At 34.7% G+C, this 72,089-nt stretch overlaps 7 protein-coding genes across 8 annotated transcripts; 2 read left to right on the forward strand and 5 right to left on the reverse strand.

The window, feature by feature from the left end:
* Nucleotides 1–2,222: 2,222 nt before the first annotated feature.
* Nucleotides 2,223–5,465, forward strand: LOC126692367 (GDSL esterase/lipase CPRD49-like). Of its 2 annotated transcripts, XM_050387958.1 has the most exons (6): nt 2,223–2,387; nt 3,485–3,562; nt 4,040–4,180; nt 4,270–4,346; nt 4,443–4,592; nt 5,012–5,465. In XM_050387958.1, exons 1-6 carry the CDS (start codon nt 2,256–2,258, stop codon nt 5,223–5,225), a joined length of 792 nt encoding a protein of 263 aa, XP_050243915.1. In that variant the 5' UTR covers nt 2,223–2,255; the 3' UTR covers nt 5,226–5,465. The 2 variants fall into 2 exon arrangements, with proteins under 2 accessions (XP_050243915.1, XP_050243916.1); XM_050387959.1 differs by lacking the exon at nt 3,485–3,562 and having other exon boundaries at nt 2,251–2,387.
* A 1,917-nt stretch (nt 5,466–7,382) lies between these two features.
* On the reverse strand, nt 7,383–13,818 carry LOC126692371 (LIMR family protein At5g01460). Its single transcript, XM_050387962.1, has 14 exons — nt 13,030–13,818; nt 12,859–12,944; nt 11,400–11,515; nt 11,122–11,232; nt 10,479–10,577; nt 10,243–10,365; nt 9,939–10,001; nt 9,797–9,861; nt 9,334–9,443; nt 9,125–9,239; nt 8,956–9,021; nt 8,233–8,343; nt 8,088–8,154; nt 7,383–7,982 (listed from the first exon to the last, which is right to left on the reverse strand). The coding sequence occupies exons 1-14, from the start codon at nt 13,377–13,379 to the stop codon at nt 7,935–7,937; spliced, it is 1,530 nt and encodes a 509-aa protein (XP_050243919.1). The 5' UTR covers nt 13,380–13,818; the 3' UTR covers nt 7,383–7,934.
* Nucleotides 13,819–25,461: 11,643 nt separating this feature from the next.
* Nucleotides 25,462–31,187, forward strand: LOC126692372 (E3 ubiquitin-protein ligase APD2). Its single transcript, XM_050387963.1, has 10 exons — nt 25,462–25,987; nt 26,348–26,454; nt 26,742–26,867; nt 26,985–27,078; nt 27,736–27,810; nt 27,896–27,978; nt 29,471–29,617; nt 29,958–30,030; nt 30,108–30,459; nt 30,848–31,187. The coding sequence occupies exons 1-10, from the start codon at nt 25,666–25,668 to the stop codon at nt 30,921–30,923; spliced, it is 1,455 nt and encodes a 484-aa protein (XP_050243920.1). The 5' UTR covers nt 25,462–25,665; the 3' UTR covers nt 30,924–31,187.
* Nucleotides 31,188–33,242: 2,055 nt separating this feature from the next.
* LOC126692373 (rhodanese-like domain-containing protein 10) lies at nt 33,243–35,026 on the reverse strand. The gene is made up of 2 exons (XM_050387964.1): nt 34,500–35,026; nt 33,243–33,674 (listed from the first exon to the last, which is right to left on the reverse strand). Exons 1-2 carry the CDS (start codon nt 34,958–34,960, stop codon nt 33,473–33,475), a joined length of 663 nt encoding a protein of 220 aa, XP_050243921.1. The 5' UTR covers nt 34,961–35,026; the 3' UTR covers nt 33,243–33,472.
* Nucleotides 35,027–37,414: 2,388 nt separating this feature from the next.
* LOC126691041 (putative F-box/kelch-repeat protein At4g22430) lies at nt 37,415–38,890 on the reverse strand. The gene has a single exon (XM_050386120.1). The coding sequence runs from the start codon at nt 38,888–38,890 to the stop codon at nt 37,415–37,417; it is 1,476 nt and encodes a 491-aa protein (XP_050242077.1).
* Nucleotides 38,891–57,519: 18,629 nt separating this feature from the next.
* On the reverse strand, nt 57,520–58,989 carry LOC126691042 (putative F-box/kelch-repeat protein At4g22430). The gene has a single exon (XM_050386121.1). It carries the CDS (start codon nt 58,987–58,989, stop codon nt 57,520–57,522), a length of 1,470 nt encoding a protein of 489 aa, XP_050242078.1.
* Nucleotides 58,990–67,354: 8,365 nt separating this feature from the next.
* On the reverse strand, nt 67,355–68,767 carry LOC126691043 (F-box protein At5g49610-like). Its single transcript, XM_050386122.1, has one exon. It carries the CDS (start codon nt 68,765–68,767, stop codon nt 67,355–67,357), a length of 1,413 nt encoding a protein of 470 aa, XP_050242079.1.
* Between the last annotated feature and the right edge of the window lie 3,322 nt (nt 68,768–72,089).

The following is a 72,089-nucleotide window of genomic DNA, read 5'->3' on the forward strand; positions in this document are numbered from 1 at the left end:
GTAAAAGATTTTAGCTTGAAGGGGTCTTTATTTCATGATCAAATTGAAATTGATTTTAGTTTGACCGTATTTTCCAATCCACCCAAACATCCTATTGGGTGTAAAATATTTTTTGTATATGTTTTTCACCTAAAACAAACATAACCTAAATACTGTAAGGAAGTTAAGAGCCCTTTTAGTGACAACATTTAAATTTTAGTTTTTAGTATTTAAGTGCTGGAAAATGGTGGAGCCACCCCCCCCCCCCCCCCCCCCCCCCGAAAAAAAAAAAATAAACCATGTTTGGTAACACATAGGCGTGTTCAAATTTCAGTTTTCAATTTATAGAGTTTAAACATTACATTTTGAGTGTACTTGAGGAGGAGTTTTTAGTTTTAAGTAAGCGTTTTGATTTTTGAATGACATTATTGTAATTAGCTTGAAGATTGTGGGACCTAGCATCTAACTTGACATTGTTAAACACGAACAACCTTACCCCCTCTTTCAAAAGAGTAATACTAATACCACAACTTATCTTACAATTTATTCATATGGCAAGTTATGAGTAGTAAAGTTGTGGACCTATTACTTTTACTTCACCCCTCATGATTTGCTATTTGAGCAAGTTATGAGAAAAGTTGTTGTCTTAGATTTGTTGCCTCCATAGATTTGTGGCACTCGCTTATGGATCTCAAAATCGGACATTATTTTTTTTTCTTCGGTGGCTGAAAATTTTCCCTTTTTATTTGGTTGTATTTTTGGTTGATATGTGGTTATTGGATACAGGTTTTTTTTTTTTTTTTAGCTGTTGTGTTGTGGGTTGCGAAAATTTGATGTGGGTATAGTTTTTTCGTTTGAGGTTGCGAAAATATAACTTTGTTTGGGTTTGGAATTTGGGGAATTTGGGGCTGTGGCGTGGGTTTTGATTTGTTTTGGGTTAAATTCCAAATGGGTTTGCAAGAATATTCCAGGAATCTTCAAAGGTTGTTGGCGATAACGCCAACTATGAATACAATCAAGGGACCATTATTTTGACAAGAGCTTCTGCACATGTCATGTTGATACGTCATGACATGTTTAGTTGGTTTTTTATTTAGCCTGTAACATGGAGAGAACTAATGCATGGGAGTTTGGATTCTTCAAGTTTGGTTTGGATTCTTCAAGTTTGGCAGAGCAGAAAAGGAGACGAGATGAGCGTTGTTGTCTTGTCCTTACGAGGGACTTTTCTCTCATTGAATAAAAATAATGGTTTTTTTTTTTTTGGATGAGAAATAAAAATAATAGTTAATTCCCTGTTTTTGTCAGAAAAGTTACACCTAAAAAAAAAAAAGACATTAAACACTCAATTATATCCTTTCAATTTTAAAAGAATGTTATAAAGACATGTTAAGAGCATCAGCATTAAAGAATGTTACTCTATCTTATTTTACCATCTTAAAAAGTTACTTTATCAATTATACCATACCATTTTACAATACACCTTACATTCAAAAATTCTATTATTTTACTTTTTCTAAAATATTATTTTTTTAATATTTCTTTATTATTTCTTTCACATCATCACTTTTTTTTCAGCTAAGGGATGGAATAAAATATATATATTTTTTAGCATAGTGCTAAAGTATAATTCTAAGTTTAAAATTGTACTGTAGCACTATTGCAAAAAATTTTGCAATAGTGAAGTATACCATTTTTTGATGCAAATGTTTTTTAGTTATAAAATGCCAAAAAGGCCTTAGATATGGCATTAGCATTCTTCAATGCTAATGCTCTAATAAGCTCGTACTTTTGCATTATGAGTATTCAAAAGACCTGTTTTTAGTACACTTTTTAAATCACACTTTTTATATTATTTGAAAATCAAAACCATAATACTCCAATCAAACGGGCCCTAAAAATTTAAACAGAAGGATCTTCCTCCACCCTTCAAAATATGTGGCTCTAGACCAGTGGATCATAAGAAAAAAAAATTATAGGATATTCCTCTTACAACATTTGTGAGTTTTGCATATTGTGAAAGATATCTCATGATATATCTTCTAAAGCCATGAACGCACAAAGTGACGCATGAAGCTAGATAGTCTTAAAATTATACGTGGGCAAAATGCCAAATACCACATTAATTTTTTCTTTCCTCAATGGTCAATGTGAGTCATGTGACAATGACTAATGCTGTGTTTATTTCACACTATACCCCCCACAAAATAGAAAAATGACCGTTTGCCCATGAGCCCATGACGAGACGAGGTCTATAAATTCCACTTGGAAGTTGGAACATGTATTTCTTCAGAGAGAAAATGGTTGGACCAGTGAGACCTCAACTTGTATTGTTTGGTTCTTCCATAGTTCAGTTAAGTTTTAGCAACGAAGGATGGGGTGCTACTCTTGCTACCTTATATGCTCGTAAGGTACTTCTTTTTTCCCTTTGTGCTCTTAAGGGTGTGAGAAACATATGTATGTGGTTATCCACATGACATAATCTGTTAACTGTGCTTTTATCTTGAGTTTGCTTAATTCGTTGTTAGGATCATTGAGCATTCATTTGAAGGGAGAGAGGTTTAGAGAAAGGGAAATTCTTCCAACCTATTATTGTGGCAATTGAAAAGCCAATCCATGTGTACTTTTAGTAGTAGTTTTTCTTATTTAATTAACATATGTAAATGGTCTTATGAACTCTCAAATAATGAGTTGGAGGAGATTTCTCCAAACTGATTTGGAGTAAACTTTGTCGGTAAGAGCCAATATATATATATATACGTTAAAGGTCTACATAGATTATGACATAATGATAGGATGGGCATGCCTATGAAGAGTCAAGGACTAGAGTTTTGAAATCCGTTCCATATGGATCAAAATGCCTGGAATTTTTCATGCCAAAAATCAACCTACTTATTCAGTCAAATTCTGGGTTGCACCGGATTGTACTGGCCAATCCAGTGAAATTCCATACTGTATCTTTATGAATAAGGTTTTATGAACTTTATAATCTTTTTTAATGTCAAAAACCTTTTGCAAATTTATGTTACATTTATTTTCATATTCTTGTTTACTGTAAAGGGAGACATACATATAGAAGCAAATTTTGTAGGTTTTGTACTGAGATGAATCATGGGTAGGATCATTATTCAGAAGCATTTTGCAAATAGGTTTTGAACCCTGGACTTCCGTGATGGAAACATTAGGAGCTGTCAGTTGAGCTACAAGGCTCTTGTCTTTTGAATATTTAATTGAAAAGCAACTGAGACTGGCAAGAAGGAAGGGAAGATATACTGAAGAACTGGAAATTTGCGAAACTAATAACACAATACTGAGAGTTTTTTGAGCCCTGCTTGTGATTCTGGTGAACTCTGCATTAACACCTTGTTAAGGTGTGTGCAAGACACAACAGACAGGCCAAAGCAGTGGCATCAAAACTGTGGCTCATTATGTTCTCTGTTAATTCTAAATTTTCATTCCCCTACAAGAGTAGAAATAAACTGATTTTAGATTTTTTAACTCTAAAAAGGCAGACATATTTTTGCGAGGATACTCCGGCTGGAATTCCAGGCGTGCTCTGCAGGTTTTGGATCAAATCTTTCCGAAGGTATTGTATGTTTAATCACACACGTCACACTTGAAGGTTATAGTTTCTTCCATACCTTTCAGTATCTAAAATGATATATATATATATATATATATATATAGTAGCTGTTTATTGCTAGTAAATCCACATTCCATAAGTAGGAGTAAAAACAAGAAAAAAATATTTTCTCCATTTGAAATAGATCGATTTCATGGTTAATATTCCATAGTTCATACTCATATCATATGCCATAAAACCTGACTCGTTATGGGGCTGAAGTTATCATGAAGTGAATTGGGATTTACTGAAAACATTCAAAGATTGATTTCTTAGTGAAAAATATCTTATATGGTTGGACCTGTCAAACTCCAGGGGTCATTTGTTTATCTAGGTTCAGTTGTTGCAGTCATGAGGCTGACAGAATTTTTCTTTAGGCATATGCACTTTTCCTTTCTTTTGGTATTCTAATAAGTTAATTTTTATGCGTTATAATGTTAGGATGCTCCAATACAACCTTCATTGGTGATTGTCTATTTTGGTGGTAATGATTCAGTGCATCCTCATCCATCTGGCCTAGGCCCTCATGTACCACTTCCTGAGTATATTGAAAATATGAGGAAGATAGCCATGCATCTAAAGGTATTGATTCTATTGAATTGATTCTTCAACACTGGTGCAAAACTTTATTGCCATTTGAATACTTTGAAATAAATTCTTTTGGTTGTTAGACCCTTTCAGAGAAGACTCGCCTTATCTTTCTTAGTGCTCCTCCTGTCAACGAGGAACAAATTCGCGAAGCATTAAGGTGCTCATAATGATAACTTTAATTGTAATTGTTTCTTTCTTTCGGTGTAGGAGTTAATTATTCAGTTCTAATAGCACATATTTTTATTGAAACCAGTGATAAATTGGGAAAGCCGAATCGGACAAATGAGTCGTGCAGAATATATTCAGAAGCTTGTTTAGAGCTGTGTAGGGACTTGGACATTAAGGCCATTGATCTATGGACTGCTATTCAGAAAAGGGATGATTGGTTGACAGAATGCTTTACGTGAGTTTGCTTTCAGATGTGGTGCTCTTTCGTTGTCATTATTATTATTATAATTTTGCTGGGTAGTCACTAAAAACAGAAGAAACAAAAAACAAGAGGGAATCAAACCCTTTTGTTCCCACTTGAAGTGGATGAATAGATGATACACAAACATTGAACTCTGATGGAAGAGTGCTAAAGCTACTACAATTTAATTATAAAAGACTTCCAAACTAACATGACAATGAAGTTGATTGGTGTCACCCCAACAACATAATAAATGTTTGATTAATTTTCTTTTTTATTGATAACACATCAGTTCGTAAAATTTATATAGTAAAATTTGTAGTATTCCTAGTATCACTCTAATATTAGTAAATGCTATTTTCAAATTTACTTGCCTTAATTCTTCATTGGACTACTCTATGATCCTTCTTCAGGGATGGAATTCATTTATCGTCTGAGGGAAGCAAGATTGTAGTAGAGGAAATAACGAAGGTCCTAACGGAAGCAGAATGGGAACCAAATCTACACTGGAAGTCATTGCCTGCTGAATTTGGAGAGGATTCTCCCTATGATCCAGTCAGTCCTGATGGCAAGGCCACTGTGAATGTCTCTGAGCTCTGCTTCGGCAGAAACATTCAATGGGAATAGAAAATTAATAAGTAGATAAACCTAATGAATACTAAGCCTCAGAGCATGAGCAGAATTATTAATCGTCTTTCGTTAAAGCATATTTACAAGTTCTTTGGTCACAACCTGGCACTTGCTTGGTGTGGCTATTGTGCTTTTCATTTTCTGCAAACAATTCGGTTGCTTCTCAATGTTAGTTAAAATAACAAACAGCCGTGAGATTGAGTTAAAATAATAAGTAGTGTGGTTATTGTGCTTAAATGGTTCGTATGCAGTGTCTTCTTTCTCAATGTTTGTTATGTAATCATCTGATTCTTTAGCAGTAAAATTTATTGAGAGAGAAAAAAACGTTACTTTCATATTTTAATTATCAAGAACAGTTTGGCAATATTCCAATTTTCTTCTTATAGAGTTCAAAGATTAAAGATACAACCAAAGTATCTTTCTTTCATCAACAGTATTATATATGGAACACAGATAGTATGTTAAATATTTGTTTCCTGAGTAATGCTAGGGATGTTATAAATTTTTTTAAGTATTAAAATGTTGAACTAGTATTAATCACATTTATAATCACTTTTGTTGAAAGTCTTTTTGCTTTAGCATTTTTCACTTTATAAAATGTCTTGAAATCAGACTTAGTGCTCACATTTATTATCAGTTGACTGGTTGCGGAGAAGAGGGGAATAAAGGAGACCACTGGGATATATATACACACTTCAATAAAAAAAATCTTTTATTAAAAAGAAAAAACAATCTTTTAAAATTACCCAGTGGATTGTAGTATTGTCCAGTTTTCTTGTGAATGACAAGATCTCCAATTAGATTTCGATGTTCATGATATGGTTGTGGAAAAGACTAAAGAGACTAAAAAGGAGAGTCAGAATCATACTTTGGAAAAGCAAAGGATCATAGTATTTTTTTTTTTTTTTTTTTGGCTTGCAATGGGTTAGAAAGGAATATTGATCTGCAAATATAAACTTACACTCAAATAAAAACAACCTATTGAAACAGTTGTCATTAAAACGAGAATATTGAATAGTTGTCTTATGAATCATATCAAAGAAAAATTAGAAAACGGAATAAACCAAAGAAAGGCCGACTGGATAAGAGTCGACAACACCAATTGGTTGGTGCCTTGGTGGGGGCAACAAGAGTGAGAGCTAGCAAGAAAAATATCACTGGATAAAATATGAGCCCTCCTGCACTAGTAACAGCTTTTATGCACGGCCCTATCCATCTTGCTGGATTGTCATAGAGGAGAGGGTGTAAAACTTAGCTAAAGTAACTTATTTAGGTGTTGTATCTTAATTATTCCTAATTTCCAATTAAATTTAAACACATGACTAGCTTATAACTCTTGATCGTCGTTCTTTTTTTTTTGGTTAACAAAATGTGAGAGATTAACCTTTTTGATTGTACCAATATCAATCCATTTTATTATATTTCTTCTAAGGCAAGGATTCAACAATCAGTTAGCCAAATGCAAGTAACTAGTCGTCCTTATAAGCGGTAACGGAGGAAAATTCAAAGAGTTCTAGAGTGTCCTTTTCACTTCTTGCAATTGCAATTCCCTCTCGAGCTTTAGTTCCTTTATGAACGCACTGGACTTTGCCTACCATGATAATCCACTACGAAAATATGATAGAGACAGAGGCAGTAAGGCTCTGACATTGACATTAGCAAAGAAAGCCCCATGCTTTTGTCTGGGCATAGAAAATCCGTTGTGTGACCACAGCGATTTATCAACGCTGCTACCTTTTTGCCATCTAGATGCGAATACGACTGTTTCTTTTTCCTTTTTGGATTAGCCATCCCAATGAGAATGCGACTCTTTCTTTTTTCAATTTTTGGAGCACAAGTAGTATCAGACTACACATCAAGTATTGACAGGACAACTTGCAACCGAATGGGCAAAGCTCTTTCCTGAGCTTGTTTCATCAGTCATTTAAGCACACAATTTTTCCTTAGGGCAGTGTTTATTGCACCCAAAATAACTAAAATTGTGACTTTTAAGTCAAGTTTTCAAGTTTGAAATTGTGATTTTATTGATTTTGGGCGGACACTGCGTGCTACTAGTATTCCTTATACCTGAATATGGAACATAAGGTAATTTTCAAAGCTCTTATGATAAATGTGACAGGGGGTGCAAAAGAAGAAGATAATTACTCAAGCATAAAACATGACCTGGTAAGCTGGAATTCAGAACCAGTTAAATCAACTCAAATACCTTTCATAATCATCCTTGGTACACATATTCCTTCTGATGAACCTTTCTAATACTTTTCACCAAATAAATTTAAAATACAAGGCAAATAATACACACTAAGTTATGAAAATAAATGGCTGCTCATACAACTTTTTGTGCTCAATGGTTATATTACATCAAGGATGGTTCTCTAAACCTGGTTGCCACGTGCAGAAGGTATCTCAATTACATGCCCAAGCCATCGTATAACACAAGTCAAACAAAGGATTAATACATACAAAAGGGAGAAAACAAACAGAAACAACAATGGCATGAGCAGCACTCACCATCCCACTCTCACTGCATTAATCCAGTTGAACTCAGATGATATCTGCCTAATTCTCTGAACTTCAAATCTGACCTTCCAGCATAGAACAAAACTAGGCCACACATCCGATATGAAAAATACTTCAAAAGAGATGATAAAAATGAGAATTCTGATGCCTCCAGGTGGGTGCACGCTCTTCTAGGCAAAACATACCTCAAGAAGAAAGTTGGAACCTGCCACTGGGTTTTTTTCTTCTCCATCCCTAAATTTTGAAGAAAACAGCATAAGACCTTTACTTTCAGGCAAGGCCTGACATGCACCAAAGAAGAACAATGAAGAAAATGTAAGGTCAGGGCAGGGTACTTACAAAGGCAGCATAATACACAAAGGTCAATCCCGCAAGAGCAACAAATGCAATTTGAAACACATTGTACCTGCAATACAATAATTAATACTCCAAAAAAAAATAGTAGAATAGGCATAACCAATCAGATTTAACCATTGTAACTCACTTGTACAAATATCTAATTCCACGAAGAGATTCCAGCGTGTGGCCAAATATTTCCTGTGCTGCAGTTGCTTGCGCATAGTATGCAAATGCAGTAGAGCAGAACTGAATCACACTGAAATAGTAAAAACCAAAGTCAAAATGACTTTCCATGTAATAATAGTAAGATGACTGTCTATGGCCATTGGGGGAGAATTAACTATTTCTTTTAAGGTATTTCTCACCATGGCATTTTGACTGATAGGGAAGGAAAAAAAAAAAGGGTGGGGGTAGAAAAGACCTTTAACATCTTATCTTAAAAGCTAATAATTTAAGAAAATGCTGTTTCAATACTGTTACACCATGAAGAGGGTTAAAAGCAATACATTAAATTGTTTCATGCTACAAAAGTTAAACAACAATGGCTCGGGTATGGATCTTCTACAAACTAATCAGGGGTCAAGAACACATGTTCTTCTCTGCTTTTCTAACCTATCCAAAAACATACTCTCTATCACCTCTTTAATTTATATGTCCTTTTTTTCAGGGTACACAAAATAAAACATTTAAAAGATAAGTGGGGTGACTTGTGGCAGAAAGATTCATAAGACCAGCTTTCCATTGAGTGACTTGCTCAAAAAACATCACCTGTTTTGATCAAATGCTGCCCTATACTAAATTATGACCCAGGCTATTTAAAATATCAAGAGAATGCAAATGAGAACTGCAAAGGATCTAAGATGCTAACCTGATGGAGCAAAGGAGAATAAGACCAACATTAAAGAGAAAAGAGTTCATAAGAGTAGCTCCCCATCTGTGAACAGATTAATTCAATCAACAAGTGATCGCTAGTGTCAGCCTACAGCAACAAACAAATAAAACAAAAACAAAATGCCAATTCTACAAAAATCCATTACTTCATGGGGTGAATCGTAACGAAAACTAATCTCAGACCAAGCATCATTGCCCCAGCAATCACCGCAAGCAGAAGGTAAAAGCAGAAGAAAGCAAAAGCTACAGTACCCAGAAGACCTGATCAAGTAGCAGAGCATATAAATTAAAATAATACTCAGCAAAAAATAGTCATTATGTAAAGGAAAAATAAAATATATATTTCCAAAGTTACCCCAGACACTGTCCAGCTTGATGAAAACCTCATTCAGAAAAGGAGACAGAGGAGGACTAATCAACAAATAAATGACAATATGTGCAACCCAAGCCACTGAAACAATCAACCTGATAAATGAGCAGATAGAATTATTAGGTTGAATAAGACTTCTCATGGACCAAATCATAATACTAGATGAACTTCAAAATCATGCATAATAATACCAAAATAAATATATAAATAATGGGCACCTATATCACATCCAAAAGAAATAAGCAATCATCTAAAATCCACTTCATCTAAATGGTGGCTATAAAACCTATGATCACACGACCATTTTAGGTAAATCCTTACCTACTAAGTAATCCGTCAAAGCTACCTCACACTTAAATTTTAGTTACATATTGGTTTCCCCTCAAAACAATCAGTGGTTCATCATGGTATTCATCAAAATAATAAAACGTCTAATATCAGTACTTACCCTAAAATTCCCAACACAAGTTTTGCCAAGTACCCAAGAACAGTCATGGCCCAAGAAGTCTCAGCCTGTAGTCAAGACATAAATTACTAATAGGAGGAGGAGGAAATCAAGTGCAATAGGTCACATAGTTGACAACCATCACCTTTTCTCCTTGAGGGTACATCTCTTCAAGAAGCTTTACATCTTCTTCTAACTGGAGCACCTCCTGCAAGATTCCCAAGCACAATATAAGTTTCAACAACCCAAAAGAGGGAAGAAAGTCCTTAAGAAGTTCAGTATGAATAAGATTTCTCTACCACAACTAGAATAACATGCATCTAATCCTCATCACTAAAGATTGGGCATTCTCAAGGACCCAAACATGATATGTGGTACTTAGTGCATGCATATAAACCTAATGCTTGGTGTGAAACAAACTTTTATGAAAGTAAAAGATTTAACTATACCTTTTCTACTGCCTTTACATTTTTACGCCACTTTCTACCCTTAGAACCACTTCTTTCTTCTTGATGGAGTGAATCAGCTGCCTTCTTCAATTCTTTTGCTTTTTTACCTAGTTCGGTTGCTTCCTACAGTGTATTGTATAGCAACCATTGCATGAAATTACATTAAGGCAGAAGGAAAAAAAAAAAAAAAAAATTGGGCATATTATTAATCTATATGATACAAAATCAAGAAGCACCTTGATGTACTGTGAGCGAGTGATAACAGCCTTTGGACGCCTGATGAATGAAAATATAAGTCCCAATGGCAGGCAAGCAATACCAACGCCACCAAATATCTGGATATGTTACGAGGCATGGTAAATTTTTTATTTACAGTAAGTAGAGAAAAAATATAGAAAATTAAATGATCTTTAGATAATTCAATAGTTACAATGGGGGGAGGGGGATTTGAATCTGGACAGCTCCATTTGAAACCCCAGGAGATGCCAGTTGAGCTACAACGCTCTTGGGCTAGAAAATGAAATGATCTTGCTTTAAAAAAAAAAGATGGATTTGATCAGATTTTTTTCTGAAGACCATTGATATAGTAACACCACTTGCAGATAAAGCATCAGACCTTTAATGAGATACTTAACATCACAACTCACCTCTCAGCCAATTATAGTTATTAGATACAGAAGTTTTTTTTTTTATTATTTTGGATAAGTAAGTTTTGCCAAGAGGAGGGGAAAAGGAAGAACCAGAACTAGTAACCTCACTTCATGAGGCGTGCTCCCCAGTTGATCGGGCTACCTCTTGTCTAGTGCCAACTTTTAAGATTAAATCTATGCGTAACAACTAAAAAGTAAAAACTTTCAAAGTTTTCAACAATGAGCCTACCGCGAACAGTACGGATCCAACAATGGTAGCAAGAGCAACAACATATTCTGGAAAGGTAGTGCGCATAGTCCATGTTTTCTCTGATGAAGCACTTGCAGAATATGCAGAGCACTGTAAGAAGACGGGAAAAAAATTGCACCAGAATGAGGACGAGAACATTTAACTTCACCGAGCAAGCAATATGCAAAACTATAACGTAAATCTTAACAAAATTGAACAGAAAGAATGGTTTCTCAAAATAATACAATTATTCATAAGTTGGTTAATTGAAACAGAACCTGGCGTGTACCGCTTCCAATACACGGCTGAGAACTGCTGAAGTCCCACGAATTAGGAAAGCTAGTTGTGGATGAAGAAAGGTGCATAACAGTGAAGTCCACCTTTCCAATTAGCCCTAACATATCATCATGGTGTAAAAATGACAGTTAGTATGGGATTGGCAGTAATCCACACACACCTTGAGAGGGTGAAAAAAAATATTATGAAAACTAAAAATTATATCAAAACCAGGAAAACATTGAAGGGGCACCCTTTTCTTTTGTTGGGGGGGGAGAATGTTTTAACTAACAGATAATTTCCAAGAAACAGTTCATCAATTCCAGCCTTAAACATCAAATATAACTCTATAGACAAAATCAACTACGATATATTCTTGAAAAGAAGATTATTGCATGGGTTTAAGTTCACTGAATCTATTAATGGGATGGTAAATCATTTCAGAAGGATACTAAGAGACAGAGGAAAAACTAGAAGAAGAGGAAAATCTTCCAATAAATCAGACCTATGAACCTACTGCATTTAGCATTTTGTTTGTATGCTCAGCATTAACTAATAGTCAGATGCATGCCATGAAGACTCACTGGACTGTCATCAAATATGTAAGGGTATTAACCTGTGCTAGAAAAAGAACTGTGTTGACATGCTCCTAAATCAGTCAACCTTGATTTAAATCCTTAACTGCAAATAACTTCTGGTTTTACTTATTTCACCCAAAAGCTATTCCTTTGGTGATCCACTCTTTAATTATAAAACTTTTCACCATATTTAATGGTGTAACCTATGACAAAGAAAAATTAACAGTCCCCATCATGTCTTAGAGAAAGTATTTTTTCTAAGTTGTCCAAAAAATTCAACCAATAGTTTATATATAGAAGAGGTTGGCCTTAGTGTTATGGCAAGTGCCTTCCACCCAAAGCAGAATGTCATGACTTTCAAGTATGGGAATCGGCCACTCGAAAAAAAAGATTGGGGGTAAGGCTTCCTACCAATAACCTCACCCAAACCCAATAGAAGTGGAAGCTTTGTGCATTGAGTACGACCATTTTATTTTATAAAGATAGACTCTCTGTCCTAATTCCTATGACAATAACATAGCTCTAGAGGGACCTCCATAAACGACTATAGTCAAATGAAAATCACAAGGAAGCACATATACGACTACCAATTAGCAAATGAACGCGTATTTAAATGGTGGAATTTCCTACATTAGAAAGTTAAATTAAGCTGCCACACTCTTAACTTGACACCAATTCATGACAATTTCAAAACCTAACGTTTTTAAAGTGAAACAAAATGCATTGAAAAACACACACACATAAACACACAAAGATAATCCAAAATGAATTGTTCAAATAACAATCTATTTTACTAGAGGCAAGAACTTTTAAATTTCCAAAATGCAATCCATATACGATCAATGTAGCTCAGATCAAACACCAGATTTCGCTCTGAACTAACCGTATAAAATTCCGAGCACGAGACCGCACACGATCGCCGTAGTCCCCACCCAAAGCAACGCGCTCGTGATCCTCTTACCAACACTCCTAAAATTGAAAAACAACAAATAACAATTATCAACAGAAATTTTCTTATAAGAATGAAAATTATTGAAACCCTAGAAGTACCTACTTGTCCTGGTCGCCTTCGTAGTAGAACATAGCGAAGGGGATAATGAAGAAAACGAGCACGGCGTCGAGAATATAGATTGCGAGCCAGAGATCCTTCATCGGGAGGGTGAGATTGCACGCGCCATTGTATATCGCGTGCTGGCAAGCCTGCCGGTTCGCCACGTCGGCCGGTAACATCAGAATGGAGATGGCGGCGACGGAGAGCCCCAAAACGACGACGAACTTGGGGAAGTAAGCTTGGTTCGCATCGTCAGGGTGCTGGTAATTGACGAGAAGGTAGACATTGAAGATGAACACGATTATGCACACAACTACCGCGACGATTACGAGAGCGAGATTGAAATCTCCCATCGAAATCGAAGAGAGAGAGATTGAGAAATTAGGGTTTCTTTTTTTTTCTTATATAATTTTTTTTTTTTTTGGGGAATGTGGCTTTGGGTAGATCTGAATTTTTCTGCTCTTTTTTTTTTTTTGAATTTGGAGAAAGAGAAATGGGGAAAGCTCCGGTGAGGTGGTTTGTTGGGGAGGGCGAATAGAGGGAGTTTGACGTGTGAAATTGTGAAATTACTGTTTTGTCCTTTGAAGAATGGTTTGATGGCGTTGTAGTGTGATGGTGATTGGGGGGAATTTTGTGTTGGGTATTACTGGAAAAAGGAAATTTTGTCTGGGACAAACATTGTTAACAGGCTGTCAAGGCGAGACGAGTGGGCTTTTTTGGTTTCAATGTTGTGTCGAGAGTTTTGAGACTCGTAGGAAGGGAGCTCGGCCTAATCAGAAGAAGTTTACCTCCAAATTGGTTTTGAGGGAAATCTTCTAACTAATTAGGTGACAAATAATAATGACAAAATTGTTTATATATGATTTTAGTTAAGGTTATGTTTGGTTTGGAAAAATATATTTTGAAAAATAAATTATTTTCAAGCGGGTTTGATTACATTGCTAAAAATACATAAAAAGATATTTTTAAGTCTTTAGTTGTGTTCCTGAAAATGCTATAAAAGACACATTTTCAACTACTTTCTTACATTTTATTATCTCCTAGGCGCATATATAATAATAACAAAAATTTAGACTAAAAAAATCATGATTGGGACTGACAGTGGCAGTGGTTGGCCACCAAAGACTAGGGAATTTAGTGAGGGGTGGTGGTTGGGTGGCAAATAATGAGGGGAAGGGGGGGGGGGGGGGGGGGAAGCATATGTGGAGGTTCAGTTGATAAGTTTTGAGTGAGGTGAAAAATGGTTTACAGAAAATGAAAGTATAAATCAATTTTTGTCATAAGTACTTTTATTTTACAGTTAACCGTAAAATCTTCCAATTGACCAACATTTTCCATCGCTCTAAATACTTGTAAATGCGAAAAATATTTTCCATAATCAATTTCCATCGAACCAAACATAACCTAGTTATGTGACTTGTTAATTAATATGCATTTATAGTTTTATAAAGTTGAAAAAGATTTATAATATTTCCCTTTGAATAGGATTCTCCCTTTACTTTTAAAAAGCAATTTATGGAGTTTTTGGCATACAGCGTCTAACCTTGGTTGGGCATTGAATTTGGTTTATATAAAATCTTGGTGCCACATTATCATCAACTATCGTTACATGAGTTTTAGCTATCATGATAATAGTGGAGGAAACAACAATCAGTAGGCAAGAATCAATGGGCATAGTCATTTACTCGGTTACTGTCATAGGACATAATTTAATCCAAAGTTTTCAGTCTTGCAATGTCACTAAGCTATCCACTTAAATATTTGTTTGGGAGTTACTTATATTCGGTAACTTACTTGTATAATTTGAGATAAAAACCTAAAAACTAATTTGAGATAAAAAACCTAAAAACTAACTTATTTACAAAAAATCTAAAAGCTAAATTATTTGAAATAAAAGTGAGACGAACAGTAACATGGGACTTACAATGTTTTAAACAAAAAAAAAAAAAAAGCTTTTAATTGGTTGACAAACGAAGACTTATTTTCAACTTATACCCAACAAACCCAAACAAAGGAACACTCAAATTAGTTTGTGTGAATCAAACAAACACAGCACAATGTAAGCAGTCACAACAAGAATGGCAAGCACAACACATACAAGTAAACACCCAACCTTATATTTAAAAAATAATAATAAAAATAAAAATAAATAATAAAACCCTTAAAGTTTTGCCTCACCAAAACCTGCCTTAGCCTAACACACACATCCTACATGGCTACATAGGCTAAAACCCACAGTGGTACAATGTTTCCCTGACGAAGTACCCCCTATGTTTTTTAGTCTAACCCTTTGTCTTAGACATACTTGCTCAATGTTGTTGACCCCTAAAACAGCATAGGTTTATAGTTGCATGAAATACCATGGCACTCCTATATTTGCTGCCACATCATGAGAAAGCAGAAACTACTCTTTTTTTTTTTTTTTTGCTGAGAAGAGAAAGTAGAAACCACTACCTCTGTTTGATTTAACGAAGCTTGCAGGTTATCAAAAAAAAAAAAAAAAATACTCTTAGATGCACTGCCTACTGTCTTGGAATTTTTTTGTCTTGCTGCTAGTACTTCCACGACTGCTTGGTAACTAACACCCTTGCTTGCTGCCACCTGTTACATGTGCATAGCATCCTACACACGGAGGGCTTGGCCAAAGCTACCTCTATGTCTGACCAATATAGTCCACACAACACTAGAGGGTAAAGGCTCTTGTCTAATCTTTTAAAAAAAAAAAAAATTAAAAAGAAAAAGCTAAAGGATCAATTTGTGGTTTATGCAAAATTAAATTTTATGGCTACATGTGTTTACAATGTAAAGGATCAACTTGCGAGGGAAGCACAATGTGTTTACAAGATTCTGGTTTCCAGCAACTGATGCAAAAAGTTATGGCTACATTGGTTACATTGAATAATGATTATGATAAGAATTGTAATATTTATTATTAGGAATAAAATGTGTATAGGATTCAGATCCTCTAGATTTTCTAGGGTACTCTACCAAATAGATTTCTTTAAATCTTAACCATTCTTTAATGATTTAATGGTCTGTCATGTCAGCATTCCACTAACAATAATCTTAATTGTTTTGTTTGTAACATTATTTTATTATTTTAAGAATATTGTTAGTGGAATGCTGACATGGCAGAATCTAGACCATTAAATCATTAAAAAGTGGTTAGGATTTAAGGAAATCTACTGATAGAGTTCCCTAGGAAATCTAGAGGATCTGAATCCAATGTGTATAATGAAAAAACTAAATATATTTATGAGTTTGATTGTAAGTTGTAATATTAAAATAAAATTTAATATATATTTTAAAAAATATCTTAAGTTAAATTTAAAAATATCAAAAATATATATATATCTTACTTATTCAGTTAAATTTCCTTAATTTTTTTTTTTTAATTTGAGAGAGAGAGATGAGTTATTTTTTATGATTTTTTTATTTTTATAATTGTTGTGTATATGGAAAGTTTGTTTAATTGAAAATATATTAATTTTAGAAATTATTACACCTATACTATGTTATTACAACCATTTTAAAGAGAAATAATTATTATTCATCTTAAAGAATAGCTATTTATAAGAAATAACTATTTCCTATAATAAAAATATAATCAAATTAAAGAATAGTTAAAACATAGGAATAATTATTAAATTATTGTATCTATTAAAATATACCAAAAATGTCATATGTGTTGTGATGACAGTTTTGTAATAAGGACCTTTAGTATGAATCTTTTCAAAGGGCTTGAAATATTCACGATTGACATAGTTTATTTTCATTGATTTATAACTTTTAAAACAAACGAAAAAAAAAAATTGTGACAAAATTGTTGTTGTTACATTAATTATATTTTTATATAAAGAGTTAAACCTGCTAAACTAAATAGGCAGATGTGGAAAATGCTGCTTGAATAATTGATCCTTACTGGAAATACATTATATTTTTATATAAAGAGTTAAACCTGCTAAACCTTTCCAAAAAAAAAAAAAAAAAAAGGCAGATGTGGAAAATGCTGCTTGAATCATTGATCCTTACTGGAAATATTATACTATTATGTCGATTAAATTCTTTAAGAAGTAGGATAGCCTAAGGATGCTTAGTATTTTAAACATAATTATGAATGCCAATGAGTTGTATCTGTGATGTCAATTCGTTTAGGAAGCAGTTTTATTATATTCACATTAATTTTCTATCGGTTTGTTTGTGCAATTTTCTAATACATTCATCGTAAGCGTGATAAAAATATTGTTATATTTATCAATCATTCTTAGACAAATCGACACAAAATTGTTTATCTTATTAACCACAGAAGTTTGACATCATAATCATATATCATTTTCTGGCTTTGGGAGCTGGGATCGAGTCCACAAGAAATTATTCAATAGATCCAATCATACTCATCACAATAAGGTGCATCTCATTGTGTCATTGTCTCACAACCTCAATTGAATGAAGATGATCACACCTATGAGAAAAAAATGAGACACTTAATTACATATTCACCAATGTCTCAAATCTCTCAAACACTAAATATACAAAATACACCCCGATATATAGGCAAACTCAAACATATATGTTTGCCATAATATTACATTCATTGATTCATTCATTCATAGTAGCTGCATATTTGAATTCACATTAATCAATTGCCACCCTCTTTCTTTTTCTGGATTGTGCTTCGGACTTTGTCCCATCCTTTCTTGCAAGCAGAAACAACAATCTCTCCCTGTTTGACAATGACTGTCTTCACCTTCTTAGTCTTCTCCTTAACCTTTAGCTCCGTTTCCCCCATTGTTTGCTAAGAAAGGAGAAGGAGACGATGATGAAAAATCAGAATTGTCTTTACTAAGGAAGGAAAATTAATGAGAGGAATTAGATGACCTTGTGGTACTGTCTTATTCTAAATTTTCGTTCTCCTTTTATATTCATCGTATTTTCCATCATCATGGACATTCCAACCTGTAATGTTACCACCTCCATCTAGCTTTCCAACCTGTAATGCCACCAACTTGACCAATTCTTTATTATTAGCAGATTTAGTTATACATTATTAATTAGTGACTAATTGGGGGGTTTTGTTTGAGTTGCTGCCAAGGTTCTCTCACAGGTCATAACTAAAAATGTTCTGTGGTGATCTGTGACCAAATTTAGTTGGCTTGTACCACCCCCACATTCTCTTATTTTCTGTTGAAAGAATTGGTCTAAAATTGGGGATGGATAGACCTAGATAATAATACAATTTTGTGGTAAATATGATAGATGGTAACACGATTGATTTTAGCATATATAGGCCTAGTCATGTATTATGAAAGAGCCTAATAACAAACTAGCCTCATCACATGCGCTTCACATGTGTAGTGAGGCTTTTTTTTTTTTTTTTTTTTTTTTAGTAAAAACGTTGGGTTTAGTGGTCCTATTTTATAGCCAAAAAAAAACTCTCTTTATTTTTTATATATATTTTTTATTTTGAAAATCTAATTTATAAATAGATAAAGTAATTTAAAAATCAACAGGAGAAGGACCCTACTTTTTAGGCAATGTTTTAATGGGAGTTAGAGTTTTTACCAAATTGTCCTTTAGTTTTAGTTTTGCATAAACATAGGGGTGTAGGGATATTTTTGAACCAAAAAAATTAGAATTCCAAACAAGAGAATCCTCTTAAATAATAGTATAGATATAGATGAAATAGGGGATAACGAGCAAATTCTCTATCTAAGATCATGTATTCCAAAAATAAAAAAATAAAAAAAATGCTTAAGATTATCGGACGCTCCATGGATAAACATGGCTAGTTTAAAATTTAAATTCTGTTTTATATCTAATAAAAAAAAAAGTAGCCTTTGCGCGTGTGATAAGGCCTTTTTTTTTTTTTTTTTTTTTTTTGTCTTGTCATAATTTTTTTAAATTTTGGATAGGTTAGATTTGAACAAATGCATTAGTAAGAGAGTGTTCTACTTTGTAGACATTTTAAGTGGAGTTAGAGATATATTTTTAAGGTGTTGTTCTCAAGTTTTTTTCTTGTTAAATGTAATATTGAGGAGTATTTCTGAATCACATAAAAATTCAGTTTAAAGAGGAGAATCCTCTTATAAATAGTATAGATAAAGAGAATAAAAGTCTAACAATAACAATTTGTCACATATAATTTGTTACTCATTTTATTGGAAAGGGGAACCACATTAGCTAGATAACGTGGTACTCCTAGAGGAGTGAATAACTGTTGACAAATATGCATTTGTATTTTAAGATTTTAAAAAAATGTACATTCTTTTTTTACATGAAAAAAAAAAAAAAAAAAATCACCAAATCAACTCGAGCAACGTTTGCATTGAGCAGAGAATCACCACATACATGATACATGCTCAAACCAACAATATCTTAATCAATTAGCTAAAGAGATTGAAACTTTTTTTTTCTTGGCATAACATTCATAATATTGATAACCACAATATGGCTGAGAATGAATCTGGTCTTGCAAAAGCTGGTTTTGGAGCTATATGTTTAGCTTTCTCCGAACCACGTACCATCCTTTTTTGCACATGCCCACAACCTTCCATCCATTTCTGAGGAAAAACCTAAGCTGATCATCACCATCCCCTTTCTTCATCTGCTTCCTTAGCTTCATATATATCTGGAATATTTGAGATTGAATATTGGTATAAAATTTATGTATTGTTGTCTTATATATAACTTTCCCACTACGAACTTTGTGGTTGTCTTTTATATATACCCACTTGTGAAAGTCGTTATAAACACTTATCTGAACTACCAAATTTAGGTACCGGCTTTATGTATATTCATTGGTTCATCAACTCTAGAAGGTTCTCTTCAAAAAGAACTGTAAGTAGAAGATTCTGGCTGTTTTCTCTCTGTTTGGGGCCAACTCTAATTAATTATAGTTATTTTAATTGTTTACTAGTATTGCATGTCCTAATCATGGTTGATTCGATGAATGCAATCTTTTGTGGTGTTCTATATCTGTAATTATGTATATATAGCATGAGTTTGCCTCAAATTAGTTCATTGATAATTTGGTAGAGGTTCTCTTTTTGGTTCCTCAAGAACTGATTTTGCTAGCTTATCGGTAAAGATCTATTTCATTTTCCAAATTTGCGTTCAAAGTTGAAACTCCAAAAGCAAATTAAAGCAAATCAATCCTGATAGGCAAGAAATTATTAGATCCACCAGGAGGACTGTAATGTGGTCCTCCCAATCAATGAGATAATGTCATTTATGCAAATGTGTGAGTGAACTTCCCAATCAGCACAATAAATTAAAAATTAAAATTATCAAATGATGTCACATTTGCATAAATAAAAGCATTTTATTGGTTGGGAGGTTAGGGAGGACCTCGTCAACAGTCCTCCTAGTAAACCTAATAATTTCTCCTGGTAGGCGCAAGAGATCATGCAAAGCATGACGGTGTTCTATTTAAGTTTTGCTAACATCTTATTTTTTATTGAGAATAGAACCAATAATTATACGCCTAATCTTTTTGTGTCATACTTAATCTTAAGTATGACTTTATTAATTTTGATTTTGAATAACTTTTTCTTCTTGTAGATTCAACAAGTAAATGATGTAAGCAATACATACATTTGGAAAAAGAATCCAATCTTTCTAGATAATCAAGATTGCTATATAACATATTTAAACATGATTATGATAATTTTTATTGCATTATTTCATTGTAGCTTCTAGTTTTTTGATAAATTTCTTGTTTATTGTGAGATTTTCATCTGACATATTATATATATAAATTTTGCTAGTAACAAAGTTATCAAGAGATCTTAGTTGAGATTCAATTATTTTTTTTATTGTTCACCTTTTTTTTAAATAAAGTGTTTCATATTCAAATTGAAAATTTCTAGTAATTATTTATAATTTAAAAATTAAAATAAAATGAACACTAACTACAATATAAAATTATAATATGACAATAATAAAATAAGTTTTAACGTGTAGAATAATCAATATAATTTAGGAAAGGTATTATTATTATTACAATTTTGCTTAACATTAAAAATCACCCCATCGCCTTATATAATATACTCCCAAGCAAAGATGAAATGAACACATAACTCAATGAATTAATACTAACTAAATCAAGATTAATTAGTTTCATATAAAAAATCATATATCATAGTTCAAGACTTCAAGTATAAAATTTAACCAAAACAAAATTATGATTTTTTTTAAATGAGTTTAATTTTATCTCATCTCCTCTCTTACTACTTGGGTGTTTCATGTTTGTGCCACATGACCCATGATGTCATGACTCATGCCCATCCTATAATAAAACATTACCCTTATTCAGCCAAAAAAAATTGACAACGAATTAAATTGTTAGGATATTATTCTGTGTTAAGCAAAGTCAGACTTTCACTTCTCACAAATTCGGCCAACTAACCAAGATGCTTGACCTTCATCTTTTATTCCATCTAACTTTACTAGTATATCTATATTCTAATCAATTGTGATTTTTTGTCTAACATTCTTAAAGCAAACATGTTGAATTTAATTTTAATTTACTCTCTAATCTGCCCATGATCTGCTTATGCAAAAAAATAGATCATGGCTCTGAGGCAGTTATCCCTTAGAGGCGGGATTCCAAACAATGAGGACCGACCAGTTTGACAACAATAGAAACAAACAACTCTTGTCTACAAGCCTGGACTTGATTGAAGAAAGGAGAGAACTTGCAACCATTAAGTTGGCTCATTACCAACAAAGACTTAGTTAGGGGTATGACAAAGGCATCGGGACAAGAGCCTTTGTGCCCAAGGATTTAGTTCTAAGGAAGGTTGTAGGAAGCATGAAGCACCTTGCATGGGGAAGCTGGGCCCCAACTAGGAAGTGCCCACTTCTCTATGACGTATGGCTCCGAGGCAGTTATCCCTTAGAGGCGAGATTCCAAACAATGAGGACCAACTAGTTTGACAACAATAGAAACAAACAACTCTTGTCTACAAGCCTAGACTTGATTGAAGAAAGGAGAGAACTTGCAACCATTAAGTTGGCTCATTACCAACAGAGACTCAGTCAGGGGTATGACAAAGGCATCGGGACAAGAACCTCTGTGCCCAAGGATTTGGTTCTAAATAAGGTTGTAAGAAACATAAAGCACCTTGCATGGGGAAGCTGGGCCCAACTAGGAAGGGCTTATGGCATCCCATTTTTGGAAAGAGTAATGCTAGAGGCAGACTATTTTTTATTTATTTATGTCATAAATGTTTAGATGGTAAATTATGATTAGTATAAGAGTCCGAATTTGATAAGGATGGGGTGTAAAATCCATATTTTACATCATCCAATAAAAGATTGTCACTTCAGCATTTTACTTAAAATCCAATATATCATATCACACCTAATAACATCTCAGTAAACTTCCAATTTGGTTGAATTTATATATGGGTATTAGAGAGGTAAAACATGAGTTTTACATGATGTAGCATATTGAGATTGGAGGGGTAAAACATGAGTTTTACACCACATTCTTATAGAATTTAATCTCTTAGTATAATATTATGAGTTCTTCTATGTATGTAACAAAATATCACAATATCTTTACAATAAATTGAGGTGTCAACCTACCATTTTTCAAAATAAAATGAAATAAATAAAAAAATTATGCTTAGACTCATTACATCTAAAAACAAGTTAGGTATTATGAAAATGTTGTAAGATTTTATTGTACCTAATATTATTTTTGTAAGGTATTACATTCAATTTTTATATATATCAATCATATTATGCCAAGGTTTAGTAAAAAAAAATATATATATTATGCCATGTAGATTTTGTGTGAAAAAATATTTTTAAATTGAGAAATACTACAAACACAACAATTTTCACTTTATTTGTAAGAGCCCTATAACTCAACTAATATCTTCTAGTGTCCTTTCTCGTTATAACTACTAAATTGAAAAAGACAAACACAATATACTTTTACAATGGTTGAGTTGGCAACTTTCTACGTAATTTATTGATATAATCTTTTTACTTTAACAATATACCAGCTATTAAGTTATGAAATAAATATTTATGTGAATTTTTTTAGTGAGAATTGGAAAATGAGAGAATGCACCAAATGGTAATCGACTCACTATTTGGTGCTCCATTTGTGTTGCTACTATTTTTCTAACACAAACACCAAAAGAGGTGGCTCAGTCATCAAAGTTGCCAATTTGGTAACAAGAGTTGGCGATCCGATGGTTAGAGTTGAAAATCTGATGACCAGACTGACGACATTAACTACTAGACCATTGACTCTGGTTGATTGGATCAGCGGCACTAACTAGCGAACCAACAAGCCAACCATTAGATGGGTGAGCCATAATGTGTTTTTGTGAAATATTTTACCTAGTTTTTTAAAGTAAAATATTTTATAGCATTTTATAATAAAAAAATTATTATTAATTGAAAACATTTTCAAATTTAACTAAGTTTTACGAGGAAACAATCAATAAAAACAATAAAAAGCAAAACATATGTAATAGAGCCACAATGAAGCACAATCAAAAGGAGTATTTTGAGAACACAATTTCACACTCTGAGTAATGATTATTTTTCTTGATTTTATAATTTTAACTCAAATCCTATTTTCCTTTCAAAAGATAGGATAGGATGTACTTAGAGCACATTTGGTAGACTGTAATAGGCACTGTAATGTAACAGTTATTTTTATGGTTTAACTATTCAATAATTTGGTTATGTTTTTATTACAGGAAATAGTAATTCCTTATGAATAGTCATTCTTTAAAATGATGAATAACTATTTCTCTCTAAAAGGGTTGTAATAGTTATTCCTTAGTAAATATAAGGCAAAAATGCAAAACTGACCCTTTAACTCTTTCTGTTTTTCATTTTAGTTCTTTAACTTTTAGTTTTGTCAATTCAAGGCTCCGTTACAACTCAGTTAGTGCTGTCGTTAGATATGCTTGAAACGACGCCATTTTGTTTTGTTTTGTTTTTTTTTTTTTTATTATTATTATTTTTTTTATAAATTCGGAATTAAAATAAAATAAGAAAAATCTGAAAAAAAAAAAAAAAAAAAAAAAGGGAACGACGCCGTCATTCCCCTTCCCTAAATCAAAATAAATGCCAATAACATTTTGCAGACAAAACAGGAACAAATGCACCAAAATCAAGCAAACCAAACTACACCCCTGTTAAGCCACAAATAGCATAACAAACAATCAAGTCAAAAATGAACAATTTCAGTACCAAACTTATCACTAAACAGGGAGCTATATATAGGGATAATAATTACAAGTTAATTCTCAATTGGGATTTTAATAATATGACTCATTACAACCATATTATATTGAAATCAATATACCACCAAGAGGATGAATAGCACTAGTACTGTACCCAAAAATTTGACAATCCAAAAGTCCTAATTACATTAGAATATAAAACGAAAATGAAAAGGTATACAGTATTGGATTATTGATCCGATTCAAATAGATGTAGATCCGAAACTCACAGTTATGTTAGATTAACAGAGATAAGATATGGATTCTGAGCTGAAAATGAATAGAGAGAGAGAGAGAGTTTACTGGAATTGGCCATGGAGATTTCACTGACTTCATTGGGGAAGGGGAACGACGACATCATTCCCTTCATGTTTTCTTTTTCTTTTTTCCATATTTTTCTTATTTATTTTAATTCCAAATTTAAAAGAAAAAAGAAAAAAAAAGGAGTAAAACGGTGTCGTTTCAAGCATATCTAACAGCAGTACTAACTGAGTTGTAACAGAACCTTGAATTGACAAAAATTGAAAGTTAGAGGATTGAATTGACAAAACTAAAAGTTAGAGGACTAAAATGAAAAACAATGAAAGTTAGAGGGTTAGTTTTGCATTTTTGCCTAAATATAATAATTTCTAACATTAATATATTTCCAAATAAATAAACTTTCTATATCCACCTAACAATTATGGAAATAAAAATCATCAAAAAATAACTTATTTCTCTAAAATTTAAAATATATTATTTTCTAGGAAATATAATTGTATGAATAAGATTTTTCCTAAAATAGATTATAAGTTTTATTCTAATGTTACAACTCACAACCAAACTAATGAATAAGATTAGTTATTTCATTATAATACATTTTATTCCTGATAATAAAGATTACAATTCTTATTGTAATCCACATTTAATGTACTAATTCGAAAATATAGCAAAATGGTACTCATTCCTCTCATATTTACAGTAGATCTTATTATAAATTTAATGAGTGAATCTTATCATGAATATAATAAAAGATAACATCATTCACCGTTATTAGAAAAGATTTAAGAATTACTGTTAACAAAGATTTTTTCCTCCAGAGAGTTCCAACTACCAACCCATGTTAAAAATAATAATAATAATAATAAAGGAACTAACCCCAAATAACTGTCACTCTTCCACCAACTCCAACTACCATTCCAACAAAGAAGAAAGAAAGACCGACTGGTGAAAGTTGAAACTCTGTCTCTCTCTTTCAGTCTCATCTCAATGGACCTTTCTCTTCAGCGATTTCAACCTGTTCATTCCTCTTCTTCTTCACTCCCTCCCCCTAGGGTTAGGGTTAGGGTTTCAATTTCCCTCCACAATTTTTCTCTCACTCTTCCTCCTCCTTTCTCTCTCTAGAATGGCAGACACTACGACAAGCACAGCTCCTTCTTCTTCTTCTGCTTCTACTTCTACTTCTTCGTCGGCGCCTGCGATCAGTAGGGACACCTCCGGCAATGCGGCGTCGTCTTCGAACTCGTCGCAACTTCGCGAAAACGAAGACCAAACTCAAACTCAAAATGAGCATCAACACCGGTTTCGAGGCCATGAGATAGAGCGCCAACAAGTCGGCCATGTTCCTTATCATCGTGGAGATCTATCGGGTTTCGATGACTCATCAACGGTCATCAGAGACGACACGTGGTCCTGCGTCATCGTCCTCCTCACCTTCTGGTTCTTCGGTACCCCTTCTCTCTCTCTCACATTTAATTACACTTCTATCCTCCGTACTTGAGATTTGGAAAATATGAGAATGTTAATTTCGATAAGTGGAAATACACGAAAAGATTGGATTCGAAATGAGGAAATTCGCTTATATATTAGTTAGAGTGAGTAACAGAGAATGTAATTTTGGATAGAATAGAATGATGGAAAAGAATTTATGTGGCGGGGTTTGAGATTTGGGGTAATTATTCTAGTTTAATTGTGCTTGTTAAGAGTGATTAAGCTCAACCAAGTTTTGATTGTTAGAACACAGCATTTCATTTTCAATGTGGTTGATAATGTTAGCTAAGTTTTGGTGATTTTTGTATTGCTTACAGTATCGATGACTTTGATATTGGGAGTCTATGGCTCGGTGAATTTACTGCTTGGACCTAATTGTTCACTTCTTTTGGAACCTAACCCAATTTTTGTGCAGTATATAAAGGTGATTGCCCCTTCATTCTTATTGTCATTTTTTTTTTTTGAATAGTTTGTGGTGAATGAAAATCCTCTGTTCACTGTCCCGCTCTGCGTGTTCCACTTGATGCTCCACAAGCTTGCAATACTTTTAATTCTCCTTATGAACAAACAAAAGTTTATATGGAAAAAAAAATCAAACACATGGCATAACACAGTTAGTTTGTGAAGAATAAAGTGAAACACTAAGAGTGGGACATGAGATTTTGGTTCGTTTGTGGTGATGTGGTAATCTTAATTGGTTTATTAAAATAGGTGGAAGAGCTAAACGATTCAGGCCCCGGTCCAGTGTTATATGGGTTTTATAAAGCTCCGGTTCTTGATACTGTTACCACTTGGTCCGAAACACGTAATACCACGGTTCAGGTTGATTCTCATGAGGCAAGTTTGCTTTGACAGAATATTTAATGCAACTCTGTATTTGTAGTATGTTCTTGAACCTTGTGATTGTATTGTTGACGTGGTGGGATTAACTTTTTTTTTTTCATCCTTATTCAGGAGTGGGCATATTTGCTAAATGCGGGGTCTCGGATAAATATTTCATATAGTGTGGTCTCCCCAGGGTCCTCTGTTTTTCTCATAATTGCTGAAGGTAATGTGTCTGTGTAGAAATTTTATGTTTGTGCAGAAATTCTTTTTTGATAGATAGGTAGTACTTCATTAAATAAAAGGGAAAGTAACATAAAAAAAAAAACCAAATCACGCAGGCAGTGTGCTAAGGATAAAACAAAAAAACTATAGTACATGTTCGCACAGAAATTCTTATGTATAGAAGTCAGTCACATTCTATGAAAATGGAACGTCTCCATTTAATTTTACAAGTTTGAGTGAAAGCTTGGCGCCCTAACAATTCATAGTAAGCAATTAAAGTAACATCAATTAAGCCCTAAATGAATTTTATGCTCTTGTTTTAGTAATGGATACTGTTGCCTTAATTTCTCCAACTCTTGACTATAGATTTGCACTGTCAAATATGTTAAAAATATAAAAGCCATTTGATTTCTCTCTCTCTCTCTCCCCATTAAGCAAGGTTTGGGAATTGACCTTCACACTGAAGCTAAATTTAACCTATCATAAGGCCTACCATAGTTGCAACATTTCTCTACCCTTTCTTTATAATTATTTTTGAATCTTCTGTGAATGTGTGTGCATAATGTGAAATTTGTCTGTGTTTTTTCTTGTCTTTTAAATAAACTGATTGCAATTGTGCATTCATTGTCCAAATTATTCTGAAGCTGGGACATTGCAGGGAATGATGGCCTTTCTCAGTGGCTTGAGGATCCTACATACCCTAATACCACCTTATCCTGGAACCTTATTTCTGGTGAGATGGATGTTGGAAAGTACATATGTGACATGTTCTGTTTATTTCAATCATATACTGATGTTGGCAACTTCTGTTTATCCAGGAAGTGGCATGATTACACAGGACATATATGTGTCTTCTAGTTATTATGTTGCAGTAGGAAACTTAAACACAGAAGAAGTGGAGGTAATTTTGCAAATTTTTAACATATTATATTATAATTTACTGGTTTGATATGGCTCCAACTTGATCTATTTCAGAACCTTTATGATGATAAGTCCATGAATACACTTCTTTTTCTATTATCAATCTATGAAGAAATTCTGTTTTGTCTATCAGAAGTAATATTGTGTTACAACTGAAAAATGGAATCAACTAACTAATGTTTAATTCTGTTTTGGAACCTTTGGACTCTTGGCTCTCATTCGATGGCATATTAGGATTGCCTTGTAGTTGAATTGGTTAAATTAAAAAAAGTTGGCTGGTTTGGTCATTGTAATCTGTCCTGCTTAATTGAGCGAGCTTAAATTGAAGTACTATATAAACCATTCTATGGAAGAAACGTTGAGAATCTTGGAAGGTTTTCTATTCAATGCCACATCTAAGGAATTTAATAATATTTAAGGAAATTATTTGCTAGTATTTGTTTTCAATCATGATGAATGCCATAGCATCAGAGTGAGATTGTTACTACCCTTTCAGTTATTAGTGATGGCTCTACATGACTTAATGCTGATTCTGTAGCCCCTGCTTGATATTCAAATCAATTTATGTAATGAATATATTTTGAGCATGGCATTTATTTCTCTCTGATTTAGTTGTTAAGGGCAAAAGAAAGCCCCCCCCTCCCCCCACCCCTCGCTAATACTGTCTTTAAAACTCATTGACTAATATGCAGTGATCTAAATGATTCGTTCAATCCAACTTTTTCTCTTTTTTCAGTATGGAAAGTTTGGATACCCTTTATACTTTTAGCAACTGGATAGAAACTGCAATTTATAAGGCTTGTATAAATGGTTTAGTCATTCTCAATATGATAGGGTGGATGTGTCTTCACAAAGCCCTTTGTTCCCCAAACCTCCTTTATTTAAGGCACATTCTATGAAACTTGGGGAGCATAGTTCCAGTTCCATCCTGCTAACCTAATGCTCTAGATTTTGTGTCCATTAAATTGATTTAATTCCTTTCCTTTTTAAATCTAGAGATATTACTGAATGAAATTTTGATTAAACTCACTTCTTAACTTAGGCATTTAAGTTGAATGGTAGACTTTTAGTTAGTCGGTCTGTGCTCATCAAAGTAAGAAACTATTTTGTGAATACAATTTATTACTTTCACTGTCATATGATAAGCTAATTGGTTGGTGGGAACCCTGGAATTCCTGTAATCTTGGAGCTGCTAATTTGGTAAGTTTCAAGTAACCCTTGCATATAGTCAAAGTGTTTAGAGTGAGCGTCAATTTCAGTGAAATTTAAGGTCCTCAATGAGGGCTAGGATAGTTACAAGGTGACTATTGATAAGCAAGCCATTTAATTTCAATAAATCTATTCCTCAATAGAACATGGCTAGTCATTTCTTCTTGCCATTATCTATGATTTAAGATATTTTAAGCAGTTATGATGTTTCTTCCTTGTCAACATTTAAGTTATTAACTTTTGTTGGTTCGAACATTAAACAGGTGCACTTAAGCCTCAGAGTGAAGGCTTATTTGTATAATACTACAGAAGCTTATTACAAGTGTACTTTTGCTGATGGGATGTGTGGTTTAAACGTTTTGTTTCCCAATGGGAATGCTGCTGTCCTAACCTCTCCTAGTGCAGAACAGGTAAGACTGTAGTTCTCTTGGCAGTTACTGTCATTATTATCATTTGCTCAATTGACTAAACTCTGGAGCAGAATTGAAAAAAAATTTTAATGTAGGAAATTGAACTTTATATATCAGTCTGGATGGTTAATATATTCAAATCATTTGTTCCATAGGCACTATGTTCTTGAAATCATTGTTTCACTTGATTTTACAAAATTGTTTAATTACACACATGGTTTTGCACTGGAGACATTGGTAAAATACCTTCTTACCCTCTCCACTGGACTGAATTTTTTTCAAATCCCTTGTATGTACAACAAATTTTACAGTTATTCGGAATTTTCTTTAATTGCTTCAGGGTAAAACCAGTGATGAGTTGTACGTCAGATTGTCCTATGGACCAAGATGGGCCACATATATTGTTGGCATAGGTATACTTTCATTCTTCTATTGCTTCTCTTAATGGAACCTTTATTTATAAATTGTACCTTAATATTTACACTTGTAGGTGGAATGACTGTGCTCATGTTATTCGCCTTTAACTACTTAAACAAGTTCCAATGTGTCCGTGAAGAGGGAAGGTATGTCCCTTACGGGGATATAGGATCTGAGAGGGCCCCTCTGCTTTCATTCAAGGATGATGATCTCTCAAGTTGGGGTTCATCTTATGATTCCGTTTCACATGATGAGGATGATATTGAAGACTTTCTAGCATTGGCTTCCCTAGAAGGGAAGTCCCAAGGGGATGGTGAAAACACTAACAATACCCGGCGTCTTTGTGCAATTTGCTTTGATGCTCCTAGAGACTGCTTTTTCCTTCCATGCGGGCACTGTGTGGCTTGTTTTGAATGTGCAACTAGGTAACTAGTCTCCATCCTTTCCCTTTTCTTTCTTTTTTTTTTCCCCCCTTTTTTGATTGGTAAAATTTGAACGTAGAACCCAGCCTAGCCTCACTCAATCCTTTATTGCTTGGTCCAAAGTACATATTATAGATTTTACTAGAACAAATTGAACACCGTTTATGATCTTGCAAATGGTAGAGGCACAGGTATTAATAATATGATATAACATGTAAAAATGTTACTAAGCATGTTTTCTCTTTTTTGCCATGCTTAAACGAGATGAAATTTGCCTTCTTTCTTGTCACAAACATAGGTGTTACAATCTGTACTGTACTACTGTGGCACCTTTACAGATTATGAGGGCAATATAGGCTTTCATGACAAGATTCAATCTAAACCCTTGCAGGATAGCGGAGGCGGCTGGTACTTGCCCAGTCTGTCGTAGGACCATGAAGAAGGTGAGAAAGATTTTTACAGTTTAAGCGACATAATTTCTTGTTAAAGTGGGCAAAGCCAAGTTGAATAATATGCAACGTGGATTAGTTGTCTACACCAATGCTTTCCTGCCAATCAATAGCATTCATTGAGTAAATTTGTAGCCGGATCATCAGGTATTGTTTGAAAGTGGAATGACCATATCTTGTGTTTTTTTTCCAGTGGACTTTCCACAGTATAAAACAATTTCTGGGTATAGGAATGTGAGAATACACACGTAATATTCAATGTAATGGAAATGTTTTTATTCATTTCTTTGATAGGTTAGATTTTTGGAATTTTTTTTTTTTTTTCCTTTTTCGCTAATTCCAGTTTTCCATTGATGTGCTAATACACTAGAATTATATAATACTGGAAGAGGCGACCTTTCTACTGGGTCTACCATGTAAAAGAAGATTTTATTTACAACAGCTGTGGGTGTCTTGTCTGCCCCTTTTTATCGGAGATCATAAACAACAAAGAAATCTTACAAGCACATATCGTCCATAAAGGCACATTGAAGCAATTCATTAATAACTAAACTAAAGGAATAATGTAAAAGGGCACCAATTGACTCGTTGAACATCTAGTTTGAATTTTTAAACCCTTAAAAATTAGGGAAATCGTGAAATTGATGATTCTATATCTCACTGTTGTGGAAAATAATGTTTGCAATTGCATGCCATGTGATTGATTTCAATATATTAAAAAAAAAATTACAGAAAAAATTTAATTAAAAAAATTCTTAATTTAATTTGAACTCCCCCTCTCTCTCTCAATTATTTTCCTCTTTTATCTAGTCGTCACCAACTATCACAATATATCACCATACAAATCCGGCCATCTGCTAAATTGGCCCACAAAGTCAAAAATCCTATCACGAAATAGAAGGTGTTGTTGGAAAATATGGCTAAATAAACAAGTTTTGATTCAACAATGCAAACCCTAAAAAATTAGCAATGACAAAAATAAATAGATAGAGTTAGAAAGATTTCACAAACTATAGAATCATGCAAAATGCACTGTCTTTAAAGGTTGATTTGTGCCACCCAGAGTAGAACTTGGTGTAAATGACTCTCTTGGCTGAACAACTCCATAGGATTAGACTATAGCAATTTTTTCAAGTTGATCACACTCAAGCAAGAAAAACTAAGAACAACCTTAATTTGCCTTTCCTTAAAACTAAAAATTGATGTTGAAATTTTTAGTGGAGATGAGCAAAAAAAACAGAGCAAAAACAGAGGGAAGAGGTGGCTGCTGTAGCTGAAAAACTAAAGAGCTAAAGAGGGGAATATAGGGTTTAATATACTAACTAATGTGAGGGCTGAAGGACTGCATGTAATGGTCACTGTGCAAGCCAACGGGCTGCACATTAAATGCCCAAACGGGCTGCTTATTTAATGCCTAACGGGCAAAACCAAAATGGGCTAGAGGAAAAGAATTAGAAAAAGAATGAGGAACAAGAGAGAAAGAGACAAGCCTAAACCCAATCCAAGCCCAACTCCAACTTTTAGCCCATTATCTTTCAAGCTAACACTTAAATGGTGTTATGGTTTATAAATATATATGTAAACTCATCTCTAACCAATGCTGAACACAAACATACTTTAAGTGTTTGAAACACAGATACTCCAACAAGTATATCATGAGACCACCATTTTATAGCATGCGAGACTCACAAATGTAAGGCCCACATATGTTATGAGTAACAAATCTTATAAGATCGTCTCATAAGATACTTTTACTTGTCACATATAAGTTGAAAAACCTACCAAAACTGACCTTGACCCTTTTTGAATCCATTGCCATCATCGCAGTGATGAACCTGTGCTCAAAAACCCTATGAACCTATACCTCCATCCCAAATCCAAACCAGGCACCAAACCCCGTATAACCAACAAGTTTATACCCAAAAAAAAAAAAAAACTGCCAGTATGGTTTATGTACATGACACGTGGAGCAATTTCACAAAGTAAAGATATAAAAAGAAGAATGATAAAGAAAAAGAGATCCTAAAGACGAGACTGATCAGAATTTGTATTTGTTATCCTTAGCTAGTTAGCTTAGTCATAGCGTTAAGGATTAGTGTAGCAGTTAGATCGACCATTGTATTGAACAATTGAGTGGGATCTTTTGCAGAGGTTGTCAAGTCTGCTTGAGCATCTTTAACGAAATGTAGCTGTAGGGGATATTTAGTAAATCACATAGTTGATTGTTGAATAAAAAATGAAACGAAATACGTTTGAACTGATTTTATTTTGTGTCCCATCTTTTTTTTTTTTTTTTGATGAACATTTTGTGTCCCATCTGTTTATATGCATACTGAATAAAAAATAAAATAAACTCATTCTGTTGATTGATTTTGTTTAAAACCGACCCTCTTGTCTTATTTGATCCTTAATACATGTGTAGTAAATGAAATTGCAAAAAAAAGAAAGAAAAAAAAAAGATCTTGAATTCATGGGACCCTTCAGTCTGATTGCTCAAAGCCAATCATTGCTTGCAGCTAATTTAATATAACGAAAAGTTGAGCCCCAAAGTACAGAAAAATCAAAGGTCAATTACTTTTACCCACACTCTCTAAGAAAATGAGCAATTGAAGGAAATAGTATGATGCACCCCCTATTGTTGCATACTGCAACTTTTCAGTCCCTTCTACTTCTGGGAAATCTTCATCTCCCGAGCGATTGAATCCCCCAGCCAACCACCCCAAGTTCTTGTATCCTCCTTCATATAACTTTGTAGCTGCCATAATTGACCTGAAATAACAACAACAAAATCAAGAAATTGCTAATTAAATTATCAAGTTAGTTCTAATTTCTTAGCCTGTTGAATAGAACATGATGCCCTTCATTTTACTTGAAATGGATAGAGTTTCACAATTGAAATTTTATTTTCTAGATTTGACAGCAAATAAGCCAAGACACTTTAAAGCTTGGAACATAATCCTCTCTATTTTACTTAAAATGGAAAGAATTCATTTCATAGATAAGATTTTATATCTTGGATATGACAGTATACAAAATGTCACGTCATTTAAAATTTGAAAAGATATACTTTTAGATTTGTAATATTTAATTTAAACTATAAAATGAATCCATTTTAATGGAAAGGATCCTAACACTTAAAATTGTTTTTGTCCCGAACACACCAAAATACCTTATCCTCATGCTCATCCCCATTATATTAGATGAAAAAAATTATTTAAAAAGATTTCTTTGATTCTAATTATATTTTCAAAGATTTTGATAGTTGCTATTTATTTTAAAAACTTAAAATAATCATTATATATATATGTATGTATGTATGTATTCTAATTTTGTTCTAATTTTTCAAAAATTGATGTATACTATTGTGTGACTTGTGTCAATGTTTGTGTCCATGCTTTCATGCTTTATTTGTTTGACAATGCATAAGATCTCATGAATGCACCTTAGATTTATAATATTTGATCTAATTATTAATTAACTATGAATTGGATCGATTTTAAATAGAGAGATCATTCAATATATGTGCATGACAATTTATTACAATCCATGCCCAGCTAGCGCCTTCAGCCTTGAATATGAAAATGAAATTCTCACCTTAGCCCTTCACCACAAGCTACAAGAAGTTTAGAGTCCTTATCAGGAACAACCTCCTCTACTCGCAACAAGAAATCAGGATTCATGGTAGTGAAATATTGGCCAGTCCATAGCCCAATGTAGCCAAAATGCACCCACTTCTTCAAAAGTGTAAGAGGGCTATTGTCCTTGTCCTCAATAAACAGTGGAACATACAGTGACCCCTTCACACGAGCCTTCTCTGTCTCCCAAACGGGTCTGATGTCCAGGAGTGTGAAGCCATCGGAATTAATGGCTGCCACTGCTTCCTTTGGCTGTATGGCCCTGATGGCCTGGGACTGTATGAGCTGCCGGGCATTATTGCTGCTGGACACTGCATTGACATGAAGTGCTGGTCTTCTTTTGGTGGTGGGAAGGGGTGGCTTAGGTTGTTTCTCATGCTTTGAATTGAACGTGGATATGTGGTTCAGTTGGATTGCCATCTCTCTCTCTCTCTCTCTCTTATCCTGAACTGAAAATCTGTGTTATTGATATTTGTGCAGTGAATTAATCCAATGATCCCTTTATTTTGAGCTATTTCTAACTTCTAAGCAACAAGCATCGAGTCAGGGGTTCGACTCCTGGATAGAGACATGAGTGAGCTTTTTTAATTTTTATTTATTTTTAATAAAATAGATAGGTTAGGATTTAAAACTTATGATATCCATTTTTATGATGAACTAGTTATAAATTTACGCGATACAACTTATAAGTATTACCTTCTCCAAAAAAACACTTATAAATATTAGTCCCAAAATATTTTTAAAAATGACAAGATTACTTTCTACTTATAAAAAAAAAATACATAACAAAGTATAATTGATATAATATATTATATTTTTTAAATTAAGTTATCTATATTTTTTATTTGAAAGTGTTTTAAAATTTGTAAGTTTTTTTTTTTTTTCGAGGAAATATAATACATTTTACATTCAATTATCATATAAAGCGAGATATTTTATAAATAATTTAATGTGAGGTTGAAATTTATTTCTACTATTTTTTATAAAGAATTCATCCTCTAAAACGGACCAAATTGGATTGAAGTGGACCAAATGGACTAAATAGATCAATGTGGACCAAATTGAAGTGGACTGCATCAGATCATATGGACCAAATTAGACTAAATTGGACTGAATTGCATAGAAGTGCATCAAAATAGACTGAAATGAACCGAATTAGACTGACGTGGACTGAATTGACCTAATTAGACCAAAGTTGACCAAATTAGACTGAATTGGACCATATGGACTGAATTAGACCAAAGTGGACCGAATTGGAGCAAAAGAACCAAAATGCTAAACTGATATGACTCAATAGGAGTGTAGCAACAATATATAAATATAGATGATAGGATTTCAAATTTGTGGCATTTGTTCCAATATTACTGCTTTATACCATTAAGTCAATACACATGCTTTATGATAATTACTCATTTTCATTAGGTCAAGACATCAATTTTTTTTGTAAGTAAGTTTTTAATCTAATTTCTTTATATGATGATAAGAAACTTTTTTAGTTAAGCTAATTGAAATTCACATGAGAGAGCTATTTCTAAACATGACATTATATAATGTTTAGTAAACAATCACATAGTGTGGAATGTGAATGTCTAGTTCACCCGTCGCAATAGTTGATGAAATTTTTGGTTCTTGAATAGAGAACTTAGAAGTGAAGATAGAATTTCTGTATCAAAAAAAGAAGTTAAGATAGAATTTCATTAAGAAACTTCTCTTAACTTTTATAAATCTATAATGATTTTATTAATGACAATTAGGGGGTTACAAAATATCTAAAAAGAAATACTAGCAACTGCATCACTCATTTTATATTTGACAATATCATTCCAGAAATGTGTCAGGGCTAGAATCGCTAGATAATAAGAATCCTGTAGTCTCACTAATTGTCTGGCAAATTCAGCCACACATATCTCTATAGATCTAGCTAGCAAGTAATGGTAGGAAAAAAAAAAATTGAACTCCAAACATAAATAATTGAGAGAGCTAGTGTAAAATGTTCCCATAGTGGTTGTTTGATTCACTGAATATGTATTTGAACATTTTTCTAACATCAACAATGAATATAGTGTTTTTGGGACACTTGTATGGTAGGCAAAATGGAATTGAAAAATGTGTCATAAATTTGGAGGTTTCAACTTTCAAGTTCCATTTACAACACTATGGTCACATATTTTTTGGGGTGATTCATGAGTAAAAAGCGAAACAGTTTGGCCAAATAATGTAATATTCAATCTTAAAAAAAAAAAAAAAAAAGGTTTTGGGGTCATTTTACACTAACGTTTTCTACTACTAAATTTAAATATATCAGTAATCATGGTTAGCTATCCATACCGAATTTCTTTTATTAGATTGCCACCAAACAACTTGACTCAGTTTGTTTCGGTATAAAATGCTTTCTAACATTGAAGCATTTGAATTGTTGGCCTTCCTAGACTTGTTCTCGCATTCTCAATAGACAATGCACTACTTCCAATAAAATACTCTTCCTTAAAAGATGGGAATCGAAATAAAGACATAATTTTCAATTCAAATGTTTTTTTTATTGTTGAGTATTGCATAAGAAGGAAAGAATAACTGTTTATTTAGCTGAAGTTGAAAATTTTTGCTGAAAGTATTGTAGATAAAAGTAAAAGTGCTGAAAATATTATAAGTAAAGATAAAAGGTAACAAAAATAGTACAACGAGACTTATAAATAGATCAAAAAAAAAAAATAGCACCCATGAATAATAACAAAAATAAACTAAATAATAAAATAAGTTGACTTTAAAGTCACTTCCGAAATGCAACCTAAAAGACTTAAATAAATAACAATGACTAGCAATTCAAATTAACAACTTTCAAACTTCATGTTCGACTTCTTGACACAAACTAGAATGCTATTCAAACTTCAATGGGAGGGGAGGAACTGGTGTTGGCCATGATTGTTGCTGAAGTAGGAAGACAGATTTTGCTTTGTCAACTAAGTGTTGTTGCCGCCTTAGGACGAGAGATTTTGAGTTGTCAACTATGTTTTCCTTCGTATTTTCTAGTTCGATGGCAACTTTCAATACCATCGTTTGCAGGTCCCACATAAGAATGTAATTGCGGAAATTGAAGAAGAAAATTTTATCATCATTTGGGTGGAAAGCTGGCAACAGCACCATCGGTGATAAAGACGCTAAATTCGCAAGATTGGGATATTTTAAAACCATGTCCGCAATATAAACTTCGTGTTTCAGGCACCATCTACCTCCATTATCATAATCCTCCAGTTCCCAAATAGAAAATTTGTCACCAGTTAGAAATTGGTTCATGTATCTCGATGGAGAATATTGATGGATTATCCGAAGATGCCCTCGAAACACACAAAGAGAGACTGACCAGTATCCATTATACGGAAAGCTGATGGGTGTTTCAATATAACCGCATCGTTCTGCATCGTTGAATGGATCGAACACAACAATGCCTTGGAGTTGGAGTTCTTCATATGTATAATTCGCCAAATGCATCATCCCATTGCATGCAACAACACCAGCTTCCTTAGATATGTAACTGCACCGTGTCAATCCCCGTGGTGGCAAAGAAACAACTGAGTTGCACCATTCACCAGTGTCGGAAGAAAAAATGTGCATATGTAATTTGGTATTGGGGTGAGTGGGAGGATGAAAGCGTACCACCTTATATCTGTAATGTGCATGGGTTTTACATTCCTGCTCGTTATCACAACTATATGGATCGCATATAAAGCCAACTATAACGTCGTCCAAGTTACTGTAGATGGGAAGGGGAAGGTGAGGGAGCGTGATCCATTGCTTTGTAAGCGGATTGCAGATGCAATACTCACAAAAACCTGGCTCAAAATTTAAAATAGAGTCTTGCTGAACTTCTCTGTATAGTAACAATAAGTCGTTGAACGATGCTCTGATTATATAGTGATAATCTTTCCTTACTCCTCGTTTGATACAGGGAAGAAAGTTGAGAACATCATCACCGACGACACAGTCCCCAGAATTATCGGATGGAAAAACCAGGAGGTCCAGGAAATTCTTAGTCGAACTAAAACAATTCTGTAACACAAGAGTAAAAGGGTCTGAGTTCGAGTCTGATGAATTTGATTCACTGAATTGATGGCGGTGGTGAATGAAGCCGCGAACAAAGTAAGGATCGGAAATAAGAGAAAACCAGCGCTTTGAGACGGATTTGAATTGGAAAGCAGATCGACAAGGGAGTCGATAAAAAATCTCGGACAACAGAGCATCAGGTAGTTTGTTGATCAATTCATATAATGGTTCCGATGATTGGGTCGGATTTTCTTTTCTTCTTTTGCGAAGTGGGAGCAAAGAAAGGTCTGTGCTTGACTTTGAAAGAGACATGGCTGCGGCAAAAGCAGAGAGATTTGTTGGGGAAGAAGAGAAACAGACGTACTTGTATCTACTCTCTCTACCGCTAGGGTTTGTGTTTATGTGAGTAGGTATAAGTAGGGGTGTGCAATCAACCCCTCAAAACCGACCCAATCCAACCTAATCCAGCGGGTTGGGTTGGTTTTTAGGGCTTGGTGGTTTGAGTTGGGTTACAAATTTTTTTTTGACAACGGGTCGGGTTGATTTCAGGTCATAAAATTCCAAACTCAACCCAACCCACTCATATATTTAATATATATATATATATTATATAATTAATAATTTTTTTTAAAATAAGAAGCTCTTCTTATCCTTTATAAAAGCCAATTAATTCATACAAACCCTAGTAAATTACTATTGTTGTTGTTTTTTTTTTTTTTTTTGAGAGAGTTTCAACCTACGGCGTCCGCTTCTGATGATAGCTCTTTGTCATCAGACCAAGATATCAATCAGTTTTTGGTGTAGGCGGGGATTGAACCCCAGATCTCTTATTCAACCATCAAAAACTTTACAAATTGAGCTAACTGGAACCCACAATTACTATTGTTGTTTAGTCATTAGTATTATTTACCTTTAAGGAGTTATATTGATACTAATCTTTAGGTTTTTTTAATATATTTATATTTTTTCTGCTTAATTTAATAATAATAATAAATTGTCGAACTCATGTGTTCAACCCTCTCATGCACATCCGTATAAGGGACCTTTGCCAAAGTCAATAATATCAAAACATTCCATCCCTTTGCCATAATTGTTTTTCTATGTGACAAGATGTGGTTGACCGCTTTATCAATTACATGGACTTTTATTATTTTTTTCATTCATTTAAAGTCTATCATATAAATTAAATTTTACAAATATAAATTAAATTTTACAAATTGAAGTGTATATGAAAGGACACGGTTTAAGAAAATTTTTTTTTTTTTCCTGTTGAACATTAGTGATAAAATTTTCAAATCTATTTGTGATGTTCTAAAATTATTATGAAGAACTGAACATATTCAATTGGGAATTAGAGAAAGTTCGAATAATATGAGAAAATATAATCAGAACAATTAACACAGAGTGAAAACAAGCCAAGTTTGATATTTTTTTGCATGAACCCAAGTAATTTCCAATATAAACCATGCAACACAATTGCCATAAGCTTGAGCACACCATGGAGTAATGTAATCTCAAATTCAATAAGTGTGTTTGATCTGATGAGGAGGAGGAAGAACAATATGAAGAAAGAGTTAAATAGTATAGCGTCAAGGTATTAATTGTTATTTTTTCAAAGATAAATGAAATAGTGATCTTAAAATATATGAACTTATATAATTCTATTACACTATATCTCAATATATGCGATGATTTAATTAAGTAAATAACTCTATTTATTTACTATTTCGTAATTTTAAATATTAATTAAAAAATATTAATTGATATAAGTGGAACAGCAATATTTCAAATACATACTTGAAATGCAACTTGGTGATACAATAGAAATTGCAAATTGTGTAGTGTTTGACAAAAAAGCAGAGGAGTTAATTTTATGCAATTCTCCAATATGGAAGATGAGGTACGAATGGTTGAAACATTTTATTTGTCTAATTAGATTAAACTAATTATGTTAGATTGAAAACTAATGTTTTGCTCTTCGAGACTATATAAAATAATTAAATGAAATAAAATTTTTCCATGTTTAAATTTATAGATAAACATTTTATCTGTCTAGTACGTTTGCACATATAAAAATGCAATAATTGCAAATTGTATCTCTCCAAGAAATATATCTTCAAAACCTCCTCTCTTTTTTCTTTTTCTTTTTTTGAGAAGACTAAGTATTTATAATACACACATGGAGAGAGGGGAGAAGGTCCTAAAGAAACTAACAATGGTGTATATCTGAAAGAGTCTAACTCTTGAAAATGCACCAAGTCTTATCTCATCCATATGGGTCGTCCGTGAGAAAAGAATGGAAAGATGTGATGCGTGAAGCATGCTCGTCCCCAATGACCTCGTCCGTCCTTAATAAAGGATGGACGAGTTCATTAGACGTTGAGCATATTGAGCTTTTGACTACTCAAATTTCCACCGGGGGTAAGGAATGAGTTGTAGCATTACGAGCCAAGTCCTCTACTAACCGTTATGGAACATAGGTCCAAATAAGGTAACTTCTATGGCAGTTATGGAAGTTACCTCTGAATCTTCTGAACTCCTCAACAATAGGAACGATTATTAAACAAGTAACCGTTTCATGTATGCTATATAAGCATCCCTTTGCGAAGAGGTAATTCATTCAGACACTTCCACAAAAAATTGGGATTTCAGAAATACTGACTTTACCATCGGAGGATTCTTGGCCGGTCTTCCTCGGTTGCCTCTGATTTTGTGTTTACTTTTTCAGGATTACCAAGTGCTCTCTGATCATTGATACCCGAAACATTCAGCCTACTGATTCCTATGATCATCACTAAGTATTTATAACACACATACACACAGAGGAGAAAAGGTCTTAAAGAAACCGACAATGATGTATATTTAAAAAAGCCTAACTCTTGTATATCCAAAGCCTCCTTATTGTATTTTAGTAAAGCTTGACCTATTTATTGCTGAGTATGGAGTTAGTGCAAAATTTTGTAACTCTAAATAAATAAGTACATTATTAACCTATTTTAAATAAGTGTTGAAATCTTTATATTTTCACAATAACATTTGGTTGTGTTTCAATTTATTTGTTAAATTGTACTTGGTATCAAGGTTTTGAAACTCAGACTGAACCATACAGTCTGACTGAAAAAACCTTAAACCTCTCGTTTTGCGATTTTTTAAACTTCAAGATCCGTTCAATAGGAAAAAAGCAGAAACCCGTGCGAACCGTGGTTGAACCATATGGTTCTGAGAACTGTGAACGGATTCAGCGGTTCTCACGGACCCTTTAAAAAAATAAATAAATAAAGCCTTAAACGGAATCACTGTCTGTTTTTTCCCCTATACAACGTCGTTTAGGATGCTCAAAGAGTCAAAATTAGAAACCAAACCAAGTCTCCATCATTCGGTCCTTAAGCTCAAGAAAAATCGCCTCCCTTCAGACCCTCCCTCGCCTCAGATCGCCTCTCTTCCTCGTCGGCCGCCGCACTCCTCAGCTCAGTCAAATCTCTAATAATATCCTCCATAACTCTCCAGATGCCAGCCAAAGCTTCTATCCTTGTCGGTGTTGTCATTTGTTGCTGGAGAAAATAGGTAACTAGCACTAAAAAACTAACTATTTAGTTAGTAGTTAAGGTTTCAAAACTAATTTTTCTTCTAGCATCTCGAGTCTTTTAAACTCGATTTTGGCCAATAAATCGACCATCAAACGCTCGATTTCTATGCTCTGATTACTGCCAACGTGGCAAACTTTGCCACGTGGGAACACAGAAATCGAGTCTCTAAGACTCGATTTCTAAGTGTTATATATACAACCAACTCAGTGAGGAACCACAACGTCAAGGAAGAAAGCAGAGAAAAAAAGAAAAAAAAAAAAACCAGAAATAGAAAGAGAGATCGGCGAGACCCAGGCGCCGCGCGCAGCCTGAGTCTCGCGAGCCCAGGCGAGACCCAGGCGCCGCACGCGGCCTGGGTCTCGCTAGACCCAGGCCGCGCGCTGCCTGGGTCTCGCCTGGGCTCGCGAGACCCAGCTTTTTCTCTCCCTCTGATTTGCCTCTAAGCTCTGATCTGAGCCTTTGGGATGGCGCTGCCTGGGCTCGCACGACCCAGCTCTTTCTCTCCCTCTGATCTGCCTCTAAGCTCTGATCTGAGCTTTGGGATTGATTCTTAAATTTGTTTTTTTGGTATTTTGGGTTATCTATGAGAGTTCAAGTTTTTAAAAATATTTTTGAGTTAGAAATCGAGTCTCTAAGACTCGATTTCCAGCTAGGCTCTACGTGGAAAAAAATCCACATCGGACGTGATCAATCGACGAAAATCGAGTCTCAAAAACTCGATTTATAGGCCCTAAATCGAGTCTTTAAGACTCAAGATGTTAGACAGCCAATTACTTTCAAAACTGAACCTATTAACTAGATAGTTAGTTTTTTAGTGCTAGTTACCTATTTTCTCCTTTGTTGCTGCCTCTAGTTGATGACCAAAGATTGGATCTCTCTAAACAAGTGAAAGACTCGCTTTTTCTCACTGTGTTGCTTTCTCTCTTTTTGCTGAGATGATCTTTCTTTTGTTTGAATTTATTGAAGTCTTTCTCTGTTGCTGTTGGGTAAAGATGTAAAGTAGTATATGCTTTGTAAAAAATGTCAGACCTCGTGTATCACCATAGACCACATAAATTGATGTATTTATTAATTATTATATTTAGTTTTTATCTTTGTTGATATTATATTAGTATATTACAGTACCACCACTACTACTACAGTATTACAGCTTTAAGCTTTTTAAGCTCTCCTGTTTTAGTAATATTTTAATGTTAGATTTAAATTTGATAGTGGGTTTTTTTTATACTAAAAAATTGATAGTGGTAGTTTACTGTTTTTATTTATTTTTTATTTTTATAGAAATGTGGTAGTTTACTAGTTGGTTACTACAACAATGGTGTTATACTCGTTATATCATCTACTATAATATGGTTTTTTTTTTTTTTTTGGGTAAACATGAAAATATCATTAATTAAGAAACACTGGCAGAAGCACCAGTTATACAAAGTCTTGAGCAACAAACGCCCATCATATCATCATACAGGGGTTGCAAAATAACAGGGGGGTGGGGACAAAAACTAAAGACAAGTTAGCAGAAGTCAATCCCAGTTTTGCTAACACGTCAGCGCAAAAATTAGCTTCCCTGAAGCAATGTGATAATTTAACTTGAGGCAGCCGTAGCAACCATTCCCTGCAATCATTAACAAGACCGGACAAATCTCCATTAGTATTGACATTGCTAAAACTAAAGAAATTGCTACGGTTGCATCAAGTTCTGTCTCCACTGCAGAAATTCCTCTCTCTAAACACAACCCCAGTCCTTCCCTCAAAGCCCATAACTCCGCAGCAATACTTGAGCTAACATTGATGGACTTAGCAAAGCCCACAACCCACTGTCCGGCGCAATCTCTAAGCAATCCGCTGCACCTTGACAGCCTATTTGTACTGACAACTGAGCCATTCGTATTAAGTTTATGCCAACTTGCAGGAGGTTTCAACCATTGGACCTATTTCAGTTGTCTATCTTTCCCGGTATTAGGCTCCAACACACAATACAAATGCTCCCGTGTTTGCATTTCCACCACCTGAACCAGATTTGGGTTGGGAGGTTGCTACTTAAATGCCATTCTATTCCGTTGAAGCCACAAATTCCATAAACCAAGGAGGAAGAAGGTGCACCAGACATAATCCTTACCATGAACCTTTGAAGAATCTAAGGCATTCTTTTTAATCCACACCACAGAATCATCCGAGAAGGACTGCTTTAGACTATCAGGGCAGTTTGCTTGCTCCCAGAAAGAATTTGCAATCAGGCAATCCCTCAACACATGACTGATACTCTCTTCCAATTCTGTGCAACTATCACAGCCTCCCAGTCCACCAATACGACGATGAGTCAAAATGGCTTTCACGGGTAAACTCTTATGCAAACATTTCCAAAGAAAGATTTTAATCTTAGGCAAAGTTTGGAGCTTCCAAATCCATTTGCCATCCATTTGCCATGGAAATATGGTGTCTCTAGGTTCTCATCAAATGCCAATAGGTACGCATTTCTTAAGTCAAACTTCCCATTTAAGCTAGAAATCCAGCTCCTATGATCCTCCCGCAACATATCTTCTAAGCGGGGTGGCTCTCACTACCTTAATAATGTGTTCAGGAAAGACAAAGGATAGGTTAGTCAGCTCCCAGCCCGTATCCATAGTCACCTCCTTAATGCACACCTCACTCTCTCCTTTGTTCAAAGGACCTTCAATTAGGGACCTAATTGTGCCAATATTCTGCCACTTGTCATTCCAGAAGCTTAGTGAGCTGTTGCGACCAACTGTCCACTTAGAGCCCTTCTCACAAATACTTCTCCCAATCTTCACTGCGTTCCAAGCTCTAGTATGAGCTTTTGGTTTTCTAGCAAGCCCAGCCATGTACTTTTTCCTCAACACATCAGCCCAACCTCCACTCTTTGAGTTCTCCATTCGCCAACACAACTTTGCAGCTAAAGTTAAATTTCTTCCTCTTGCTTCCTGAATGACCAAACCCCCTCGACACTTTGGTTTAGTAACTTTTCCCCAACCAACCATATGCAATTTTTTATGCTATTCCGTCGATCCCCACACAAAATTCCTGCTAATCTTATCAAGATTATTTAGAATATGGGTAGGGAGCTTGCACCCTTGCATCACATAGGCAGGGATTACCGAGAGAACTAATTGGGCAATAACAACCCTAGCGGCCATCGAAAGTAAATTGGTTTTCTAGCCTTGCAACTTATTTTGCACCCTTTCCATAACAAAGTTAAAATCTTGCGAAGTTGACCCTGGGTGTTTGATTAGGAGACCCAAATACTTACCAATATTTGGGGTCGAGTTAATGCTAAGCACCTCACACATCTCCTCTCTAGAATCAGGGCTGATATTTGGGGAGAAATACACTTTAGACTTATCCAAGCTAACTTTTTGACCCGGCAACTCACAGAATGTATCCAAGGTCTCTCTCATACTATTACTATTTCGTAAATCAGCTTTTGCAAAAAGGACAAGGTCGTCGGCAAAGAAAAGATGGGAAAAAGCTTGCCCACCTTTTGAAGCCTGGACCGGATCCCACAAATTTTCCTCACATCTTCGCAAGATAAGAAACCCAAGCACTTCCATACACATGATGAATAAATACGGGGAGAGGGGATCCCCTTGTCTAATACCCCGTGAAGGATGAAAGGGCTCAAGTTTGCCGCCATTGAGAAGAACTGAAATCGACGAACTAGACACACAACTCATAATGAGTTTGATTTGAGAAGGGGACAGCCTGTAGAGTTCAAGAACATCCCTAATACAATGCCACTCAAGTCTATCATAAGCTTTCTCTAAATCTATTTTGATGGCCATAAACCCCGTCTTCCCCTTTTTGAGTGTCATTGTATGAATAATCTCTTAAGCGATGATCATATTATCTAAACCCATTCTTCCTGGAACAAAGGCTGTTTGGAGGGGAGAAATGAGCTTTGGCAGAAGAGGGCGAAGTCTCTTGACTATGATCTTGGTGACCACTTTGTACACAGTGTTACATAGACTTATAGGTCTAAAGGCAGCCAGCCAATCCGCCCCTGGATGCTTTGGGATAAGAGTGATAAGGGTCTCGTTAAGCTGGGGGGACATGGTGGAGCTTTGAAACACCTTAAACACTTCATTTACCACTGAAGTACGAACTTGCTGCCAATAGGCTTGGAAGAACCCTGCATGAATCCCACAATACCGTTAACTAGTTCACCCATACTCAACGGTGGGTTGGACATATCCAACTCTTGGCTATCAAGGTTGAAAGCCTGAGCAAAAGTGCCAGGCATCTCACCAACCAGCTTATCCCTGTAGGAAGGGGGAGAGCTGAAATCTGATGCTCCCATCGCATCTTTTGCCTTTTTTGTGCTCCGATGGAGCTCCGCCTCTTCTTCTGTGGACTATTCACTTTGAGAGAACTCACACTCCATTTCTTTTGCTTACTATAATATGGTTATATACTTATTTGTTTGTTTATTTAGTAAGTTTTCTTAAGATTTAATATTTTCTATTTGTCTTATGAAAATTATGATATGAAAAATATATTTGAAAGATAAATCTTATATTTATTTGGAGACTATTTTAGTTAATTTTTTTATTTTTACTAATTTAATGTATTTATTTATATTTAAAATAATTATTAAATTAATTATGACGTCATCATGGTTCAACCTCGGTTCGACCCCGGTTTGACCTTAAAAACCTTGGATCTTTCCCTTTTACGGTTCAATGAACAGTTCGGGTTTCAAAAACTTGTTTGGTATCATCTTAGCATTGAAGTCATAATTGAGTGTGTGGGTGTGTTCATTTTTCTTGAGCTATGTTGCATCTTACCAAAAACTCATTGGACGCATAAATCTTGAATTGGAATAAAAGGAAAATTTTGACACACACACACACACACACACACACATATATATATATATATATATATATATATGTATATATATATATATATATATATATATATATATGTATAAAAGCTTCTTAACAAGCCAATGTTTTAAAACCTGAACAGTCTAAATAATAATAATAAAAAGGAGATATTTAAGTTTTTTAGGTCGAATCGGGGTCCAAACTGAGATCAAACATTGATGATATCGGAGTGATGACCATGAAACACTCTCAAATTAGGGATTTTATTAGTATTCGGCATCGGAGTGATGACGATGAAACGGAGAGAAAACCTTACATGTTTGATAAACTCGGCAAAATCATTATTTGAATATTTTCACTGTGGTTAATTTATTTAAATTAAATCAAAACACAAGACTATAAGTCATGCTTATTGTTCCTAAGAGTAAGACTTCGTTAACTTAGTTTGCATTTTTAGTGTTGTGTAATTATTGGTTTTACTGTTATTGAACAATGTGTTTAAGCTTTATGTGTGTGGTTTTCGTTGTGTTAAAAAATGTAGGATGATTGGTGAAATTGGATTGAAACAATTTGAATTCTTACACTCTGCTGAATCTCTCACTATCACTATCAGGCCAATTCGTTGGTCAGTGATCAGTAATAATAGGAAGACCTTGTGGCGGCCACATTCAAAGACAGAGGGCAGGAGACAATGATCGAGCAAAGGGAAGTTTGAGTGGTGCTGGTAATTGGTGGCAGTGGGGGTTTAATTTAGTGATCAAGATAGATGGTATTGGCATCATAGAAGAGATAAAAGGACTATCAGTGGTGGGATGAAAGCTCATGCTGTGGGGTTGTTTGATTCACTTATTTATTTAGAATATGTATTTGAACATGTTTCTAACACCAACAATTAGTATAGTGCTTTTAGGACACTTGAATTGTAGGCTAGCTCAATAGACTTGAAAGATCTGTCATAAACTTGGAGGTCTCAAGTTTCATTTACAACACTATCGGGACATATTTTTGGGGGGTGTTTCAGAGGTTAAAAATGGAATAATTTAGACAAAGAATGGTAATATTCAAACATTTTATTTATTTTTTTCCTTTTGGTTTTGAGGCATTTTACACTATCATTTTCTACAAAAAAATTTAAATATATAAACAATTAATCATAGTTAGCTCAAAATCCTTACCGAATTTCTTTTAGGTTGCCACCTAACAAATTTTGATAATTGTATTTGTTTATTTACTTTATTAGTTTGAAACCTTTGTTTTTGTCTAGCTTTGTTAGTATAAAAACTTAAATGTGGTTTATAATTATTTAGATGACCAGATTTGTTATTATAAAAACTTAATTGTGGTTTATAATTATTTAGATGACGACAGAACATATAAAAAGATTTGAGTTCTGTGTTATTAATGTGGCGGATTTGGGATTGTAAATTCAAACTAATCGTAGAATGACTTGAATTTAGTTTTGGTGACAAGTTTTTCTGTATTGATTTGACTTCTAAGACGAGTCTCTACATAGATGAATTCAATATTCTGAAACCATGTCCGTTGAAGTAAATTTTGTGTATCATGAACCATGTACCTGCATATTCCCAAATTATAAGCAAATTCAACTCCCGAGTAGGAGCAAAACTACTTTGAAATTGATGATAGTTAACCCTTTGTGATGCAAAAGAAAAACAAAATCTGTGATGCATCATTTGATGACAAAGTTGGAGGCATTTCGTTGCTATAACAAGTTAATATTGTGCATTCACAATCAAAGAAAATACATCCAAGACACACTGCCAAACCTTAATTAGAAAGCAAAATTAATGCAAAAACTTGTGTGCAGTAGACAACTAAAAGGACAATCTGATCACCACACTTCTGAAGGTACACTTAATTGTTACAGAATTCATATTGGAGATAATTGTGCCAAAACATATATAATTTCACTTTATTAAAGCATCAGCTGTAATTTAAAAGGAAAAATAAAAGAATTTGAATTTTTTTCCTTTCATCATGGCTATGCACAAATGTTCTTGCATACTAAAAAAGCAATGCCCTACTTCTCACAATCTGAAGATTCTGAACAAAAAAAATTTAAGCACCTACTTCAATCATATAAATATGATGGCCTTCAACTCCGTGATAACTGCTCAAAACCAAAAAATAGTTTGCATGGAGAGGATCAGAATAAGGATATACATTCAAATCCAAATGTTTTTTTGTGAGTAAAAGGTTAAATAAATAACAATGGGATGGGACTAACATTCAAATTATTAAAAACTTTCAAACTTCATGCTTCTTGAGACAAATTGAAATGCTATTCAAACTTCATGCTTGGAATGCTGCTCGAACTTCAATGGGAGGGAAGGAACTGGTGTTGGCCATGGTTGTTGCTTAAGTAGGAAGACAGATTTTGCTTTGTCAACCAAGGGTTCCCTATTTCGTAGTTGGATGACAATTTTCAATACCATCATTTGCAAGTTGCACATAACAATGTAATTGTGGAATTTGAAGAAGAGAATTTTGTCATCACTTGGGTGAAAAGCAGGCAACAACACGAGTGGTGATGAAGACTCCTTCACTATCTTAACAAGATTGGGATGTTCTGTAACCATGTCCTTAAAATAAACTTTGTGTTTCAGGCACTATTTACCTCCATTATCATAATCCTCGAGTTCCCAAATAGAAAAATTGTTAGCGTTGTGACAGGTGGGGATGTTCTTGCTTGAGAAAATGAGGAGTGTAAATTAGACTCCAATTTAATATTTAATTAATTTTTTTTCTCAACTTTGGCGCATATATATATATATATATATATATATATATATATATGTAAGGACACAAAATCTTTAACGGCCCAACAACGATGTTGGGCTCGCACACGGAAAGTCCCTCACAATAATATTTGTAGAGAGTGGGCTTGAAAGGCCAGCGTTGGATCACAGGGCGACATTTCGAGCCGGACTATAGGTGAACCAATATGAGAAAGAGCTTCGGGCTGGATACTCAGGCCCTTCAATCTTGTATCTAGAAGGATTTGGCTCCTCGGATCGTGTCCGAGGAGCGATGGTGCTGTCCCCGGTTACCCGTCGGTGGGTTTTTATGTGGTGTCCGGCGTATATTACCCAGGCATTCTCTTTCATCAAGTCTTTCTCAAGAAGCTAGATGGGAGAGCCCCCCCTTTTGGTCACATAACATTCTCTTTTATACTAGCCTACGCTCGTTGTCATTCGTCCACGTGTAGGGTCGATCTTTCCAGGACAGATATCTGTCCCATCAGTCTAATCCCAAAAATTGCTGGAGATGATCCATAAAGCCTAAGATCCCGGCTCTGTTAGGGGCAGTGTCATGTCATGGAAGGGTATTAAAGACAACTTCTCCAGGATATTTTCTGATCTTTATAGCTTACTCGTGTTCCATTTCTATCCATGAGGTTTTGGACCTGCCGAGGACGAAACCGTCCTCGGCTGTGTCTTCGGGCCACTTTTTATGTTTCCTAATTTCGAGCTTGGGCCCTGGCCTCCTTCAGTTTAGGACCGGTGGGCTTCCCATAAGCGCGTGGGCCGGACCCATAAACTATTGGACCCCACAATATATATATATATATATATATATATATATATATATATATATATATAAAGCGAAAATACACTTTAATTTTGGTCCTTATATTGATTTTGCTATTATTGTAGTTCCTAAAAAAAGAAAATCAATTCTATTTTGGTTCAGCTGGAAACCGGCCACTAAAAAAAGTCTTACGTGGCAAATGAAATGCATAGATGGCATGTTAGATATTGACATAGCTAATAAAATAATAATAAAAATACATGCTAGCATCCATGTCATCATTTTAATAAATAAATAAAAAGCCACCTCAGAAAATTAAAAAACAAATAATGAAATAATTTTTTTTTTAAAACCTTAGATCTTTTTTTTTCTTTTCTTTTTGCTTTTCATTATTTTTTCGAAAGAACATTGTTCTTCTTCTTTCCCAGAATATGAACTTCATGCTTCATGTTCTTCCCCAAATCAAGACAAACCCAACCGGCCAACCCACTCATAATTAATCTCAATACAGAAAATTCTAACAACCTCATATATCCAAGAAATAAACCCATAAACCTAGAAATTTTATTAGGAAACAAACACAGAAGAAGCCCAAAAAAACATACAAATTCACATTAAAACAAACACAAAACCAAACTCACTGTGACCCAAACCTATAAACATGAAATCAAGACCCATAGCCACATCGATCTCCACCTCCATTACTGACCACCCACCCCCACAGAAACCTAGAAAAACCTAGCCACCTCCAACGAAACCTGTAAACACGAATCCAAGACCCATAGCCACACCAATCTCCACGACCACAACCCACCCCAATGAAAACCCAATTAAACCTACTACCATCATCGCTAATCAAACCCACTACCACCATCGCCGAAAAAACCCAACCCCAGAGAAACCCAAAAAAAAACCAATCAAACCCACTACCACCATCATCAATCAAACAAGAGAGAGGGAGAGAGAGTAACCAACTGATGGCAACAGCGATGGTTGAAGATTCGAGTTTCGAGGATGATCAACAGCGATGGTTGAAGATTTAAGCTTTGAAGATTCAAGATTCAAGCTTTGAGGATGACAACACCGATGACATCATTCGTGCCTATCTCCTCAACACCAAGATCCGCATCCTCTCTCTCTCTCTCTCTCATTTCTTCAGCAATACTATGAAAACTAAAGTAAGCCTCTAGATCCATTTATTCTCATATTTTTTTTAATTTTTAATTTATCTATGCATTGTAACTGTTTATTTATTTAAATTGGTATGATCGAGTTATGAAAAACAAGTTTCAGTTTTTATATCTGTTTTAATTTTAATGTAAAGCTCTATTTTTCAAAAAAAAAAAAAAAAATATATATATATATATACACGCGCACGTGCACACACACTCATATATATATATATATATGATTTTTGATTTATTTGTGGATTTCTTTGATAGGTTATGTGGTTGCACGATTTTCCTGGCCCAACTTCTGTTGATCAGGCCTTGGCCCAAAGCACAACCCACAATAAATATTTGTAGAGAATGGGTTAAAGAACTTGGCCTCAATGAAACTAGCAAGTCTAATGCATGTAGTGTACTGTTCGCAGAAGGAAATAAGAACGTCAAGAAAAATTCCTCAAGTCTGATTTTATTTCTTTTGTCCCTCTTACAATTCTGCCGTCTAGCTTCTTTTGTCCCTCTTATTTCTTTTGTCCTTATCCATGCACGAAGGAGAAACCCTGAAAGCGTACTCGGATAGGTATTGGGAGGTGTATAACGATTTAGATGACAACCATGATAACATCGCTATCAGCACGTTCACAAGCGGCCTCCCCACCGGGCATGGCTTAAGGAAATCCCTCACCGGGAAACCAGCTACTGACGTCCAACAGCTGATGGATAGGATCGACAAGTACAAAAGAGTGGAGGAGGATCAGCTGCAAGGGAAGGGCAAGGAGAAGGTCATCCCCTTTAAAGCAAATAATTTCAGAATGGAACGTCACAATCCTGGTCAGCCGAGGAGAGATTTTCCGCGACAGGCTGGGCAGAGCACCCCGCAAACAGTGAATGCCGTATTCAGAGAGCCAGTACAACAGGTACTGGAGAAAGTAAGGGATGAACCCTATTTCAGATGGCCGGGAAAGATGGCTGGAAACCCTGCCAATCGTAATCAGAACTTGTATTGCCAATATCATCAGGACCACGGGCATACTACTGAGGACTGCAGGAGTCTGTGGAATCACCTAGATCAATTGGTCCGAGAAGGAAAGTTACGTCACCTGCTGCACCCATCAAGCGGCCATCCTGGCCAAGCAGCACAAGAACCTCGAAGGGACGTGTCTTTAAGACCCCCCACCGGGACGATACATGTCATCCTCGCTGCACCAGGAAGAACTGGGCCGCCCATCCCCAGGGTATTAGCCGTGGATCATTTCCCCTACAAGGGCAGGCAAAGAGAGCCCAAGAGGTTAAGAAAAGGAAGCTCTTTGATACTGGGATTCTCGGATGAGGATAAAGAAGGAACAATCCAACCTCACGATGATGCCTTGGTGGTCACCTTGCGGATTGGGGGTTTTGATGTTAAAAGGGTGTTAGTAGATTCGGGAAGTGCGGTGGAGATAATGTACCCCGACCTATACAAGGGACTAAACTTGACGCCAGAAGATTTAACAGCTTATGATTCCCCCCTCCTCAGCTTTGAGGGGAAGCTTGTCACGCCAAAGGGGCTAATCCGACTGCCCGTACAGACTGGGGCGGAAGTGGTGGAGGTGAATTTTATCGTGGTCGACGCTTATTCACCCTACACTGCGATAGTTGCAAGGCCATGGATCCACAGCCTAGAGGCCGTGACCTCCACACTTCACCAGAAAGTAAAATACCCATCCCAAGGACGAGTAGAAGAGATCCGAGGAGATCAGGCCGTGGCCAGGAAGTGTGTGGTGGCCGCCATTTTACATCGGCCCTTGGTCGAGACCTCGGCCCCAAAGAGCTTATAGCAACCAGCCTCCTCGGTGAAGCATAACGAGGGGCTGGCCGAGGAGATAAGGTGTGAAGGCCTAGATAAGATTGCTGTCAGCGATGACCCGGAGAAGTTCTTTCAGGTCGGCTCTGAATTGCCCTCTCAAGAAAAGGAGGAACTGGTCAGATTTCTCAGAAAAAACGTCGATGTATTCGCTTGGGACGCCTACGATGCCCCGGGAGTCGATCCCAGCCTTATTTGTCACCACTTGAACGTCAACCCCTCTTCCACTCCGAGGAAGCAGCCACCCCGACGCCCTTCAAAGGAGCACGCTAGTGCCGTGAGAGACGAGGTGGCAAAATTAAAAAGGGCAGGGGCTATCAAAGAGGTCTTTTATCCCGAATGGTTGGCAAACACAGTGGTGGTAAGGAAGAAGACGGGGAAGTGGAGGGTCTGCGTAGACTTCACGGACCTGAACAAGGCGTGCCCCAAGGACCCATTCCCCCTACCCAAAATTGACCGATTGGTGGACGCAACCGTGGGGCACCCTCGAATGAGTTTCCTGGACGCCTTCCAGGGCTATCATCAGATACCCCTTGCGCTGGAGGACCAAGAGAAAACGGCTTTCATGACGCCCATCGGAAATTATCATTATAAGGTGATGCCTTTCGGGCTAAAGAACGCGGGTTCGACATACCAAAGGATGATGACTCGGATGTTCAAGCCACAACTGGGCAAAATCATTGAGGTGTATATAGACGATATGGTCGTGAAGAGCAAAAGGGTGTCCGAACACGTGGAAGACCTTGGAACCATCTTCGCTATCTTGAGGGAGCACCGGTTGCGGCTAAATGCCTCCAAATGCTCGTTCGGAGTCGGGTCGGGGAAATTCCTAGGGTACATGGTCACCCACAGGGGAATAGAAGTAAGTCCTGACCAAATCAAAGCCATTAACAGCCTACAGACTCCTCGGAACCCGAAGGAGGTGCAGAAGCTCACTAGCATGATTGCGGCATTAAACCGATTCATATCGCGATCGGTGGATCGATGCCGGCCTTTTTACCTCCTGATAAACAAGTGGAAAGAGTTCAAATGGTCGGAGGATTGCGTTCAGGCTTTCCAGTAGCTTAAAGACTACCTGTCCCGACCACCCATCATGTCCAGTCCTGAGGCAGACGAGGTGCTGTTTGCCTATATCGCCGTAGCTCCCCACGCCGTAAGCCTGGTACTAATACGGGATGATAATGGGGTACAGCGACCGGTGTACTATGTGAGCAAGTCACTACATGAAGCCGAGGTGCGATACCTACCCTTAGAGAAGGCAATTTTGGCGATAGTGCATGCAACCCGGAAGCTTCCTCATTACTTTCAGGCGCACACAGTCATCGTCCTGACTCAGCTTCCACTTCGAGCCGTGCTTCGAAGTGCTGACTACACAGGAAGGATCGCCATGTGGAGTGCTCTTCTGGGGGCTTTTGATATTAAATATATGCCCAGACCCTCCGTCAAAGGACAGGTCCTTGCAGACTTGGTAGCAGAGTTCGCTGAGCCCTCTATAGAAACGATGACCGAGAAGAAAGACATGTGCGAAAAATTGGTCGGCGCGATTTCGGCCGGGGAAACCATGCATTTGGCTCTCCCATCTAGCTTCTTGAGAAAGACTTGATGAAAGAGAATGCCTGGGTAATATACGCCGGACACCACATAAAAACCCACCGACGGGTAACCGGGGACAGCACCATCGCTCCTCGGACACGATCCGAGGAGCTAAATCCTTCTAGATACAAGATTGAAGGGCCTGAGTATCCAGCCCGAAGCTCTTTCTCATATTGGTTCACCTATAGTCCGGCTCGAAATGTCGCCCTGTGATCCAACGCTGGCCTTTCAAGCCCACTCTCTACAAATATTATTGTGAGGGACTTTCCGTGTGCGAGCCCAACATCGTTGTTGGGCCGTTAAAGATTTTGTGTCCTTACAGGTTAGATTTTTGTATTTTTTTTTTTTTTTTTCGTTAATTCCAATTTTCCATTGATGTGCTAATACACTAGAATTATATAATACTGGAAGAGGCGACGTTTCTACTGGGTCTACCATGTAAAAGAAGATTTTATTTACAACAGCTGTGGGTGTCTTGTCTGCCCCTTTTTATTGGAGATCATAAACAACAAAGAAATCTTACAAGCACAAATCGTCCATAAAGGCACATTGAAGCAATTCATTAATAACTAAACTAAAGGAATAATGTAAAAGGGCACCAATTGACTTGTTGAACATCTAGTTTGAATTTTTAAACCCTTAAAAATTAGGGAAATCGTGAAATTGATGATCCTATATCTCACTGTTGTGGAATATAATGTTTGCATGCCATGTGATTGATTTCAATATATATATTTTTTTTTAATTTAATTTGAACTCCTCCTCTCTCTCAATTATTTTCCTCTTTTTTCTAGTCGTCACCAACTATCACTATATATCACCATACAAATCCGGTCATCTGCCAAATTGACTCACAAAGTCAAAAAAACCAATCACAAAAGAGAGGGTATATTAGGACACCACCATTTTGTAACATACGAGACTCACAAGTATAAGGCTCACATATGTTGTGAGTAACAAATTTTATAAGATCGTCTCATAAGATACTTTTACTTACCACATATAAGTTGAAAAACCTACCAAAACCGACCTTATTGACCCTTTTTGAATCCATTGCCATCATCGCAGTGATGAACCTTTGCTCAAAAACCCTATGAACCTATACCTCCATCCCAAATCCAAACCAGACACCAAACCCCGTATAACCAACAAGTTTATACAAAAAATAATAATAATAATAATAATTGAAACTGCCAGCATGGTTTATGTACATGACACGTGGAGCAATTTCACAAAGTAAAGATATAAAAAGAAGAATGATAAAGAAAAAGAGATCCTAAAGACGAGACTGATCAGAATTTGTATTTGTTGTCCTTAGCTAGTTAGCTTAGTAATAGCGTTAAGGAGTAGTGTAGCAGTTAGATCGACGATTGTATTGAACAATTGAGTGGGATCTCTTGCAGAGTTTGTCAAGTCTGCTTGAGCATCTTTATCGAAATGTAGCTGTAGGGGATATTTAATAAATCACCTAGTTGATTGTTGAATAAAAAATGAAACGAAATACATTTGAACTGATTTTATTTTGTGTCCCATCTGTTTATATGCATACTGAATAAAAAATAAAATAAACTCATTCTGTTGATTGATTTTGTTTAAAATCGTGTTCAAGTTCCATTTACAACACACATATTTTTCGGGGTGATTCATGGGTAAAAAGTGAAACAGTTTGGCCAAATAATGTAATATTCAATCTTAAAAATAAAAAAATAAAATAAAAAAAAAAGAAAAAAAAAACTTTTGGTTTTGGGGTCATTGTACACTTACCATTTTCTACTACTAAATTTAAATGTATCAATAATCATGGTTAGCTTAAAATCCATACGGAATTTCTTTTATTAGATTGCCACCAAACAACTTGAATCAGTTTGTTTCGTTATAAAATGCTTTCTAACATTGAAGCATTTGAATTGTTGGCCTTCCTAGACTTGTTCTTGCATTTTCAATAGACAATGCACTACTTCCAATAAAATGCTCTTCCTTAAAAGATGGGGATCGAAATAAAGATATAATTTTCAATCCAAATGTTTTTTTTACTGTTGAGTATTGTAGAAGAAGGAAAGATTAGTGGCTTATTTAACTGAAGTTGAGAAATTTTGTTAAAAGTATTATAAATAAAGGTAAAAATGATAGGTAAACGTAAAAGTTAACAAAAAATAGTATAGTGAGACTCATAAATAAATCAAAAAAAATATAGTGACACCTATGAATAATAATAAAAATAAGTTAAATAATAAAATAAATTGACTTTAAAGTCACTTCCCAAATGCAACCTAAAAGACTTAAATAAATAACAAGGACTAGCAATTCAAATTAACAACTTTCAAACTTCATGTTCAACTTCTTGACACAAACTAGAATGCTATTCAAACTTCAATGGGAGGGGAGGAACTGGTGTTGGCCATGACTGTTGCTGAAGTAGGAAGACAGATTTTGCCCTGTCAACTGAGTGTAGTTGCTGAAGTAGGAAGAGAGAGTTTGAGTTAACTATGATTTCCTTCGTATTTTCTAGTTCGATGGCAACTTTCAATACCATCGTTTGCAAGTCCCACATAAGAATGTAATTGCGGAACTTGAAGAAGAAAATTTTATCATCATTTGGGTGGAAAGCTGGCAACAGCACCATTGGTGATAAAGACGCTAAATTCGCAAGACTGCGATATTTTAAAACCATGTCCTTAATATAAACTTTGTGTTTCAGGCACCATCTACCTCCATTATCATAATCCTCCAGTTCCCAAATAGAAAAATTTTCAGCAGTTAGAAATTCGTACCTGTATCTCGATGGAGAATATTGATGGATTATCCGAAGATGCCCTCGAAACACACAAAGAGAGAATGACCAGAATCCATTACGCGGAAAGCTGTTGGGTGTTTCAATATAACCGCATCGTTCTGCATCGTTGAATGGATCGAACACAACAATGCCTTGGATCAGTCCTTCACTTGTATAATTCGCCAAATGCATCATCGCATTGCAAGCAACAACACCAGCTTTCTTAGATATGTAACTGTACGGTGTCAATCCCCGTGGTGGCAAAGAAACAACTGAGTTGCACCATTCACCAGTGTCGGAAGAAAAAATCTGCATATGTAATTTAGTATTGGGGTGAGTGGGAGGATGAAAGCGTACCACCTTATATCTGTAATGTGCATGGGTTTTACATCCCTGCTCTTTATCACAACTATATGGATCGCATATAAAGCCAACTATAACGTCGTCCATGTTACTGTTGAAGGGAAGGGGAAGGTGAGGGAGCGTGATCCATTGTTTTGTAAGCGGATTGCAGATGCAATACTCACAAAAACCTGGCTTAATATTTAAAATAAAGTCTTGCTGAACTTCTCTGTATAGTAACAATAAGTCGTTGAACGATGCTCTGATTATATAGTGATAATCTTTCCTTACTCCTCGTTTGATACAGGGAAGAAAGTTGAGAAAATCATCACCGGCGACACAGTCCCCAGAATTATCGGATGGAAAAACCAGGAGGTCCAGGAAATTCTTAGTCGAACTAAAACAATTCTGTAACACAAGAGTAAAAGGGTGTGAGTTCGAGTCTGATGAATTTGATTCACTGAATTGATGGCGGTGGTGAATGAAGCCGCAAACAAAGTAAGGATCGGAAATAAGAGAAAACCAGCGCTTTGAGACGGATTTGAATTGGAAAGCAGATCGACAAGGGAGTCGATAAAAAATCTCCGACAACAGAGCATCAGGTAGTTTTTTGATCAATTCATATAATGGTTCTGATGACTGGGTCCGCTTTTCTTTTCTTCTTTTGCTAAGTGGAAGCAAAGAAAGGTCTGTGCTTGACTTCAACAGAGACATGGCTGCGGCAAAAGCAGAGAGATTTGTTGGGGAAGAAGAGAAACAGACGTACGTGTATCTACTCTCTCTACCTCTAGGGTTTGAGTTTCTGTGAGTAGGTATAAGTAGGGGTGTGCAGCCAATCCGCCAAAATCGACCCAACCCAACCCAACCTAATCTACCGGATTGGGTCGGTTTTTAGGGCTTGGTGAATTGGGTTGGGACAAATTTTTTTTATAACGAATCGGGTTGAGTTTGGGTCATAAAATTCCAAACCTGACAAACTCGACCCAACCCGACCCACTCATATATTTAATATATATATATTAAATATATTATATAATTAAAAAATTTTTTTAAATAATCAGCTCTTTATATCCTATATAAAAGCTAATTAATTCACACAAGCCTTAGTAAATTATTATTGTTATTTAGTCATTAGTATTGTTTGCCTTTAAGGAGTTACATTGATACTAATCTTTGGGTTTTTAATATATTTATATTTTTTCTGCTTAATTTAATAATAATAAAAATAAATTATTTAACTCATGAGTTCAACCCAACCCAACTCGACTCATGCACACTCGTATAAGGGACCTTTGCCAAAATCAATAATATCAAAACATTCCATCCCTTTGCCATAATTGTTTTTTTCTATGTGACAAGATGTGGTTGACCGCTTTATCAATTACATGGTTATTATTTTTTTTCATTCATTTAAAGTCTATCACATAAATTAAATTTTACAAATTGAAGTGTATATGAAAGGACACGGTTCAAGAATTTTTTTTCCCAACCTTAGTTTGATTTCGGCCTTCAAATTTTTTTTTTTTTTTTTTTCCTGTTGAACATTAGTGATAAAATTTTCAATTCTACTTGTGATGTTCTAAAATTATTACGAAGAATTGAACATATTCAATTGGGAATTAGAGAAAGTTCGAATAATATGAGAAAATATAATCAGAACAATTAACACGAGGAATGAAAACAAGCCGAGTTTGATATTTTTTTGCATGAACCCAAGTAATTTCCAATATAAACCATGCAACACAATTGCCATAAGCTTGAGCACACCATGGAGTAATATAATCTCAAATTCAACAAGTGTGTTTGATCTAATGAGGAGGAGGAAGAACAAGATGAAGAAGGGGTTAAACGGTATAGCGTCAAGATATTAATTGTTATTTTTTCAAAGATAAATGAAATAGTGATCTTAAAATATATGAACTTATATAATTCTATTACACTATATCTCAATATATGCGATGATTTAATTAAGTAAATAACTCTATTTATTTACTATTTCTTAAGTTTAAATATTAATTGATATAAATGGAACAACAATATTTCAAATACATATTTGAAATGCAAGTTGGTGACACAATAGAAATTGCAAATTGTGTACTGTTTGACAAAAGAGCAGAGGAGTTAATTTTATGCAACTCTCTAATATGGAAGACCAGGTACGAATGGTTGAAACATTTTATTTGTCTAATTAGATGAAACTAATTATGTTAGATTGAAAACTAATGTTTTTCTCTTCGAGACTATATAAAATAATTAAATGAAATAAGATTTTTCCATGTTTAAATTTATAGATAAACATTTTATCTGTTTAGTACGTTTGCACATATAAAAATGCAATAATTGCAAATTGTAGCTCTCCAAGAAATATATCTTCAAAACCTTCTCTCTTTTTTCTTTTTCTTTTTTTGAGAAGACTAAGTATTTATAATACACACATAGAGAGAGAGGAGAAGGTCTTAAAGAAACTGACAATGGTGTATATCTGAAAGAGCCTAACTCTTGAATCCCACTGTTTTTTTTCTTTGAGGGTGCGTTTGAATCGACTTCAAAGTAATTCCAGAAATGATTTTCCGGAAAATGCATGCGTTTGGCTGTCACGGAAAACATTATTTTCCGGAAAATGATTTCCGGTTGACCACGAATTTTCCGTTTGACCACGGAAATCCATTTCTGCCTTCATTTTCACTTCAATTCACTTCCGGAAAAAGAGAGAGAGAGAGAGAGAGAGAGAGAGAAGAGAGAGTCCAGATCAGAGAGAGAGAGGGACGATCGCGCCGACGAGCGGCGCGATTGACGATCGCGCCGCTCGTCCGACGATCGCACCGCGCGGACGAGCGGCGCGGTGCACGATCGCGATCGTTGATCGAGCGGCGCGATCGACGATCGCGATCGACGAGCGCGCTCGTCTCTCGTCGATCGACGAGCGCCGCTCGTCAGACGCTTGTCGGACGCTCGTCGGACGAGCGTTTCGCCGGATTTGATGTATTTTCTGGTAAAATGATTAAATGAACCAAACAGCAAAATTAATTTTCCGTAAAATGAATTTTGTGACAGCCAAACACATGAAAACGTTTTCCTTTCCGGAAAATAGCATTTCCGGAAAATAGAATATTTTCCGGAAATGATTTTACGCGAACCAAACACAGCCTGAGAATACTAAGTATTTATAACACACACACATGGAGAGAGGAGAAAAGGTCTTAAAGAAACCGACAATGATGTATATTTAAAAATGTCTAACTCTTGTATATCCAAAACCTCCTTATTGAAGTTTAGTAAAGCTTGACCTATTTATTGCTAAATATCGAGTTGGTGCAAAAATTTGTAACTCTAAATAAATAAGTACGTTATTAACCTATTTAAATAAGTGCTGAAATCTTTATATTTTCACAATAACATTTGGTTGTGTTTCAATTTATTTGGTAAATTGTACTTGGTATCATCTTAGCATTGAAGTCATAATTGAGTGTGAGGGTGTGTTCATTTTTCTTGTGCTATGTTGCATCTTACCAAAAACTCATTGGACTTGTAAATCTTGAATTGGAATAAAAGGAAAATTTTGACATATATATATATATATATATATAAAAGCTTCTTAACAAGCCAATGTTTTAAAACCCGAACAGTCTAAATAATCAAAAAAAGGAGATACTTAAGTTTTTTAGGTCGAACTAGGATCCAAACTGAGATCAAACATTAATGATGTCGGAGTGATGACCATGAAACACTCTCAAATTAGGGATTTTATTAGTATTCGACATCGGAGTGATGACGATGAAACCAAGAGAAAACCTTACAAGTTTGATAAACCCGGCAAAATCATTATTTGAATATTTTCACTGTGGTTAATTTATTTAAATTAAATCAAAATACAAGACTATAAGTCATGTTTATTGTTTCTAAGAGTAAGACTTTGTTAACTTAGTTTGCATTTTTATGGTCTGTTTGGATACAGTTTCTTTGCTAAAAACTGAAAACTGAAAACACTATAGCAAAATAATTTTTAAATGTGTAAATAGTACTGTGAGACCCATTTTTAATGAAAAAATTGTTGAAAAGTAATGTTTGTGGGTCTCGTGAATTGCATAGGTAGGGGTGTCAATTCGAGTTAGCGTGTCGGGTTCGTGTCGTGTCGAGGTAGGGGTATTCGATTAAATGACTCAACCCTAATCCGACCCATTTAATAATCGTGTCATGATCCTTCAACCCTAACCCGGCCTGTTAATAAGGCGGGTTGATCTGACCCAACCCATTTGACACGTTTAATAAACAAGTCATGTTGGGTTAACACGAATGTAACACAACCCATTTCAACATGCATAACATTAAATAGAACATCCATCTAGAAATAATTTTTTTTACATCCCAAAAAGCATATACTTCAAGTATTCAACCCACATTCAAAATAATATAGTTCAACAAAAATATAACATTCATCTAGAAATAAGTTCTTTACACCGCACAATAAGTGTATACACTTCAACCCAAATTCAAAATAACAAAGTTTCACAAAAATAAAATAACATAATTCAACAAAAATATAATATTCTTGGAACTCGTTAAATGCTAAGTATCAATATTGAAAGAATTTGAGCAAATAGACCACGATTATCATCCATATATTCTTTGTTGATGTCCAAATTCATAACATTTTCCACAAGCTCATCCAATTTTATTTGTGTAAGTTCTATGCCAAAAAAAAAAAGTATAAATAGTTCTAGGGTCTGTAAAGTTTCAATTTCCAATTATATTCCTTATAAATTTTTGTAATTACTCACTTTTCTTTTTAAATTTAAAATATATGTTGGATATAAAAGGTATTTGACAAATCTAAAATAAAATAAATATTTATTTGTTATATGAGTTAAACGGGTTGTGTTAAGTGGGTCATTTCGGATTGACACAAATAAATTGGCGTGTCAAACGTGTCTATTGTGAGTTACGCGGGTTGACCCGTTTATGACCCGTTTCTTATCGTGTCGCTTTCGGGTCGACCCATTTATGACCCAAACCCATTAAGGCCCAACCCTAACCCGAAAAAACCCGTGTCGGATTCGTGTCGTGTTCACGGGTTGGGTCAAACATTGACACCCCTATGCATAGGTGCATTGTTCACGCAGGAAGTCAACATTCACAGCTAAAAAAAAAAAAAAAGCTGAAAACACAAACGCAAAATGCAAAATCATCCAGATCCAAATGCCACCTTAGTGTTGTGTAATTATTGGTTTTACTGGTATTGAACAATGTGTTTAAGCTTTGTGTGTGTGATTTTCGTTGTATTAAAAAAATGTAGGATGATTGGTGAAATTGAATTGGAACAATTTGAATTCTTTCACTCTACTGAATCTCTCACTATCACTATCACGCCAATTCGTTGGTCAGTGATCAGTAATAATAGGAAGACCTTGTGGCGGCCAACATTCAAAGACAGAGGGCGGGAGACAATGATCGAGCAAAGGGTAGTTTGAGTGGTACTGGTAATTGGTGGCAGTGGGGTTTAGCGATCAAGATAGATGGTAATGGCATCATAGAAGAATTAAAAGGACTATCAGTGGTGGGATGAAAACTCATGCTGTGGGGTTGTTTGATTCACTTATTTATTTAGAATATGTATTTGAACATTTTTCTAACATCAACAATGAGTATAGTGTTTTTAGGACACTTGAATGGTAGGCTAGTTCAATGGACTTGAAAGATGTGTCATAAACTTGGAGGTCTCAAGTTCCATTTACAACACTATCAAGACATATTTTTGGGGTGTTTCATAGGTTAAAAATGGAATAATTTAGACAAAGTATTGTAATATTCAATCATTTTATTTATTTTTTTTCTTTTGGTTTTGAGGCATTTTACACTATCATTTTCTACAACAAAATTTAATCAGAGTTAGCTCAAAATCCATACCGAATTTCTTTTAGGTTGCCACCTAACAAATTTTGATAATTGTTTTTGTTTTTTTTTTTTTTTTTTGAGAAAATTTGTTTTTATTTATTTAGTTTATTAGTGTGAAACCTTTGTTTTTTGTCTAGCTTTGTTAGTATAAAAACTTAAATGTGGTTTATAATTATTTAGATGACTAGTTTTGTTATTATAAAAACTTAATTGCATGTGGTTTATAATTATTTAGATGACGACAGAACCTAGAAAAAGATTTGTGAGTTTTGGTGAGTGGTGACAAGTTTTTCTGTATTGATTTGACTTCTAAGACGAGTCTCTACATAGATGAATTCAATATTCTGAAACCATGTCCGTTGAAGTAAATTTTGTGTATCATGAACCATGTACCTGCATATTCCCAAATTATAAGCAAATTCAACTCCAGAGTAGGAACAAAACTACTTTGAAATTGATGAAAGTTAACCCTTTGCAATGCAAAAGTAAAAAAAAAAATTAAAAATCTGTGACGCATCATTTGATGAAAAGTTGGAGGCATTTCGTTGCTATAACAAGTTAATATTGTGCATTCACAATCAAAGAAAATACATCCAAGACACACTTCCAAACCTTAATTAGAAAGCAAAATTAATGCAAAAACTTGTGTGCAGTAGACAACTAAAAGGACAATCTGATCACCACACTTTTGAAGGAACACTCAATTGTAACAGAATTCATATTGGAGATAATTGTGCCAAAACATATGTAATTTCACTTTATTAAAGCATCAACTGTAATTTAAAAGGAAAAATAAAAGAATTTGAATTTTTGTCCTTTCATGGCTCTGCACAAATGCTCTTGCATACTAAAAAAGAAATGCCCTACTTCTCACAATCTGAACAAAAAAATTTAAGCACCTACTTCAATCATATAAATATTATGGCGTTCAACTCCGTGATAACTGCTAAAAACCAAAAATAGTATGCATGGAGAGGATCAGAACAAGGATATACATTCAAATCCAAATGTTTTTTGTGAGTAAAAGGTTAAATAAATAATGGGATGGGACTAACATTCAAATTATTAAAAACTTTCAAACTTCATGCTTCTTGAGACAAATTGAAATGCTATTCAAATTTCATGCTAGGAATGTTGCTCGAACTTCAATGGGAGGGGAGGAACTAGTGTTGGTCTTGGTTGTTGCTTAAGTAGGAAGACAGATTTCACATTGTCAACTAATGGTCTGTTTGGATTGAGGGAGAGGGAGGGAGAGTAAAGTAGAGTAGAGTAGATTTGGCCTAAATAAAATTAGCATATTTTTAACCAATTTTACTCTACTCACCTCCACTCCCCCTCCTTCCCCCTCCATCCAAACGGGTCCTAAAGGTTCCCTATTTTGTAGTTGGATGACAATGTTCAATACCATCGTTTGCAAGTTGCACATAACAATGTAATTGTGGAATTTGAAGCAGAGAACTTTGTCATCACTTGGGTGAAAAGTAGGCAACAACACGAGCGGTGATGAAGACTCCTTTGCTATCTCAACAAGATTGGGATGTTCTGTAACCATGTCCTCAAAATAAACTTTGTGTTTCAGGCACCATTTACCTCCATTATCATAATCCTCGAGTTCTCAAATAGAAAAATTGTTAGCGTTGTGACAAGTGGGATGTTCTTGCTTGAGTAAATGAGTGTAAATTAGACTCCTATTTAAAATTTAATTAATTTTTTTCTCAGCTTTGGTATATATATATGGCGAAAATACACTTTGGGTTCTTAAATTGATTTTGCTATTATTGTAGTCCCTAAAAAAAGAAAATCAATTCTATTTTGGTCCTTGTTATCAACCGGCCACTAAAAATAAGTCCTACGTGGCAGACAGAGTGCATAGGTTGTATGTTAAATGCTGATGTGGCTAATAAAATAATAATAAAAATACACGCCAGCACCCATGTTAGCATTTTAATAAATAAAAAAAGCCACCTCAAAAAGCCACCTATGCACTCCATCTTTTACGTTGGTTACCTATAGCTACATTTTTTGTAAATGCAGCTAAAAAAAAATGCGGCTATAGGCTACATTTTTTGTAGTGAGTTGACGGTAGGAACCAAAATAGAATTGATTTTCTTTTTTTGGGACTACATTAGTAGCAAAATCAACTTATGGGCCAAAATGGGAATCGGCTCAAAATATAGGGACCAAAAGTATATTTTCGCCTATATTTATATATACACAAGGGCAATTGAGACTACTAAACACGGATTTGGAAGGCCATTGCAATATGCAATTACCACACTTATGTAAGATGTAAAAACTAATGCGTAATTAACAACAACAAAAAAAAACTTTTTCACCATTTCACTTTTTTATTTATTTACTTTTATTTATTTTATATCTTATTAACTTTTTCATCTCATATGAATATGGTAATCACATGGTGCAATGGATAGGACTATTGCATTGGATCTCAATCCACCAAACATATGCATAAATTTTTTTTTTTCTTAAAGATCAATTGTGGAAAAGATAAAAAGGTAAAATATATTAATTTTTTATTCAAGCTAACAGATCATTATTTATTAATCTGAATGAGATGTGGAAGAACAGTGTCAGAAAGATATAGAACACTTTATTTTATTTTTCCTCAACACAACAATGATAATATTTGGTTTTACAATCTTTAAAAAATGTGAAATGCCAGTAAAAAAGATTTAAGCAACTTCGTAGCTGCCATAATGGACTTGAAGTAACAGCAACAAAATCAAGACATTGCTAATTAAATCATCAAGTTAGTGCTTTCTTGGCTTGTTGAATAGTACGTGATGCCCTTTATTTTACTTGAAATGGATAGATTTTCACAATTGAAATTTTTTATTTTCTAGATTTGACGGTCAAGAAGCATTTGATACTTTAAAGCTCGAAACATGATTCTCATTCACTTAAAATTGGGAGAATTTATTTTACAGATGAGATTTTATTTCCAATCTAAATATGTATAGAGTGTCATGTTATTTAAAATTAAATTGATCTATTTCAACAGAGAGAATCCTAATACTTGTGAGTTGTGAGTACTGTAGAAGAATGAAAGATTAAAAGGTTAAATAAATAACAATGGGACTAACATTCAAATAATTAACAACATTTAAACTCCATTCATGCTTCTTGAGAAAAATCCAAACGCTATTTAAACTTCATGCTCTGAATGCTATTTGAACTTCAATGGGAGGGGAGGAACTGGTGTTGGCCATGATTGTTGCTCAAGTAGGAAGACAGATTTCGCGTTGTCAACGAAGTTTTCCCTCGTTTCTTCTAGTTCGACGACAATTTCCAATACCATCGTTTGCAAGTTGCACCTAATAATGTAATTGCGGAGTTGGAAGAAGAGAATTTTTTCATCATTTGGGTGGAAAGCTGGCAACAACACGATCGGTGATAAAGACTCCTTCGGTAACTTAGCAAGAACGGGATGTTCCAAAATCATGTCCTTGAAATAAACTTTGTGTTTTAGGCACCATGTACCTCCATTATCATAATCCTCCAGTTCCCAAATAGAAAAACTGCGAGCATTGGGACGGTACCCGTAAAACCATGGAGAAGGATGTTGGATCATCCGAAGATGCCCTCGACACACACCAAGGGAGACTGAGCCTTTCAAAGACGAAAAGCCAATGGGTTGATCAATATAACGGCATCGTTCTGCATCGTTGAATGGGTCGAAAACAACAATGCCTTCGAGTATTCCCCCATATATATAATCCACCCAATGCAACATCGCATTGCAAACAACAACACCAGCATTCTTAGATATCAAACTGAACGAATTCAGTCCCCGTGGTGACGAAACAACTGATTTGCACCATTCTCCTGTGTCAGAAGAAAAAATCTGCACACTTAATTGAGTAGTGTTGGGTTGAGTGGGAGAATGAATGCGTACCACCTTATATCTGTAATGTGCATGGGTTTTACATCCCTGCTCTTTATCACAACTATATGGATCGCATGTAAAGCCAACTATAACGCTGTCCTTGTTACTGTTGAAGGGAAGGTGAGGGAGCGTGATCCATTGTTTTGTAAGCGGATTGCAGACGCAGTACTCACAAAAACCTGGCTTAAAATTTAAAATGAAGTCTTCCCTAACTTCGCTGTATAGTAACAATAAGTCGTTGAACGATGCTGTGATTATGTAGTGATAATCTTTCCTTACTCGTCGTTTGATACAGGGAAGAAAGTTGAGAAAATCATCACCGAAGTCATAGTCCCCAGAATTATTGGATGGAAGAACCAGGATTTTTTTAGTCGGTCTAAAAAAATGCTGTATCACAAGTGTAAAGGGGTTTGAGTTCGAGTCTGATGAATTTGATTTATTGAATTGATGGCGGTGGTGAATGAAGCCGCGAACAAAGTAAGGATCGGAAATAAGAGAAGACCAGTGCTTTGAGACGGATTTGAATCGATGAGCAGATCGACGAGGGAGTCGATAAAAAATCTCCAACAGCAGAGCATCAGGGAGTTTGTTGATCAATTCATGCAATGGCTCTGACGATTGGGTCGGATTTTCTTTTCTTCTTTTGCGATGTGGAACCAAAGGAAGGTTTTCTCTTGACATCAAGCGAGACATGGCAACGGCAAAAGCAGGAGCAGAGAACAGACGAACGTGTATGAGTATCTACCGTGCCTCTAGGGATTTGCTTTCAAATTTATAGACGGCCTTTCATGTCCGAGTCCTTGTAGATTTCTAATTGACGTGGGCGAAATCCAAACCGTTTGTTTTTTAATTTCACAAGATCGAGTTCTTCAGTTTTATGTGTGGCAGTGTAAACAATATCGGAACATCCAATCTATTTTATGTATACCAAGTTACCAAGTTAGCTTGATTTAGACCTTCAATTTTTCTTTTTCTTTTTTCTGCGAACAATTAACACAATTTTGTGATAAACTAACTTTTAGATTCTATTTGTGATTTTTAAAAGTATTATGAAAAACTGAGTATATTTATAGTCTGTTTGGATACCGCTTATTTTGCTAAAATTAAAAATTTATTATTAAAGTATTATAAATAAAGGTAAAAATTAGTTGAAATAGTACAATAGGACTTATGAATAGTATCAAAAAATGTAGTGAGACTTATAAATAGTAGCAAAAATAAGCTGAATAGTGAAATAATTTTAATTTTTCATTACTTCCCAAATGCATGCTTAGTTAGGAATTACAGGAAGTGCAAATATTATGTGAGAATTTGATAGGAAACTAGTTTGTAAGTTCGTACATATGTATGTGTGTTAAAATTTTACCAAATTTATAAATAATATATATAATTTATATATATTTGAAAATATGAAATATTTACATCTAAAATAAATAGTATAAATTTATTTGAAACAAATGGGAAAAAAAATCATTTAAATTGTTATCCATGAAATTCTCAATTTTCGTTTATCCAACCACTATATTTGTATAATAATAATAGTGATATAAGAATTAAAAATATATTGATAGCAAATGTTAATAATTTTCTGTTGTGGTGGAGTTTAGTTTACGTTAATTTAGATTTGTTAGATGAGAAGCCTAAGTCTAACATAAATATAAATATCATATCTGTTATTTTTTTATTCTTTAATTTTCCCCAATCCCCATTGCCAATAATCACGTTAATACCTTATCAAAGTTGAACCAAACCTTTCTTTTTCCATTTGTTTTTACGCTTTAGCTTTTGCACTAATAATTCACTTGGCACAAAAAAACAAAAAAAAAAAAAAAATTATATGGGACATATGGTGCAATACTGGACTCCAATTGAAAATCTAATTTAATTTTGGCATAAAAATTAAAAAATTTAGATAAGACACTTGATACTAAATTAGACTTAAATTTAAAATCTAATTGGATTTTCTCTCAACTATGTCTTTGTATATATAGCAACTAAGACTTCCAAACAAGCATTTGGAGGGGCTATTGTAAAATGCAATTATCACACTCATGTAAGATTTAAAAATTAATACTTAATTTATTAAAATAAATATTTTAACTTTTAGTGATGTTTGAAAATTATTATGAAGAATTGAGTATTAGATTTAACTAGTCGCTAACCCGTGCGATGCACGGATTAGTTGAACAAAATTTTAGATTTTAATTTTGTTTAAAGTTATGATCACTTGAAAAAATAAGTTAGAATTTAAGAGGGAAAAAAAATACTAACGCCAATAATGTTAGGCATGCCATGCCTATTATCAATGACATCCTTTCATTAATGAAAATTAAGGTCTCAATCATTTTTTAATATAATATAATCCCTCTCATTACTCAATTTGTTTGCAAAATCAAGGGTTTTTTCTTGCCATATAAAATGCAACCAAAAAACCCAAAAATAAGAAAATAAAAACTATAGAAGTTTTTACATAGAAAGCAGTAATTAATTACACTAAAAAATGACAATGACACTTAGAAGAAGAGTCATTAATCTAGAGCTATGTTTTGGATTTTTTTTTTTTTTTTTTTTTGAGCATTGGAAAAGCTAATTTAGTGTTATAGGCAATAGTTATAATATTTTAACATGTAGAAGAAGAACAACAAAAAGGCATATCATATGAATAAATTGACTTCATTAGAGAATGAAGACAAATAAATGCACTGGAGAAAATAGATTTTGGAATATATGAATGTAAAAAGAAGAAGAAGGAAGTACCAGTTGAAAGGTCATAGAGTTTTAATTGAGATAGAAGACAACCAATCTAGGAAGCATTGGAATGCACTTATGATTCCAACTTTTATTCTTGGCGAGAGAAAGAAAAAATTTAAAGAACAAATTTATGAGGTTTACGCATAACCTAAGCTTGTTCGTCAAGATTCAAGACCCAGCAACGTAAAAAAAGGTATAAAAAATAGAGTAAAATGCAAAAATGGTCATATATATGAAAAATATTTTAAAAAAAATAACAGTAATTTATAATTCTTAAATCACATTAATTCAAACGGTAAAGCAAAATTTATGATTACATAATAGAAAAAATATAAGAGAAAAATAGATTACCTCAAAAGAATAATGCATGACTATAGTAATTGAAATTTGTCAAGACAATTTCGTATAGGACAAAGTTTAGCTACAAAATCAATTGTAGCCTTAGGCTACAAACTCACTCAATATCTTTTTATTGGAGCTGAATTTTGACAAATCCACCATTGGATTACATATTCTTCTTATATCCTCCGTGTTTGCAAAATTTCAAGAAAATTAAAGATCAATAGCTATGTCATCAATAAAATTTTAAATTGCAAGTTTTTGTAATTTAAAATTATACATAAAATATAAGATTACAGATTATATAATAAATAATATATGATTGACACAAAAATTGACATGTGTATTAAGAGCGTAAAGAACATGTAATTTAACGGTTAAATTTTCAAAATATGCAATAATATTTATTTTATTGAGTGAGTTTATAGCCTAAAACTACAACCAAAGTTTAGCTACAAAATTGGTTGTAGCTAAAACTATAATCAATTTTATAGCTAAACTTTGTTCTTTCATATATTGCAAAACATGAACTCAAAATTTGGATGTTAAAACTTCTAAAAAGCCAAAAGAAAGAGTAAAGAACTCTTTCATTCCTAACCCTGAAAAGTGCAAAAGTTTAAAATATAACCATTTGACAAAATTGAAATTATCAAATCTCAATATAATAGGTACAAAAATCTAAACAACATAATAAAAAATACCTTAACGTCAAATTCAATGAAATCTTGAGGCTACATTGAATGAGAGGATTGAACTCTCTTGGATGGTTTTCATTCTTGGGTCAAAGAATATCAGGTATCATCACTGTCATTAATAACGCCTATAGCAAAACAACCACGCCGAAACACAATAAGACCCAGAAATTAATATAATCAAACTGTAAAATGGGGAGTTTCTAATTGAAATAGTGACCTTTTGTGATTCT

Source organism: Quercus robur, chromosome 7, assembly GCF_932294415.1.
Source record: "Quercus robur chromosome 7, dhQueRobu3.1, whole genome shotgun sequence".
NCBI classification, from domain to species: Eukaryota; Viridiplantae; Streptophyta; class Magnoliopsida; order Fagales; family Fagaceae; genus Quercus; species Quercus robur.

Excerpts from the sequence above, each read along its gene's own strand:
- LOC126692373 (XM_050387964.1), bottom strand. The coding sequence starts at position 34,960 with ATGGCAATCCAACTGAACCACATATCCACGTTCAATTCAAAGCATGAG. Across the intron at positions 33,675-34,499 it reads GCTTGTGGTGAAGGGCTAAG|GTCAATTATGGCAGCTACAA; the intron begins GTGAGAATTTCA and ends TTGTTATTTCAG.
- LOC126692367 (XM_050387958.1), top strand. The coding sequence starts at position 2,256 with ATGTATTTCTTCAGAGAGAAAATGGTTGGACCAGTGAGACCTCAACTT. Across the intron at positions 2,388-3,484 it reads CTACCTTATATGCTCGTAAG|GCAGACATATTTTTGCGAGG; the intron begins GTACTTCTTTTT and ends AACTCTAAAAAG. Across the intron at positions 3,563-4,039 it reads TGGATCAAATCTTTCCGAAG|GATGCTCCAATACAACCTTC; the intron begins GTATTGTATGTT and ends TTATAATGTTAG.
- LOC126692371 (XM_050387962.1), bottom strand. The coding sequence starts at position 13,379 with ATGGGAGATTTCAATCTCGCTCTCGTAATCGTCGCGGTAGTTGTGTGC. Across the intron at positions 10,578-11,121 it reads TTGGATCCGTACTGTTCGCG|ATATTTGGTGGCGTTGGTAT; the intron begins GTAGGCTCATTG and ends TAACATATCCAG. Across the intron at positions 10,002-10,242 it reads ATGTAAAGGCAGTAGAAAAG|GAGGTGCTCCAGTTAGAAGA; the intron begins GTATAGTTAAAT and ends GGAATCTTGCAG.
- LOC126691042 (XM_050386121.1), bottom strand. The coding sequence starts at position 58,989 with ATGTCTCTGTTGAAGTCAAGCACAGACCTTTCTTTGCTTCCACTTAGC.
- LOC126691041 (XM_050386120.1), bottom strand. The coding sequence starts at position 38,890 with ATGTCTCTTTCAAAGTCAAGCACAGACCTTTCTTTGCTCCCACTTCGC.
- LOC126692372 (XM_050387963.1), top strand. The coding sequence starts at position 25,666 with ATGGCAGACACTACGACAAGCACAGCTCCTTCTTCTTCTTCTGCTTCT. Across the intron at positions 29,618-29,957 it reads CCTCTCCTAGTGCAGAACAG|GGTAAAACCAGTGATGAGTT; the intron begins GTAAGACTGTAG and ends TAATTGCTTCAG. Across the intron at positions 30,031-30,107 it reads CACATATATTGTTGGCATAG|GTGGAATGACTGTGCTCATG; the intron begins GTATACTTTCAT and ends TTACACTTGTAG.
- LOC126691043 (XM_050386122.1), bottom strand. The coding sequence starts at position 68,767 with ATGTCTCGCTTGATGTCAAGAGAAAACCTTCCTTTGGTTCCACATCGC.